This window comes from Paralichthys olivaceus, chromosome 5 (genome assembly GCF_024713975.1).
Source record: "Paralichthys olivaceus isolate ysfri-2021 chromosome 5, ASM2471397v2, whole genome shotgun sequence".
NCBI lineage: Eukaryota > Metazoa > Chordata > Actinopteri > Pleuronectiformes > Paralichthyidae > Paralichthys > Paralichthys olivaceus.
In genome coordinates, this window is record NC_091097.1 from 1,788,355 (window position 1) to 1,860,443 (window position 72,089).

General features: G+C 40.7%; 3 protein-coding genes and 1 pseudogene across 6 annotated transcripts in view; 3 read left to right on the forward strand and 1 right to left on the reverse strand.

Moving 5' to 3' along the window:
* Window positions 1-1,377: 1,377 nt before the first annotated feature.
* Window positions 1,378-3,831, reverse strand: LOC138407775 (uncharacterized; annotated as a pseudogene).
* Window positions 3,832-6,568: 2,737 nt separating this feature from the next.
* On the forward strand, window positions 6,569-42,451 carry nbr1b (NBR1 autophagy cargo receptor b). Of its 2 annotated transcripts, none has more exons than XM_020104366.2 (22): window positions 6,569-6,839; window positions 13,509-13,571; window positions 15,170-15,188; window positions 15,306-15,328; window positions 17,619-17,807; window positions 19,053-19,130; window positions 19,210-19,463; window positions 20,965-21,090; window positions 22,943-23,149; window positions 23,319-23,478; window positions 24,743-24,826; window positions 25,031-25,216; window positions 25,683-25,799; window positions 27,348-27,423; window positions 30,220-30,330; window positions 33,697-33,978; window positions 34,823-35,033; window positions 35,163-35,423; window positions 37,211-37,326; window positions 37,519-37,594; window positions 37,790-37,883; window positions 38,891-42,451. In XM_020104366.2, the coding sequence occupies exons 1-22, from the start codon at window positions 6,738-6,740 to the stop codon at window positions 39,062-39,064; spliced, it is 3,009 nt and encodes a 1,002-aa protein (XP_019959925.2). In that variant the 5' UTR covers window positions 6,569-6,737; the 3' UTR covers window positions 39,065-42,451. The 2 variants fall into 2 exon arrangements, with proteins under 2 accessions (XP_019959925.2, XP_069381128.1); XM_069525027.1 differs by having other exon boundaries at window positions 30,253-30,330.
* A 4,311-nt stretch (window positions 42,452-46,762) lies between these two features.
* Window positions 46,763-55,833, forward strand: LOC109640364 (transmembrane protein 106A-like). Of its 3 annotated transcripts, XM_069525028.1 has the most exons (9): window positions 46,782-46,955; window positions 47,623-47,960; window positions 49,883-50,068; window positions 52,028-52,091; window positions 52,187-52,340; window positions 52,654-52,794; window positions 53,081-53,124; window positions 53,710-53,763; window positions 54,769-55,833. In XM_069525028.1, the coding sequence occupies exons 3-9, from the start codon at window positions 49,885-49,887 to the stop codon at window positions 54,887-54,889; spliced, it is 762 nt and encodes a 253-aa protein (XP_069381129.1). In that variant the 5' UTR covers window positions 46,782-46,955; window positions 47,623-47,960; window positions 49,883-49,884; the 3' UTR covers window positions 54,890-55,833. The 3 variants fall into 3 exon arrangements, with proteins under 3 accessions (XP_019959885.1, XP_069381129.1, XP_019959886.1); XM_020104326.2 differs by lacking the exon at window positions 47,623-47,960 and having other exon boundaries at window positions 46,763-46,955; XM_020104327.2 differs by lacking the exons at window positions 46,782-46,955; window positions 47,623-47,960 and adding an exon at window positions 46,995-47,192.
* Window positions 55,834-70,444: 14,611 nt separating this feature from the next.
* LOC109640379 (ADP-ribosylation factor-like protein 4D) overlaps window positions 70,445-72,089 on the forward strand; it is a 3,352-nt gene continuing 1,707 nt past the window's right edge. Inside the window, exons 1-2 of the mRNA XM_020104352.2 lie at window positions 70,445-70,645; window positions 71,300-71,999. Coding sequence (XP_019959911.1) covers window positions 71,556-71,999 — 444 coding nt within the window. The 5' untranslated portion in view covers window positions 70,445-70,645; window positions 71,300-71,555. The remainder of the gene's footprint in view (window positions 70,646-71,299; window positions 72,000-72,089) is intronic.

Genomic DNA, 72,089 nt, shown 5'->3' on the forward strand with positions numbered 1-72,089 from the left:
TACATGCAACAGCAATTCTGTATTTGAAATAATGATCTTAATATTCTGTCAATTAGAGTTGACTATGACAAGGATGGGATTCAAACCCACGTGTGCAGACCACAATGGATTAGCAGTTCATTCTTGGGGTACAATTTAGGGATTACAGGGCTCTAGCTAATGTTTTCTGGTATTGTACATGTGTACATAGGCAACTGCACTTGCTTGTGTTTCTTGAAGATGTTTCACTTGTTCATCCAAGAGGCTTTTTTAGTTCCAACAGACTTGTGGGAGGTGTCTGGTATTTTATCACTCTAGGATCTTCACCTATCCTCAGAGTTGTTGTGTTAAACATGCAGGTGGGAGCTCCTTGAGTACAGGTGTGAATAGCTGATGATACCTGTAAGCCCTTGACTCACCCTGCTATGGTGCGATGCATTAGGGTCACAAGCAATCTCAGGACAGGTGAAATAGCTAAATTCTCCCACTACCAAGTTAGAACCTAAAGAGGATTCTAGTAAGAGAAGTGACATGTTTTCAAGAAAACAAAACAAGCCTATCTGCACACATGTGTGCATCGATCACATCCAAAGCGAGGTCTGTAGCATTTCATCTAATTCTCCTGTGTAAAAATTGCTTTTGTGGCACATCATCACAACCTTTTCCGCATTTATGTGTTCTCCCCTCAAGTGGATCATATTCCTGATGAAAGACGCTCATCAGGTGGGAGCTCCTTGAGTACAGGTGTGAATAGCTGATGATACCTGTAAGCCCTTGACTCACCCTGCTATGGTGCGATGCATTAGGGTCACAAGCAATCTCAGGACAGGTGAAATAGCTAAATTCTCCCACTACCAAGTTAGAACCTAAAGAGGATTCTAGTAAGAGAAGTGACATGTTTTCAAGAAAACAAAACAAGCCTATCTGCACACATGTGTGCATCGATCACATCCAAAGCGAGGTCTGTAGCATTTCATCTAATTCTCCTGTGTAAAAATTGCTTTTGTGGCACATCATCACAACCTTTTCCGCATTTATGTGTTCTCCCCTCAAGTGGATCATATTCCTGATGAAAGACGCTCATCACAGGACCTCAGAGGAGACTTAAATGCAGCTCTTTCTAGACAAACAGAATTATCTTTAAAGCGTGATAGTTATACACTTTCTATTATTTGTTATTTCAAACTACATATGTTTTGATGCTCATAACCCTTGTATTATGGTGAGAAAAAATACATTTATTATGTTGCGGGTCATTTTGACCCATATTGTGTAAATCCAATCAAAACAGTCAAAAATGAAGTTAAACCAATAAGAATTTCATTTTAGATTAAACAAACATTTATAAGAGATGAGAAAAAGAGATATATAATTCCAACACTATATTAAAGAGCTCCTGATTTCAATTTTTCCCTCTTCACGAACACTTTTTTTTTCATTTAACTTGCCCCATTTTTTCTCGATTTTCAATGTTCAACATTTCAGTGTTCTCCACATGATGGACAGAATGTGACTGTGTGCTTTCTGCAGATGTACCACTTGCACCTCACACAACAGGTACTTGTTTTACTGTCAATTCGGGAGGGACAGAGTTGGCATCTTTTGCGTTTCTTTGCACCTGTATCCAAAGGATCCATTGTGGGTTGGTCAGATGCCCTGCCCTGGACCTTTGCAATGATAGCTTCAGCTGCTGGGTATCGAGCTGGCCTGGCCCGGTTCTGGATCTTGGGAGTGATGAGTGCTTTGCCTAGTTTTTCCAGGAAAAGTCGACGTCGGTACAGTTTGCTGGCATTCCACTGCTGTTGCTGTGACTTTGTCAAGATTGTCAAGTCAATTGTTGTAACCAATTGGAGTTGTAATCCAGGATCATTTGCAGCTTCATGTCCTCTCTTGTGCTCAGAGATGCATCTTTGTGCATTGTGCTCATCACAAGAACATTCTTGTTTTTCTTTGGGCAGTAAGAAACAAGTGTTGTTTTGTCGAGGATTATCTTCTCTATGGGTGGGGACAGGCCCGCCGACAGGGGGGGACAAACGGGTACGTTGTCCCGGGCCCTGGACTGGCCCTGGAATGGGGGGGGCCCATAACTGGACCCCCATGAAGTTGGGATTAATTATTGTATGTATACTTCAAAATGTGTTGATTTAGAGAAGAAAAGTGCTTTATTTGCATTCAATTAATGACTCCTAGATTGTTTGCCTTCATTGCCCTTGAAAAAACGGCCAATAACCCCCTATCAAATGCCAAAATGGTTTGGTCTTTGGAGAAGAAAAAAGACGACATCATTCCATTAGTGGTCAATGCGCGCTGCGCAAGTCGATTCAACATGCACAAGTCATGAGCCCAAAAAAAAAAAGAAAGGCGAAAAAGAGAGGAAGAAGCCGAAAGCCTGAGGGGATCTCTGTATAAATATTTCAGAAAAGACTCAGGTGATGCTGCAGGTACCAGTAAAGGCAGCTGTGCAGCACAGCCAGGTAAGACACGGCCAACTTTTTACAGCCCCGTCGTCAAGTAACACAGGCACAGGCGGCGTGTCAAACATATTAGCGCAGCACCACATGAGAAAGTCACACGGAGATCAATATCAGACAGACAGGGGGCATTGAATAATTTGATAACCACAACGGCTTTATTACACTGTGTTTCATACGCCTATATATAATTGAATCTTAGAATATGCACATTACCCCGCAAATGTTTCAGGCAGGCACGCGCTGCGCACTCCAATCAGGCTGAATTGATTTGAGAATAATTCCCAGTCAGCTGAATTACAGCCAGTGTAACGCGGCTCATGGTTTAAAATAAGCCAGTGGCATGGCAACATGTGGAATTGCCATTTAGATAGAGTTGGATGTAACGAATGGGTTATAAACGTGACGTTTTGGGGTAGCCTGTAACTTCGTTTCTGATTGCCGTTAACTTGAAACTCGCCAGATGAATGGGCTCCGCCTTGTTCCCCAAACATTCTCTGGAAGTTCAGCGGACATACACGCGGGTCTGGTGATAAATAAAAGTACCCTTGACATGATTCCCCTTGGTCAAGTGAAAAATGGTCGATGAAATGTGCAGTTAATGAGCTCTAAGTGAATACAATAGCGTGAGTTTTATTGTGGTATGATTCTGAAAGCCATAACTTCACTCAGTCCATATCCATAGCCTATCCAATTAAAGTTGTAAATAATCCTTTTGGTTTATCCGTAATAAATGGGCTTGTCATCCCGATGTCATGTGTTTGGGAGCTGCACAAGCGAATTCTGTGGTTGTGTTTCGGCGTTTGACAATTTTGGGAACAAAAAAAAAAACCTTAGATTTTTAAACTTTTGTAGTCTTTGGGATAGAGTTAGCCAAGTTGATCAGTCTATTCTTTTCTGTGTTAAATCATCAAATTAAGGGGTTTTCAATTTGTTATTTTTTAAATGGTTCATTTTGACACCTGTTAATTTAGATATAGCCCTTTTTATCGAAATATGTTCACCTTTATAGGAGAGGCTAGAGAGGATGAGAGAGAAGAAGAACAGGCTACCAAACAGTATGAGAGAGAGGAAGAACAGGCTACCAGTGAGATAGAGGAAGAACAGGCTACCAGTGAGAGAGAAGGGGAGGAGAGTGAAGGGAGAGAGAGAGAAAGACACAGTGATTCAGGAGCATTTATGGGGACCTCTGCATTTTGCTCAGGATCTTCCTGTCCATGCCTGTGACTGTGGCTGGAGGTGAGCGAGCTTTCAGCAAATTGAAGCTTATAAAAAACTACTTGCGCTCAAAGATGTCACAGGAGAGGCTCAACGGGCTGGCAATGCTTTCCATAGAACACAAGCTTGCAAAGAAGCTGGACACCACAAAAGTCTGGCGCATGGCACACAAAGTTAATGTTAAAATGTTCAAATAAATTGTTTGTTGAGTAATGAGTATTTTTTTGAATTTCCGTCATTTAAGGGTAGGGTAGGGACTGAGAAAGTAGAGGTGTGTGTGGGGTTTTTTTTGGGGGGGGGGGGGGCCCATTGAGAGAATTTTGTCCCGGGCCCAGCCAAACCTGTCAGCGGCCCTGGGTGGGGATATGAAGAGCTGAAATGCTGATTCAATATCATCAACTCTTGCGACAGCAAATCTTGTCGGACCAGGAGTCATTTTGATGACATTAGAAGATGAAAATCTGCCTCGGCTTTGGTGTGGTGATGTTGACCATTCTATTTTACCATCTTTAGATGTCCATGTCCCCTCTGTGGATGACAATTGTTGCGTTTCTTGGTTTTCATCCGATGAAGGGACACCGGCAGACTCGTCCTCTGAATCCTCCTCATCGTGGGAAAATTGACAATCTGGATCATCAATAGCATTGTCCTCTGGTTCTGAAGGTTCCTCTGTCTCTGAAATCTCTTCCTCTACATCACTATCCCAGTTCATAAGCTGTGATAAAACTTCTTCAGCTGTAAATCGTCTGGAGCTCATTTTTGATGTATTCCTCAAAGAAAAGGCATGGAAACAGTGACAAGGACAGGGGAGAGAAAGTCCCTCTTCCACACACAATGGCTATTCAGAGGCAATCAAAATAAAGTTTATCAAAAAGACATGTTTATTTTGGATTTTAACAGCTACTTTGTGTCCGGGTCAAAATGACCCGCAACATCATCTTTGTATACAAACTCTGTGCAAAAAAATGCTATCTCTAACAGTGTGCTTCTGACAGATATTAAATGTGTGAATTTTCCCTTAATTTGAGAAAATATATATTTTATTGATCCCATGCTGAGGAAATTCAGTCAAAAGAATATAAATATACAAAACTAAAGTCCAAACACAAAGGGATTGCAAGTCCAAACTGAATATCAAAAAGTCCATCAAGTGTATTCAATACAATTCAAAAAGGAAAATGTTCCCTCCTCATCGCTCTGCTCCTCTCCCTGGTTCTCCTCTTGTGCCTGTGACTCCAGCTGATGGGCATCAACTTCCTCTGGAGTGCGTAGAAAGTGACGCACTGGTGCCACCAAGCAGAGTGGGTCAGCGTGACACCAGCCCATTGAACAGCCCAGTCCAAAACAGTGGGACTCTGTTGGGTGTGGGCCTCCAATCTGCTTTGCATGTGTACACAAACTGCATTAGCGTCAGCAGAGGGGCTGATGGCACCATCCACAGGTTAATCTGCTGAAGTGCAATGCTTGTGTTGCTGCAGTTTTGACTGTGCTTTCTGGCCCCTTCTACAGTGCAGTTCTCTTCTATCTATTGTCATTCTGTATAAGTGCATCTGTGCCTCTAACCCTAACCCTAACCTCAAGCCCGTCTGACAACTTTGAGATGAACAGAAACACAGTCTGTGAGCAATTGCCTTAATGTAAACATCATATGCCAGCAACAGCAGAGAGCTCAGTCAAAAGAGTTTAGAATAAAGTGGCAAAAGGTAAAGTGTAAATAAATACATTACTTGATATATAACTTGATATATACTACTGCTCACCATTAAAGCCATCCATAACCTGGCTCTCCCATACATGTTGAACCTTCTCGATCCCTACAATGCTTTCCATGCCCTGCGCTCTTCAGCACTATGGGTGCAACAGCCATCAGATTCTCTGTGCCACGACTCTGGAACTCCTGCCACATAACCGCTGCCAGTTAGCCTCTATTTAACTGTTCAAATCACATCTGCTTGGATCAGACTTCCTTTACATCTTATCTATCCTTCACTTATCAGACTTAAACCTTTGGTTTTACTTTTAATCACTCTTGTGTTCACATATGATGCACTGTTAGGTGTCTATGCCTTTTAACCTGATTTAATCTTGGTTTTACTTCAATTATTTATGCATTTTGATTTAGTATATCTTTTAAGGAGGTATCCTTGAGTGTTTAGAAATGCAGAGTGTAATAAAAACAAGTATTATTATCAGACTTAAAGGTTCAGTGGGTAAGATTTAGGTGAAAGGAATTTTTGGCAGAAATTGAATATAAAATAATCCTAGTGATGTTTTCAGTGGTGTTTAATCATCTAAATTGTACAAATTATTGTTTTCTTTACCATAGAACGAGCTCTTTATATTTAAAAACTTTATGTTTACATGGAGGGGACCCTCTCTGTGGAGGCAGCCATGTTTTTTACTGTCGTCCAAACTGGACAAACTAAAACCTTTTGAGTTTTCATGACAACTGAAGTTCACCACAGGTTCTCTCTCATGTTGGGAAGGGGAGGGTGAGGTGAGGAGTCTTCAGCTGCAACATGCAACTTCACCTCTAGATGTCACTAAATTCTAAACACTGAAACTTTAAACTGCTTTTCTCTTCAGTTGTGACATATTGAACCTGATCGTCAGAAGATGGATGCAGTAGACTTCAAGCCAAAAGCTACAATTGCATTATATGTATGAATGTTATTCATATTTATTTGAACTTGTTGTGGGTGTTGCTTGGTAAGAATCAAGTTGTAATAATACTAATGATTTCTTATTCTTATTATCATTATCATAACTAGTACTACTGTTATTGTTGACGCTCCGCCGTCCTGGAGCGGTCCTTCTCCACCGCACCACACACTGACCCGTTTTGTGCAGTGACGTAGAAGCGGAAGTGGCGTTCGCTGTTCCGGACACGTGGTGCACGGTGGGCGTGCTCAGGGCGCTGATGTAAACACAAAATACGCCTCATCCCCCGGTCGGATAAGTCACAGTGGACTGGATCGGCAAGATTAACCCAAATATCCGTCATTGGTCCGTGACAACGCTCCTTGTCTGTCGTGTGTAATATGCGTTAAATCGCAGACAGGCGACGCCATGGACTTCTACATCAACCTGAAGGTGAATTTCAGGGGAAATTCCAAGAATTTCCTCCTGTCGGGATCTGAGACCAAGAGCTGGGAGTCGATGGAGGCCATGGTAAGAGTCAGTCTGCCCGCTCACATACAGTCTTTCCACGGTCTGTGGTTGTGCCTCAGCTGTAGCTATTCCATAGCTGCTGTCACTGATGCACACAGATGCCGCTGAATCAGCTCTAGCGTTACCCATCATGCAGCTCGTGTCCAGTGAGCTGCAAACATTGAAGCTGTGAAAATCCTCCCAGCACAGCGGAGACACCAGAGTCCCAGAGGACAGGGAGGATACAAGTCCTCACGGTGTTATAAGGGACAGGGACACACTGTGGTCCGTCTGAATCACACAACCACCATCTGAGGTGAATGCTTGGCCTGTGAGCCTATTAGTCTTCATAGAGCTGTTAATTACATAGCAGCAGCTACAGTCAGGAATATTTGATTTTGACGTGAATGAATAGGTGCAAGCCTAACACCACAATACATGTATATACTGCTTTGTTTCACAACAAAGCGCAACTGACAATATCACAGTCCATCGTGTTATTCATGTATACGGATATTGTAATCTGAAATAAGTTTTAGTCCCAGAGGAATGAGAAGGTTTTACGCCATGCTACCTGTTCAAAGTCAGGGTCAGTATAGATAGATAGATACTTTATTGATCCCGAACGAAATTCAAGCATCCAGTGGCAGTAACATACATTGAACATACATTAGACTTGACTTATGCATTAGAGTTAACTTATAACACTGTAACCATACATAGAAATTGGCCTGAGATTAATGTAAATTTAAATGTGTACAGAGGAATTAAGGAGATGAAATTAAATTAAACAATTGAAGCAAAATTAAACCTTTACAGAGAAATTAAACATTTGCAGTGGATTTCAATATGTACAGAGGAATTAAAAATATATATTAAAGAAAATGTTTATAGAAAATAAATATAGAACTGTGTTGAGTGAACCCGTGCTAATCGTCTATACAAAAACTACATAAAAACTGGAAGGTAACTATAGAAATAAAATAAACATGAGTGTTTGTACTCAGCCTGACCACATTGATGTGGTCAGGCTGACCACATTGATGTGATTGATGTTAACTCCTTGGCTCATGAGTCAAGCTGCACACAAGACAGGTGAAAAAAGACAGATTGTTTGGTGGCCACACTACACATGACCCTGCTGCTGCTGCAGATAATATAGTGAATGAGAGTGAGTACAATCGAAAGAATGGAGCTTAAAAATAAATAAAAAAATCGAATTCAAAGGTGGAGGCAAAAAAAAAAATCACTTCAGACTGTCAGATTGTGAGGGAATTTGTTGTGTTTCCTGTTTAAATCAAACTGCAGAATTATTTAATTCAGAGACAGCTGTGATGTCCCCAATCTTAAATGTAACAGAATTATATTTTTTAAATTATTTTGTAAAGAAGCTCTATACAGAAATGTAAATTTGTACAGTGTTAATCACATCACACACAGTGGTGAGTACTTGTGTTTATACTGGGATGGTTTGGTTCCGTAGGTCCAATCTGTGTAATACTGGACTCAATTCAGCACAAATATCCAAAATCACAGATATATAGAATCTATCAGCTGATTAGTCATCATCATGAGACATCATCTGTCATCATCATGAAATCTTTGTGATCTCTGAACTGTCATTTCCTCCTCATCCTATTATTTGCACACTCTATCAGTGCCAATGCATCCATATTTAGGTGCAAGGGATCGATTGTCAGATATTAAAATAAACCTACTGAAATTTCACTAGTGTGTTACATCTAAATTGTACAAATTGTTGATTTATTTACTCTAGAATGAGCCCTTTATATTTAAATACTTAATGTTTACATGAGGAGTGGGTCCTCTCTACGGAGGCCACCATGTTTTTTACAGTAGCCCAGACTGGACAAACTAAACATCTTTTGAGTTTTAATTACAACTAAAGGCTACCAGAGTTTCTCTTTGTTTGAAATGGGAGGGTGAGGGGCATTCAGCTGCAACATGCAACTTCACCACTAGATGTCTCTAAATGCTACACACTAAACCTTCAATCTTTTTTTTTGTGAGGAATCTCCAGTGCACTCTGTGAGCCTGATGGCACATTAACGTTCACTTCAGCTATTTTACAGCTATTTTGCACACTTGATGAATTACGCACAGTGTGAAGATATTATTAAAAAAACTATTAATGACTCAACACTGCTGTTAAATGGTATCTGAACATAATTTGCTGTAAGTTGTTTTATATCTTTTTCAATTGAAGCTTCTTATGGTACAGTTATGTCAAGCGAGCACAAATAAAGCTGTTGGTTTTAATGTTAATGATGAAGCAGATACATTTTTTGGCTTCAGTTCACCTCCTCCTGTCTGCATCGTCATTTTCCCATCTACAAAATATTTATTTGCATCGGTCAGAGTTAGCGTTCAAGTGTGCACATTCTCCTGTAATGTTTGTTTTTATAAATCACTTGCGTGAGAAGTGGCCCCATTTTGTGTGCATGCAACAGTTATAAATGAAGCCCCAGGTCTTTCCTCTCCACTGAAGACCTAGAAAAGGTTATCCATGCCTTTATTTCTTCCAGGCTTGACTACTGCAATGCATTTTATTCAGACATCATTCAGAGAAACATTCAAAGACTGCAATTAATACAGAATGCTGCTGCCAGGCTTTTAACACATACTAAGAGTGACCATAACAATGTGACCATAACAAGATATGTGAGTTTTAGGGTTGATTTTACTGCTTGTTATTAAAGCTTTGAGTGGTCAGGCTCCAGCATATACATGTGATTTGTTAACCTCCCGTAAGGCTGAATGCTGCCTGAGAACCTCCAACATGGCCTTCTATTAATTCTAAATCTTGACTGGTGACTATTGGTGACTGGGCCTTCGCTGTCCAGGCTCCTCAACTCTGGAACTCCCTGCCTGTATCTTCTTTTCAATCTCTAAAACTTAAGTTTGGAAATGTGGTATATATTCTTATTATTATTACAATATATTAATGCAATGTTATACCTGTGCACCCTAATCAAATTAATGTGAACAAAACTGGATATCAAGATGAGTAAAGAAAGATATTATATAGTTTTATGTTTAGCATACAATAGTAAATGAATGAACATACAGGAAATTCAACATACAGGACACTTTTTCATTTCATTGTGTTCAAGGCACCAGCTTTTGGCCTTCACTTAAAAATACCATTGGGCTGCTACACCAATGACTATACATAAAGATGGACGAAATGAAAGCTCCTCAAAAGTAAAGTTGGTGCATCTGGATCTCCCGCTAGTGGCTGGCTGCATTATAGGTCATATACCCTTCCTCCCCCATGTTAGCAAATGGACCAAAATAAAATAAAATGAATAAAATATGAATAAATAATGATCCAATAATAAAAGATGACCTCTGTCATTTGTGGTGCTTTTATCACACCAATGCTCATCTTTCTGATAAGCTTGGTTATAATTGATCATTTCCTTCTATATTCATGAGATTGATCCAGGTAATTTGGCTAGGCAGGTGAATGGGCGGAACCACTTCCACCATTCCACCCCACAATCGTTGCAGCATAGACTGGTTTCAAATGAAAGCAGCATCACAAGATGGCAGAGCTCATATCAGAGATATTTTGCCACTGTATTTGTACAACGGGAGGAAGTGGAGATATGTTGTCCATCTTGATTTACAGTCATTCTAATGGAACAGTCCACACAAAATGAAAGCCCAGCAATTTTTCCTTGCAGCTTGTCTAAAGTTAGCATTACCAAATAGCACAAGGTAAGAAGAGCTTGTGTAACATCATCTGGTAGGTTTGCAGCTAGAGAAAATAAACAGTTAATTGAATATGCAGATTTGATTACAGCCATAAAAGATGCACTCAGGGAATTCCCCAGTGTTGTTATTACATTCATTCAAATACTTTAAAATCCGACAGAGGTTTTAAATGCTCCTGATCCCCCTAATGTGGAGAAAATGTGCATGTGTTACAATACATTTGAAATATTATAATGCCATTGCAACGTTTAACTTTCAATAACACACAGATTCTGAACGTCTGCATTTTCCCACTGCTATTTTATTTTTTGAATCACTCGTCAATTAAATCATAAAATTTGATCCAGCCAGTCGTGAACCAGATTCTGGTCCAGGCTCTTGCCATCTCATGCCTAGACTACTGCAACTCCCTCATGGCCTGTCTGCCTGCTAATGCCATCCAACATCTGCAGCTCTACTAGTCTTTAACCTAACTAAGTTCTCTCACACTACTACGCTCCTCCGCCACCCTTACTGGTTACCAGTGGCTGCCTGCATCCACTTAAAAACATTAGTACTTGCGCACCGTCCTTATAATGGATCAGCAATCGCCTTGCTGCTCCCTCACTGTGAGGGACACCTAGCCACTCAACAAAATAACGATTGTTTGCTGAAAGTCTACACATCTTCCGCCGCAGGCTAAAGACACATCTCTTTCGACTACACCTTGGTTAAGAAGATGATGGTCTAATAACCATTGTCAAAAAAAAAATCAGTTTAGTTGCGCTTATATATTGCACATACATGTAGCATTTTGTAGTTTGGCTTTTTTGAAGCTTATGTACTTACATGATTCTTGCTGTTCTAGGTTTGTACCTCATGGTTGAATGCACTTATTGTAAGCTTTGGACGCTTTAGATAGAAGCGTCAGCTAAATGAAATGTAATGTAATAATATATATATATATTATATAATAGTAAAATAGCCAAGTCATGGAGTTATTTCTCAAAGTAAAATGTTTACACAGTATTTGCCTAGACAACAGCTTCTTGGTTCACATGATCACACTGTGTGTACAGTTAGAAAAGTGCCTGGTGATGAGGGATGAAGCCAGACGAAGTGTGTACGTGGACAACAGAACCAAACTCTGTCTCTGAGTTACCATGGATACAAGTCATGTTTTATGCAGCTGGTCTGGTTAGAGCTATAACTCATTGTCTGAATCTCTCACAGCGGTGACTTGTTCAGTATTACTTAGGAGTCATAGGTCAATTTAATATGGAGATCAGAGGGGTCGATGAGATGAGTGAAAGGTTTAATATCAATTTGTTGCCATGGTTTGATGTTGCACTGTTAATGCTAGAGATAAACTGTACAAAAGCTATCATGCTTTTCTTTGTCTATTCATTATGTCCACAATTATTGGAAGTCCGACATCACAATTTCACTACATGCTGTTTCAGCTTATCTCCTTAACATAAATCTTTATTCTAGGCCACAAGCACAGCCATGTTCTGCCCGTCTCAGGTCATGTTCTAAGCTTCTTGTTTCCACATGAAGTTACTTTGGATGAGAACCTGGCTGCATTTCTGTTTTGGAGTTAATTTTAAAATATCACTCTTTCTATTGAGACCAAGGGCAGGGCCTCTACTGTCAGGGTCCCGACCCTCTGGAACAGTTTACCTGAGGAACTCACCCCTAGAAACGTCAATGTCTGCTTTTAAAGTTACAGTGTGTAGAATTTTGTGATATCTACTTTTGAAGTTGCATGTGCAGCTGAACACCCCTCACCTCACCCTCTCCTTCCAAACATGAAAAAGAACCTGTGGCAGACTTTAATTAATCACCTTTTGGAAGATATCAGCAGACTTTTGAGCTCAAAGCACTTTTGCGTAAATGTCGAATATATATATAAGTTGGGGGTTGCGGACACTTGGATGACACCACACAAGCAGTATGGAGGCATGTTATATTTGTTCTGTTGTTTTATTACGCCTGAAGCTTTGGTAACTAATTTCTTCAATTAATTGTATTGGATTTTGCTGCAAAAATGTTTACTCTTAGACTCCTAAAATGTTTCGCAGATTCAAACACTTCACCCACCCCTCCATCGCCATAGTGGTGAGTAGATAATGAGTGAATTTTTATTGCTGGGTGAACTATCCCTTTAAGGTTGTGTCGATTGCTTAACAGACCTGAAATAGCTGACATGCAATGTATGAAGAAAAAAAAGAGTCACACGATCAGTTTAATTTTGTAAAAGGCATTGATTGAAAAATCCTCACTCTGCACCAGACTTTATGATAAAGCTCTGCACGCAACATCCAGAATACAATCAATAAAAATGTGACAGCATATTGTAGAACTGTTTGAGGAGGACGTTGGATGCAATTATAACATGGAATAATTCTGAAGTAGGTTCTGGAGCATTAACACAGGACAAGCGAGCAGCACTCTACTAGTTTAATATTTTACATCGTAAATGCCATTCGTCTTGGAAGGAGAAACACATACTGGAAGCCCTGGGATTTATGGTCCATCTCTCTGAGCCACAGCTGCCTGGAAGAGTTCATTTGTCTGAGTGCTGCTGAGTCACAGACGTCAGACTTCACTTTAGGTTGTTCATTTCAAGGGTTAGCAGCATCTGTTTTTCATTTGTCATGATTTGGTGGATCATACACACTATATGAGTCAGTAGCTGTCAGTCGCTCATGTTAAACTCACACAGGTAAGTGTTTTATTTGGATAGTGTCCAGCTTTCAGCACGAGTGTAAGGGGAAGCCATTGACCACTGCCTCATTTATCTGAGCATGGATGAACACAGACTACATACAGAAGACACACACACCTCAGGAAAATGAATCATGTCATATTTTATTGGATTATTCGTGTTTGCCAGTATTCCATGAACAGCTGACCCGTAGTCCTCTGTCCTCATCTCATCTGTCCGTGGGTTTGCTTTGTGTGCAGGTAAAGCGTTCCTTTGGCCTGTGCAGCCTTCAGCTGACCTATTTTGACGAGGAGAACGAGGAGGTGAGAGGCTTTTTACAGTTTACCTCCCTGTCATTTTGTTTTTTACACCCCTAAACTGTTGAACACACTGCACACACACTCTGAATATTGGCTCTCCCTAGTGTTTTCTAAAGGCTATCTTTTTGAAACCTAAGTAACTTCTCCTTTCTTCATGTTAAATTGTTGTAATTTTAGTTTTTTTTGAACAATTAATCATTTGTTTTCATTTGACTTTATATACAGTTTTATTTGTTTTTGATGATTGTATTTACTTTCATTCATTATTTTATTGTTGATAGTAACACTTTGGCCTAAATGGCCTGGCTCAGATCTGGTATTAACATCTGTCCTAAGAAATACAATCACAAGTGGACACACAAGCTTGTCTGTTCACACCTGACATAAGAACATCTCATGTGAACACTCTATATGCAAATAAACACACAAGTCATTTCTGTTTACAAAGAACAAATTGTTTTATTTGTACTCAGTATACAGATTGTCACGTGTGTGCGTATGCAGGAGTGTATGTGTGCGTGTGTGTGGGGGGCACTGATTTTATCAGTGTTGATGTTGTGGCCACAAACAAATCAACATATAGGCACAAGGAACCATAGGAATAGATTTGAATTATTTTGACACAGTAGTGGGTCAGTGATTTTAGCTGCATGGGCAGCCTGTCATATGTGGCCCATCATGCATTTGTGTTCACACAGCAGAAAGAATCTATATGTGTTCTGAGCGATCAGATTTCAGAAAGCATTGAGGACACATTTTGGGAACATTCAGATCTAAACTCAAGCTGCTTTCAGACATGCACTGAACTACAGATTTTCTGCAGACTTTCACCTGGCCCCTGTGGTGGCATTTTCTGTGAAACAAGCACAAAGTCAAACACTTCTTTCTGAAAGTTTAATTCAGCATCTGCAGATGGACTCATCAGTACACATCACCTGAATGACATGCACAAATGAGCAAAGAACATAGGAGAATCTGTGTTCTTATAACTCACAGCCCCCTCCCACTAAGCATGCAAAGGTTTTTATTACCCTCTTGTAGTTTCACTCAGTTGAGGAGACATTCTGTCTTTTTGTTTACATGTTCTGTGGATGACCCCCCTGTGAGACCCCAGGTGTGAGATCCCAATCAGAGATACCATGAGACACCATAAAGATGTGGTTTCTCGAGGCCATAAAACTCAAGTCTCTTAAACCACCATCGTAAACCTTAAAGTTGCTCTTTTAGATTAACAATTTGGTCAACCATTTGGTCAGTCCTCCACATACATGTCTGCTCATGCAATTAAACATACACAAATGTAAATTTTCCATTACACCCCCTAGTATAAAGTCTGCAGAAAGAGGAGCAGATGTCAGAACACAGCAGGTGATCCGCTGCAGGATTGACCGCGAGGATGGCTTTAGAGCAGACCACTTTTGAGCTGATCACTCAGGATGGATGTTAATACCAGGTCTGAATGGTGTCTATGTTTGTATGAATGGTTTATTTTCAAGGGGCTCTACAGCAGTTTAATATTACACCCTTAAATTCCTAAAACTGTATCACCAAATCATTAACCGACCTATTTAAATGAGAATGATTCTCCTCTCTGCCTTCAGGTATCCATCAACAGTCAGGGTAAGTAAACAGATATCATATATAGCAGTATGCTTCCCAAAACCAAAGAATCTATTAAGCAGTGCATGAATATTAATGTCATGTGAAAAATGAAATATGTTTCTGCTTTTATTCCAGTGGAGTATGAGGAGGCATTGAAGGTAAGTTGATGACATGTTGAATTGCTATGCACATTTATGTACTTAAGGGAAACAATAAGGTAGTCTCCACTATATTTTAGCTCAGCTCACATTTTCTGTTTGAAACTTGACAGAGGTCAACAGGGTACTACTACTACTTGACAAAGCCAATTTTGAGACTTTGACATATGCAATACCAACAATTTTGGAAAAGTGAATTTTCAATCATTCATTTCCTGCTATTTCTCTGAAGGAGGTACACTGGAAGACAAATCCAAGGTGATGAGACAGTCAAAGTCAAAAAAACAGATTAAGTGAATATGACCAATAAGACTTCACAAAGAATATAAGATGATCTGGCACAATCAAAATGGAGCACGGGAAGTAGACTGAACGTGACACCTAATGCAAAGTCATGACACAATGGAAACAATTAGGACTGTGTACCTAAAGGAGCCACCAGTGTACTTCTCTCCCATGGACGTACAGTCTGGCACAATGCAGAAAACTGTACTTTGCAAATTACACAGCAGTCTGGTCCACACAGCAGATTCAAAACAGCATTTACTTCTCATACCACCTACACAAAACTCATATCAAACAGTGCAGAGGGAGTCTACAGAAGAGAGACGCAAGAACTCATGTGTTCAAAACAAACCCCAGGGTCAGACGCTGCAGGAGACACAACATATGACATGGAGATGGAGAGAGATAACCGCTGCTGTTAAACACATGCACCCAATTTCCATGGTGGAGAATATTGTAATGATGTGTTTCATTATCTGGATATAAAGTGGCCTCGATAATATGAGATAGAGATGAGAATATATCACAGTCTGCTAATTTAAGAAGACCTATTGGAAGTCTGTCTGGACGAATAGTCCACACATCATGTGTTGCTAGCTTGGTAACCAATGTGTTGAAGTAACTTGGTAATATTATGGTCAAAGTTGTTAATGATTTCAATAAGTCAAATCTTTTCCCATGCATGTTCTTTTGAGAGCAAACCTATAAAAACTGACAAAGTTATATAATTGTATGTGATCCATTACTTAAAGGTACACTGGTAGAATTTTGTGACATCGAATGTTGAAATCGAATGTTGCAGCTGAACACCCCTCAGCTCACCCTCTCCTTCCAAACATGAAAAAGAACCTGTGGTAGCTTCAGTTGTCATAAAAACTCAAAAGGTGTTTAGTTTGTTCAGTCTGGACTAATGTAAAAAACATGGCAGCCTCTGTAGAGAGGACCTCCTCCATGTAAATATAAAGTATTTAAATATAAAGGGTCTTTTCTGGGGTAAAGAAAACTACAACTCATACAATTTAGATGAAACGAACTAGTGAAAACATCAAGAGGATTATTCTACATTAAATTTCTGCCAATAGATCCCTTTCACCTAAATCTTACACACTGGTCCTTTAATTGCAATAATAATATTAATTCATTGTGGAAGTACAAAGTAGTAACAATGATTCAATATTATAATCCTGTTGCTCCAGTGCGTGCAGGTGGGTTATCCTATTAGTGACTCCATGATGAAGATGATATAGTTCCCTGACACCTACATTAAGACTCAATTATACTCCCTTGTGAACGCACACACGGACAACTGCAGACACTACAGTTGTTCCTATTATAAACATTTTCTAGACACACCATGCAGCTTGTAGCATAGTGGTTGCATAGACCTGTGGATATAAAGCCTCGTGTACACCCGCTGATGATGAAAGTCAAGTCACTCAGACCCTTACAGAGGTGAAAAGTATAACACTAGCATTAACTGGTTTATCTGCTACAATGTCTAGTCTAGCATGCAGCTGGACCTGTTCTTACCCACAGCTCAACAATAGACCATATCTCATCAAACACATGCTGACTAACCCTGGTGTAGCAAACAGCCCACGCAAAGACATGTGCTTAACCCAACAGGAGAAAAAAGTATAAAGAATGTTATTCTATTCACAAAATGTACGCAGATACTCAGAGACAGGTCAAACCGCATCTCAAATGTAATACATACAACCGGGACACACTCTCTAAAACAGAGCACCCACACAGCAACACTGGCAAGTACTGGTTTTATTTATTATGACAGGGTTACATATGCTTCACCTTTATTTCTGAGCTAATCCAGTGTTTTCTTTGATTGCTATATCCAGTGGTACCACATACAGCAATGCCTCAGGAGAAACCAGTCTCCATGATATCTCCTCTAGCATGTTGTCAGCTGTACAGAGATTCAGCTTATTTGAGAAATTCATCCAAACATGCAGCAGTTGTGACTGACCCCTTCACTTTTGTTTCCCAGAGTGCAGCGAGGCAGGGAAACCGACTGCACATGAACGTGTATGAGACTCGAGGTCAGTCTGCGAGGGTCCCCGCCACCAAGGCCAGTGGAGCAGAGCCCAAGCGAGGCTTCAGACCACCACAGCACTGCCCCACCCTGGCCCAGGTAGTCAGCCGCAAGGTCCAGGCTGCAGTGCCAGAACAGGGCATGGTAAGACCCCCTACAAACAGAAGCACATGCAGGGCACATATTTGTGCTTTTCTTCTTCATTCATCAGGGATGATAACTCAGCTACCCCTGATAAGAGTTGGACAAACTTACTGTATATTGTTACTGTTTTATATTTGTTTCATTGAATATGTTGCTAACTTTAGCCTGGTAATCTCATTGAATTTAGTTCACTTTATTCACTGAGGTTGACATTGTGTTCATCAGAGCGAGGAGAAAATCTTCAGTGACAGCTAATTGTTCAAGTCCGGCTTGTAATTTTCTCAGTGATCTAATAAATATTTAGCTTTTTTTATTTTTTGTGCCGGCATCTGGCACAAACATTCCCTTGGATTCAGGAATGGACTGATGCAGATTTAGAGGTCAAAGGTCATTGTGACCTCATGAAAGTCTTTATCTCATGAATGCCTTAACACCGCATTGAGGGGAATCTTTTTGACACAAATGTTTACTTGGACTCAAGCATGAACTGATTTAATTTCAAATGACATACAGTGAATGCAGTATGTCAGGAATGCTTGCAGGAACTGAAACTTCCACAGTTGATACACACAACTGTAGGGAAGTAATTCTAGTTTTACTTTAAATCAACTGATAACAACAGCAGCATCAGTTTCATCCCGTTTGTCTCCATTTTTCTGTCACTAGCTCATGTAGCTGGCCAGGAAAATTATGCCACTTTTTATTCACCGCACATACCAAACAGATAATTTCTCCAGCCACTGAAACCAGCTGCCAGTAAATATAATGCCACACCTATTCGTTGCATGATAGTTAGTTTTAAGTTTAAAAAAAAAAGTTTTAGTCTTTATTTTCTTCATATTTAAATTCATTACTATTCTGGTAGCAGGAACAAAAACAATTTCACTACGCATTGTACTGTGTATGATTGTGTATGTGACAAATAAAACAATCTTGAATCTTGAGGTAGGTTGCACAGGTTGACAATCAAGAAAGCAGTGGTATTTAAAACTCTCAAGCTGAACACACACAAGAAACTAATAACTCTGCAAGGACAATGCTGATAAACTAAGAACAGACAAACTGACAAAGGGAAACACAGAGTCTATATAAACCAGGTTAACAAGACACTGTGAAACTATTAAGGCGAGGTAGATAATCAACAAAGGAGGGCAACCAGACACAGACAGGAAGTGAAGTGCACAAACAAACGTAGCGGAGGTAATACTGATAAAGATGTGAATATTCTCTTCTCCTGTTGATCAGGTGATCATGAAAGAAGTGAAAGGCACCAAAGAAGAAGACAAGACTCCTCCAGCGTGGTTCACCTCCTACATGGAGAAGGTAAAAATGTCACACCGTCGCTGGACACTGGAGAAACACAGACATGGATTCTTATGCTCTCATGAATTCGTCCATGCAGTTTAAGGACCAGGTGGTTCGGGAGGCAGTGGAGAAGATCTGCAGGGAGTTCTCTGGACAGTGCTGCATCCACAAGCCCCTCGGAGTGGGAGGGGCAGCAGGTGGAGCAGGAGGAGGTAGAGGGGAAGCAGTAGGTGGGGCAGAGGCACAGCAGGTTCCTGAGGTGTCTTCTGCCCTCCCTGGAGCACCATCCTCCTCCACTCCTCCCTGCTCCTCCTGCAGGGGACAGACCACCGGAGGAGGCTACCAGTGCAGGTATATATGTTCTCAGCAGCTTATTGGCTAATTCCAAGTCACTTTGAATGTGTGCATCACCTAAATGAGTGCAAAGTCACAAATTAAGTCCTGCTGTCATTGTCATTGATAGACATTATTAAGTTACTGTCAATGAAACAGTTTCTGCAGTTTTGTGGGCATATTCCCTCACTTTGCTAAATTACTTTTAATGTGAAACAACTGAACAGGAGTGAGAGTAGTTTGTTGCTTGGTATTTTGCTGTGGGTGGTTTTAAAGAACAACTAATATCTGCAGCAAACATGAACATTTTTTTTAAATGACATAAAACAGTCAAGATTTGTTTAGATATTTTGCATAACAATTGTGGGTTTTTGTTTATTTGAGACTCAGTGGGTTTTATTCACAAATACTTCTTGATCTTGAACTGAATATAAGACAAATATCTGGTACATGATAAATGGAACTGTTTTTCTTGCTCTTGGATTAGGATTGTGCTATAATTGGATGTTTTCCAGGTAATCGGTCAATTTCATACTTGAACCATTCTCTAAATGAAGGCCACAGTCTCTGCATAGAAAATTTCTGTCCCTTGGCAAATAATCATTGATTCAAAAGATGCTTTTTACATTGTGATGTAGCATTAGTAATTATGTGTATGGTATTTTACATGTTGACGTGATGTCTTTTTTAAGTTCATCTTGTAAAGCTTTTGTCAAAGACAAAGTCTGAAGCTTGACAGGTGCATTGTGAAAGTCAATTCTGTATTTTGAGAGAATGATAAGAGCAGGGAGCGGAGGAGCCTGTAGACAGTGTTGGACCTTCAACGTGGGTTTCTGGTTTGACTACTTTATATCCTTTAATAAAAGTAGGCTCATGTACTCAACTGAATTCCAGGACACTACAGTATAAAGCCGTGTATCTTCAGGTCTTACAATAACATAACAAAATTAAGGCGACTGTGCTTTTACTTTGAAACAGGTACACGTTTCAAACATTTATGTGTGACATATCCAATAGATAGAGAGTGAAACTGTGGTAAAATATTATTTTCAGTCTATTTCGCTGTGAACCGAACATGATACGCATAGAACTGGTGAGACCCGACTATTTCACTCTTGGGACATTGCTGAGACATGCGTCTCTCAAACTGGCAGTGTTACCTGATAACACCGACGCCTAAATTCCATTTTCCACATCCAGTGTGGCCCTGGCATCAAGTCTTCCCCTGATATCTCAGACATTAGGATGGGACTGTTAACCTGAACAGTCTTACTCCAGCCAATCTGCTTGATCTTACAGAAATCTGCTAAATTATATAGGAACATAAACAGACCTCTGTCATGGGATTCCAAAGTTTATATTGTCATGGTAGGCATTAAAACTGTGTACTCATAGTCAGCTCTTTAGAATTACCCTTTCAATCCTCTGCTTTGCCCTCCTTTTTCTAACTATCTCTCTACGCTCTCTGTACCTCTCTTCTTGGCCTGCCCTTCTTCCCTCCGTCTCTGTCTCTCATCAGTGTGTGTACATCCTGTACTCTGTGCGAGCCCTGCAGTTTCTCTCATGATCCCAGTCACAACCTGGTGAGAGCGAGGACTCCTCTGTCCATCCCCGAACACGGATCACCTGCCCCTGACCACAGCAAGTACGACCCCATTTTATCTTGTTTTCAGTTCTTTAAATAATTAGAATTTTGACGTAAAGGGGAAGAAGCCTCTGGAAGAAACAAAATCACATTATTCAATGCAGACTTTGGTTTAAAGCAATAAGATTTACAGCCTCGGGTTTATAGGCCCTGTTCAGATCTGGTCTTAACCTGCATCTCAGGTGACTCGATCAGGAAAGCTCATAGTTCCTCACTTCTCACCTGACATTAGAATATGTTTTCACATGTGATCTCATTTCCTCACTCCATATGCAAATAAACATGTACATAATTTCTGCTCAATTTATTCATTTGTAAAGTCCATAGAAAATCAATATGCAGCAATAAGTGTTAATAATGTGTGAGTCAAATACTGAGTAGTATAAACAAAATTGATTTCATAGATTCAGAGTAAGTATTAAGATCCTTCACATAATTAAATGTAACAACACTGAATAAAAAAAAAAGTACAAGTAAATTCCATAATTTACCACCTTTTAACAGTCATCAACAAACTCTAAATAAAGTAAACATGTCCCTTCTACAAAAAGTCTGATTATATATTATTAATTTATTCTTACTGTTCAAAATCAAATGTAGTAGTAGTATAAAGTAATTACAAGGACCTCAGTTTTGAACAGCTTGAACTAATGTAAATGGTCTGTAATTATATACAGCTTGTTTAGTCTTTCAATTCAATTCAATTCAATTTTATTTGTATAGCGCCAAATCATAATATACATTATCTCAAGGAACTTAAAATCCTTAAAATGGTATTAATATAGAGAAACCCAACAGTTCCCACAATGAGCAGCACTTTTGCGACCGTGGAGGAAAACCTCCCTCATTAACAGAGAGAAACCTCTAGAACCAGACTCAATGTGGGCGGCCATCTGCCTCGACCGGTTGGGGTGAGCAGAGAAAAAAGGGGGGGAGAGGAGAGATGGGTGGAAAAGAGGGGAGAGAAGAGAGAGAGATAGTGAGGAGGGGGAGATAGAGAGAGGCCAGAGAGACTGGGAACACTTGAGATCCATCAGGTATCAGATCTGACTAGTTCAAATGTAAACAACAGTGTAAAGAAGTTATTGATTATTATTGATAACAGTCACAATTCACGTAATAATTAGTTACTGAAGTATGGTTGTTATAATAGTGATATTAGTAACAGTTGTTAGGGTCAGAGATATCTGAAATGAGAGAGGGACTATGGGAGAAAAAAGTGACAGTTATTTACATGTATTAAAATAAATAAATGAGTGTGGGGGGGCAGAGAGACAGAAGTGAAGAAGGGCTCAGTGCATGATGGGAGTTCCCCCAGCAGTCTTAGTTATGCTGCTATAGCAGTTATGCTATAGCAGCATAACTAAGTGATGGCTCAGGACTCACCTGATCCAGAACTAACTATAGGCTTTATCAAAGAGAAGAGTTTTAAGTTTGACTTGAGATGCTGAGATGGTGTCTGTCTCCTGAACCCAGAGTGGGAGCTGGTTCCACAGGAGAGGAGCCTGGTAGCTGAATGCTCTACCTCCTGTTCTACTCTCACAGACTCTTGGAACCACAAGAGAGCCTGTGTTTTGGGAACGAAGTGATTTATTTGGTAGTACTACATAAACATAAATAGTTGTGTTTTGAAATGAACAGAGGCTGGGTCCTTTTATACAACATTTCTACCCAATAATTGCGCCTGGTAAAGGAAATCAGATTTAAAATATTCTATAAATCAATGTACAAAATTTAAATCTCTCTAGTAGGAAATTTCACTTCACACAGCCTGGCTTAGGGGTCCTCTGCCAATTTGAGCCTGTGGGCTTGTCACCCCAGTTCATCCTTGTTTTATTTTTTCTCTCTCCAGGTTCTACAGGCGAGGTGACCGCAGTTTCAGGAAGGCGGAGAAGCAGCGACTGAAAGCAGAGAAACGTCTGCTTAAAGCCGAGGTCAAAGAGATCCGCAAACAGCTGAGGATGGAGAGGCGGGGCATACAGTGGAGCTCTTCCCACAGAGATGGAAGCTCCTCCCCTGTCCTTCTGCAGCCTCGAGCCACCCAGCACAACAGCCCAGAGTAGGTCACCAAAAACACATGCCCTAAAGAGTAAAATGATTCACATAAATTTGTTTCAATTTGCGGGGAGTTGCCACATATGATGCCTAAACACTGATAAAAATAAAAAAGTCTCTTAACTAAAAACTTATGGTAAATGCTGAAAAAATTGATTTTATTTCTTGCCCAGGCGTCCAAAGCGTCCCTGTCCACTGGTGGTTCCAACCATGACGGCTGCATTTCTGGATGAGAACCTTCCTGATGGAACCCGACTGCGTCCTGGGACTAAGTTTATTAAGTACTGGAAGATGAGGAACACTGGGACTATCAGCTGGAGTGCTGAAACTAAGGTAAAGTCCTCAACAGTACCACTCTGCAACTCATTAGAGCTTATCCTCCTGGCAGCATTGGTTTGGATGGATTGGTTGGTCAATACGCTCTCATCTGACCCAATTGAGTTTAAAGCTATAGGAGGCAACTGTGGCTCCAGATGTACAGCAGATTATTTGAAGGTCAGATTTTGGAACAACTATTATAAAACAAAGGGAAAAAAACCTCAGAGACTGACACAAGTTAGGGATCCCTGTCCCAGGATGGACAGAAATGCAATATATGTTGCGTGTAAAACCAAAATAACAACTTTTACCACATTGATGGGAAAAGACAGTGTCTAATATAAATGAGAGGTGTATCAATGTGTTAAGTATTTATGTTTAAGAAAAATTCTGACAGATGAAGGGAGCAGTAATGACAATTGTAATGATAGAGGTATTGCCTATTATATCATACTATATATGAGTAGGGATATTGTATATTTGAACAATCTAGTTTTAATCATAATCCACAATGAGCTACCACCATGTTGCATGATCCATGAGCCACGATGTGACCGCAGCCGTGATCCTGGATCTGCAAACGATAAAGCTCAAGGACTCAGGGAAGAAATTAAAGTAATGAGGAGAAAAAAGAGGAAAGAGAAGCTCCATGTGTCCCCCCCAACATTTTAGACCTATAGCAGCATATCTAGGCATGCCTATTTTACTAATCTTACTGAAGAATAATCTGGATCAAAGAAAGGTTCCTGGTGGTTTCACTTAAGGGAAGGGTGATTGCCATCAGAACAAGCTATATCATTAGATTATGCATCTCTGAGGTGTTTGGGACCAAGTATTACAACTTCTGTTTTGTGTGAGTTTAATATAAGAAAATTGCTGTTGTTGCCTTTTTACATGTTAAGATTGACTTGAAGTTGTATTTGTGTCTACCTGGTAATTGGATGTCTCGATTTCTCTTTAAACACTTTCTTTCATCTCCACCAGCTTCTGAGATATTTGGCTATTTCTCCACTCTGCTCACCAGTTGCTCTCTGACTGTGTCTGTCTGCTGTTTGGTAATGAGCAGGCAGTGGACAGTAGGTCCCTCAGAGCTCTTTCACTCAAATCAGCTGCCTGCTGCTGCTGATGAGGGTGGTGAGACTCAAACCGTAAAGCTGCGGGCTGTTAAAACAGAATCGATACGCTGAGTGGACAGCAGAATCTGTGATAATTCTTTGTGACACCATTACATAGGGTGAGGGTTAGTCTTAAGTTGAGCATCACTGTTTGTTTCTTGCAGTTGAAATTCATGTGGGGGAACCTAGCGGTGGGATCTGGGGACCGTTGGAGAGAAGTGTCTGTTCCCTTCCTTCAGCCAGGACAGGTAAGATATCAAGAGGGAAGTTTTCATTTTCAATTATCTTTAGAGAAGCATGCTGAATTTTTTTCCTACATCATATTTCTTGCTCTCTCTATGTGGCACTGAATTACATGGATCTCATCGGCACATTACTGCCCCCTGACCCTTGTTGTATATGCTTGCTTTCCTTGATTTTGCTAACCAACTTCATTTGTTCTGCATATTTAGGTTGGGATAGTGAGCGTAGCTCTGTGTGCTCCTTCTGTGGAGGGCTCCTACACCTCCCACTGGCGCCTGGCCCACGCTGGGGAGCAGTTTGGACCGAGGGTGTGGTGCAGTATCGTGGTTGACCCTCTGGCCCCTGCACCCATGATGGCTGATGGGATACTGGTGTCACCCTGTGTCACACCACAGGTAAAAGAAATAGGTGTATGAACATCGAAGGACTTCATTGAAAATCAGTCATATAAATCAGAAATATACTATAAAGACATGTATTGGGGGTGTCCTTACACATGATATATGAAAACAATTATTTTGACATTATATTAATTATAAACATATGCTTATGTTTTGTAATTAATCAAACACCTCTTAAGAAGTTTCCTTTTCTTTTCACATTAACGATCGGGTTCACTCTCCAACATAGTAGGTATTTTTTAGTATTTTGAGTGTAATCCACTAGCCTCAAAGGAGACAAAACATATAATATACAACGTTAAAGATCTTTTTTTTTTGTATAGGTGTCATGATAATATTATGTCTTTTTAGCCACTATCTCCAAAATGTAAGTGGATAGTCTTTGATGAAAAACACGTAGTGAGAGACACAGAGAAATACTAACTAATCTAAATGAAATTATTATTATTTCTTCGTGCAGGGTAAGAACCCAGTGGCCAAGGATGGAAAAGCCTGCACAGCTTCTAGAGAGCAGCCTTTAATGTCAGTGGACCAGGAAGAGTACTTCATCCCCTCTGTAGACCTGCTCACTGCGCAGGTAACAACAATCACAACACTGCTGTACACTTTGCATTAGGGCTCCAACTAATATTTATTTCTACTTTTTCCACAAGCTGAACAGGCTAACTTGGCCAATGCCAAATCTGATGTCAGCTCTCTCTGAAATAACCAAGTCAAATTAAGAAATCTTTATTATCCCAGAGGGGCAATTTGTTGTACCACCAGCAATCAGTGCATGACAAAAATTATCTAAAAATCACAAAGGCTTCTTTAAAAGGCCGATGGCAGCAGGGACAAATTAGCTTGCAAATCTGTTTGTCCTGCATTTAGGCTGAAAGAATTTATGACCGGAGGGATGCAACACAAACTCTTTATAAAGTGGGTGACTCAGAATGAATGAATTGGATAAAACTGACTGAGCCTTCCTGATGGTTATTTTGCTGCACAATTTAACAATGCCCTGTATTCGATTTTTGTTTTTTAGAGACAATAACCAAACCAACAGATAAAGGTAAACATGCAGGAATAAAACATTTTCATAAAGGTAACATCAACATTAAAGTCGCTGAACCTCCGGTAAAAGCACATACAGTATGCTGGTGTGCTTTTTGCAGTTAGACTTGTGCAAATGTAATATACATATATAAGTGCATTTCTAAACATGGCTGTTGGCTTGGCCTGTGTAAATGCTCTATAGCTATTTCAGAAAGATGTTCTTGTCATCAGTGAGTCCTCTCCAAACAGTTCTACAATATACTGTCACCCTTTTTTGTTGTTTGTGTGCTGGACGTTGTGTGCAGAGCTTTTTATAAACAGTGCGTGGTGCAGAGTGAAGTTAGACAATGTATGTGTTCATCCTACCTGGTTTATTTGCAATGAAGATTTGACTGTCAACATTTTTCATAAAAATTACACTGATTGTGCTTTATTACTGTTCATGTGTGTTGCTTATATATACGTTTGAATGGTTTTCCTGACTGCTGTTATTTTTCATACATTGCATGCCGGGTATTTCAGAGTTCAGTTAAGCAATCAACACAATCTTCAGACCTGAGTTCACAACGTTTCAAAATAAAAGCTCTGTAATTCAGCTCGATTCAGGTTAACTTTTTCCATGAAACTGCACAATAATGTTAATTAGGGAGTAAGGATAGACTAAAAAGCGAGCCAACAGAAAAAAAGAACATGATGAGAAGCTGTGTACCCGAACTAGATACAGACTAAGTTCTGCCATAGGGTCTCTGTGTTAACTATTCAATTATCTTCTGTTATATGCTGATTCTCCCGATGCACCTAACACATCAACAGTGATGTAACCTGATGATGTGTTCAGGTGCATCAAGAGATGTATTTAAAGATGTTGGTATGTTGCGTTCTAAGTATATGTCAAACATTTTCAAATTCTTTTATATCAAAAGCCCCCTTGTTTCCCTTCCAGTAAAACAATATATTAATTGTAAAAACTGAAAATAGACGACAAGTTGATGTCTTCAAATTTCACTTCAAATAACACCATCTCCTATATTTCCCATAATGCTGCTCAACTGCTTCTTTAATTAGCTGTCTGATGTTGTTTATCTGTCAGGATCTTCTCTCCTTTGAGCTGCTAGACATCAACATCGTTCAAGAGTTGGAGAGTGTCCCAAACAACACCCCTGCTGGTAAGAGGGGTTTTAGTGGTTCAAAGTGATTGTGTCCAGAGAGTGTGTGTTGTACTCCGAGTATGAGGCTAATCCCACTGTTGATCGTATTAAAGATAGAGCTGTCATAATATCACATTTTCACTACACAATAATTGTTACCAAAATAATTCACAATAACATTGTTATCAGGATATTTATAGAAAATATCATTTCAGTAATATACTTATATAATATATACTATATTTGTCCACTTGTATACTTGTGTTTTGCCCTTTTTCGGCAAAATAATTAATCACAGTGGAAAGAGAGTCTGTAACCATTAAGACCTGTTCCACTTTACAGTGAAAAAAATCCAAGAGAACTGACAAAACATATGTCCCCGGCATTCTTATCCTATAGCAGCATAACTAAGGGCTGACCTGAGCCAGCCCTAACTATAACCTCTATCAAAGAGGAAAGTCTTAAGTCTACTCTTAAAAGTGTTGACCGTGTCTGCCTCCCGAACCCAAAATGGTAGTTTGTTCCACAGAAGAGGAGCTTGATAACTGAAAGCTCTGGCTCCCAATCTCCTTTTGGAGACTGTGGGAACCACAAGGAACCCAGCATTCTGAGAGCGCAGTGTTCTGGAGGGGTAGTAGGGTAGGCCTGGGACGATAACTAATTTTGCTGGACGATATATTGTCACACGAATTATTCTCAGTGTTTTTGACCTTTTGCGATGTAGCGAAGTTCACTTTCTGTGAGCGCACACCATTTTGCGCTGTTCCGTTTATATTGACTTTGTCGACCAAACGCCTCGATGAGTGTTGACTGTCGGGACGAAGGCTCTGCATCTCGAGCTGCACTTTGTTTCCCCAGCTGGTTAAACTGGGTCGGGTGGTGATGCTTCAGGTGGGCATGCAACTTTGTTGTGTTGCCTTTTTTTGTTGCCACCACTTTTGAACTGGCTCGTCCGTGTTGACGGGCTCACCTTGCTCATTTGGTTAGAAGCCGAAACCTTCCCACACCGGGGCTGTGGCGTTTGGCTTTGCAATCATCTTTTCTCCTCGCGTTCCTCCGCACGACGCTAACTCGCTGCACTCTGTGTGTGTAGCATGTGTGGCTAATGCTAGCGGCCCCGCTTCCCCCCACAGAGACAAAGAGGCTGGATGACTGACAAGATGGTTCACTCCGTTCATTCCGCAACCAACGCCCCCAGGTGCTGAGACCGAGCACAGAGTGAACCCTCTTGTCATCCAGCCTGCTTAGAGGCGAGAGAAGAGGAAAACAAACGCGCATGCACATGGCGATATATCGAGGCCGGAAAAATTATTGAGTTCATTTTAATTTATCATGCGATTAATTGATTTATTGATTATCGGCCCAGGCCTATAGTAGGGTACCATGAGCTCTTTAAGATATGATGGTGCTTGCCCATGAAGAGCTTTGTATGTAAGGAGGATAATTTTAAATTCTATTCTGGATTTAACCGGTAGCCAATGTAAAAGAAGCCAAAATGGGAGAGATGTGATCTCTGATCTTGGTTCTTGTTAGAACACGTGCAGCAGCATTCTGAATTAGCTGCAAAGTCCTAAGAGACTTATTGGAGCAACCTGATAACAAAGAGGACATTTACCAACCAGCTACTGTGGCGTGTGACTATAAATGCGAGTCAATACCTGCAACAATTTCCTCCATAGCTTTGTGTTTTTACAAGAAACATGTCATATATATAAGACTATATATTACACATATATAATATAACATAATATAAGAATCAAATGGCTCTAACTTTACGGGTGTTTACACAATATTGCCATATGTGTACTATTAACATGATATCAATATTTCAGTTGTTAAATTGTTTAAACTAAATTCAACGATTTATACCAATATATTAAAACACTTATAACACTTACAAATCTGGTTTTGCAATTCCCTGCCTACACAACAAGTGTCGTGACTAGTGTTAGTGATTACAGCATACTACTCATGAAGACTGATTTTTAAAGGGTTAATCTGACCATTCTGTAATTTTTGACCTTAATATTAATTTTATTATGGCTGTTGACCTGAATACGTTGGCAATCAAGCGCATTGTAAACTGTCACATTTGAGTCATTAATCTAGCTAAGTTTTCTTACAGAGAAACCTCTGGGTCTGCACTAGATTGCAATCTTCTGTCTGAATCCAATTAAGCCACAGAGTATCTTATCTGGTTTCCTGATTTTGACTGGAATTCAGTTTTTTGTGTCTGAACCCAACAGTAGCTACCCCTGATTACAGGCACATGCAGCGTTAAAAAAATAAAGTACACAGCTTAGCCAACGGGATCAAACCCAAATATAATTCAAAACATTTTTCCAAACCTGGCCGAGCTCAGCCTGGGCTCGATCTTGGGCAAGACACTGAACGCTAAATTGTCCCTGGGGGCTGTGCCAGCAGTATGTAAGTGAGGTGTGATAGAAAAGCGCAGCATAAAGAGGCTCTGTATGAATGTGTGAATGGTGGTTTCTTGTTGTGTAAAGCTATTTGAAGGGTCATTAAGTCTAATGTAACTCAGTCCATTCAAAACCATTTTAAGGGCTTGTCCAAGTTTCTGAAACAATGTCTACATCCACAAACACAAAAAGTGATTATTTCAAAAACCTTATCATACCTGAGGCACTCATGTCTGTGCAAACACTAATTGCTTAAGTGTTCAAAAGCTGATCCCTTTGAACCAGTATTAATGCGCTATATAAATACAAACCATTTACCATTTACAAATAAGGTAGCCTGTGCCAGACTGGAGTTGTTGTAAATATTCTCTCTCTGATCAATTCCTCTGTTCAGACATGACTCCCTGCATATCCCCTCTTCCTCAAGATGGCCTCCTGCAGGACAAGAGCAGTCCGTCTTTGGGTCTGATCCAGGAAGAGACAGAGGTCATCAACAGCATCATGGGTAATGGAGTTTTCTTACTCTTACTTTTTTAGCTCTTAGATGGAATTTTGTTGGGGTTAAGATAAGCTGCACATATACTTGCACTGAACTGAGATCTTCCACAGTTCTTCTGGAGGGGGAGGTGTATGTGCTCTAACTGGTCCCCTTGTATAAAGTCCGTCGAATGTCCGGAGGACTTGATGTCAGAACACACTCTCTGCTGGAGTCACTGCGGGCGAGTGGGGGGTGTTGACACTTTTAACATGTCCAGGGTGGGAGGGGTCGGCCACAATCTTACCTGCACATCTCAGAATCCTGGAGATGTACAGGTTCTGGAGAGCATATGATACGCTGCAGTCTGGCCCGGCCCTACCCTTTGTAGTAGCAGCAGCGTACCATACGGTGATGAATGAGGTGAGGATGGACTCAGTGTTCGCAATGAAGAAGTTCACCATCATCTGCTTTGGCAGGTTGAACTTTTTCAACTTCCGCAGGAAGAACATCCTCTGCTGGGCTTTTTTGGTGAGGGAGCCGATGTTCAGCTCCCAATTCAGGTCCTGGGTGATGAAGGTGCCCAGGAAGCGGAATGTCTCCACAGTATCAACTGGAGAGTCACACAGGATGATGGGGGTGGGCTGGACTTGGCTCTTCTTAAAGTCCACAGTCATCTCCACTGTTTTAAGAGTGTTGAGCTTCAAGTGGTTGTCACTGCACCAGGTGGGCGATCTCCCACCTGTAGGCAGACTCGTCCCAACCAGAGATGAGTTTGATGAGGCTGGTGTCGTCCGCAGACTTCAGGAGCTTGACAGATCAGTGACTGGAGGTGCAGCTGTTCGTGTACAGGGAGTAGAGCAGCGGAGAAACAATGCACCCTTGGGGGATCCAATGCTGATGGTCCGGGGACCAGAGACATGTTTCCCCAGCTTCACATGCTGCCTTATATCAGACAGGAAGTGCTAAACTTGTACTTGGACTCTTTAAACCAATCCCTGTCCCCACTCCTGAAAGCCTTCTAAAAAGGTATACGTGTCTCAAGGGTTTGATGTTTGTCAGTGATCAGCTGAGGACAAGCTGAAGAAGACATTGTTAAATGTGACAGTGTGGGTAGAGAAGGACACACAGGGCTGGTCAATGAGCTCTCTCATCTTTGCCTCAGAACACTTGTCCTCTCGTTACTGGTTCTCAGATGTCCCCCATGGGGCAGGATCTTGTCCCTGTTCAGGCACCACTGTGGGGATACTCGGCCCACTCCGGGAAAAGATGGCTAGTCGAGGATGGCTGTTCACAGTCCTTTATTTTTAACCTCCGCCTCGTCAGGCGCACACACATTTAATAGGGTCTCTCGACCCACACACGTCCACACGTCTTTTGGTCTGCTCCCGCGTCAGAAGCCCAGCCTACTGCAAGAGACCAGAATCAGGTTACCAGCATGCTCTTATTGATTGACTGATTACCTGTCCGATCACCGGCTGAGCCACTCCTCCCTGTCGTCCAGCAGTTGCGCCCTAACCACACCCCGCCGTCACAGTTGGTAAAGAAATTATTATTTTGAAAACTGATCATTTTGGAACATTCAATAAAAACCAGGAAACCAGTCATACTACATATCATAAAGGCTGCGGATGTAATTCCCCTCGTGTGTCATGACATTTGTTTTGGGGAAGAATGTTGAAAATATGAATTCACTGGTTTGTCAGAATCCTACACCACAGGAACTTTACTACCTGCAAGTTAATGTTCCCTCTTGTTACGACCTTTGCTTTTGTCTCTGAACAGTTTGGGGAAGAGTCCTGGAGCTAAACTTCATCTTGGCCAAATTTCTCACGCTCTGCTCCACTGCAAACTTTCACTGAAGTTGAATAATGAAAAAGCTGGAACACCACCCCCCTATGTTGAAGCAGCTAAGCCCTTTGCTAGACAACACTACAACTCGTAAAAATTCTGCCCTCTTACAGGTGTAATGATATTTGATTGTATTGACAAGCCTGTCTGTAAAACAATAGAAGCACCACCAATCACAGAGCTTTCTGACATTTTATTTTAGCTTCTACTCAAATTTAGGCCTACAGGGCTTTTGGCTATAAAAAGGCTTGAATCTGTTTTACATACTAGGTGTCATATAAGTATGGCGTATGTCATACTTGACATAATCTTAAATTTAATTCATTATTATTTATTTTATTTATTATTCAGATTTAAAATCTTAAATTTAACTTTGTGAAACCTAAAGAAATACTCCTAAAAGAACATAGGGATATTTGATTTCTTTTTTCTGTGCTTGAGTTTTTTATAAAGTGGTGTTTAGAGGGTTTGACACATTTGGATTTGATTGAAATGGATTTGAGCATTATTCAGCATAGTTTACAGCTCCACTGTTTTTGACTCCCACTGCTTTCATCATTTTGTTCCTTAAGCAGAAGTTAGTTGTTGGTAAGTTGCCATCTACGTTAGCAGCTAGCTGGTCAAATTGCTTTTTGTGGTATTTTCGCATCAAAATGATTGAGCTCTGTCTTAGATCCGGTTCTCACATCAGCTACTGTATCTCACAGTTTACATTCTGCAGCTGGTGTGCTCGAAACATCCAGAAAACCCCAGAATACCAGCTTTTTGGACAGTTCCAGCTTGTTTTTTTAACAAATAGATGTCAGCCTTTGGACTATGATGCTAAAGAAGAGCTTGCCTTCTACATTGAGGAGACTGATGGCCCGAAATTGGCTGATGTTTGAGGATTCCTCCTCTCTTGGTATCAGTACTCCTCCAGCTCTGTGCCAAGCTTTTGGGATTGTTTGCTTCATCCATGCCACTCTCATTAATTTCTACAACAAGCATAAAACATCAAGAGCATTCTTTTATACCCTGTATGCGACACCATTCAGGCCTGGGGCTGGTGACGTCCATTTGGTGTTCCGGCTGCTCAATGGCTGGGATATCAGATGGAATAGTTATCAGATCATGTCTCTTTGGATCAGAGTGTGTTCTTTTCAGGTGCTCCTCTTCGTCCTGCTTCGTCCTCAGGGTTCCTCCCATCTTTGTGTAGAAGAGAGATTTCACAAACTTAAAGGGGTCTATAAAGAAATTCGTTCTTGCTCATTTTTTTCCGGGCTGTTCTTAGGTGCTCTCAATCGGCTCTTGATGTTCTCCTGCAGTATGTTAATTCCCTCCTTCTGCTCTTATGAGTCTTCCTTCCACTGCTTTTTAAGCTACCTCCTCTCTTGTACCCAAATGGACTTAAATGTCACTAATCACTAACCCGTCCCAAGTACTTTTGCTGGTAAAAAGTAGTGTGAACTAGTTTGGCATATATATATTTTTTAAAATATTTTTTGCATGTGACTGAAAGAGAAAAGTGTCACAGTGTCTAACAGTTATCCTCCTGTTTACTCTCAGTGGCACATCCAGCTGCTCAGGGTGGCTCTTCCTCCTCCTCCTCCTCTTCCTCCTCCTCCTCCTGCGTGAAGAGCAAAACACTGAAAACAGAGGAGACTCCAGACAGTAACCCCAGCAGTTCCAACAACACCCTTAAACCACCGGCTACACTGAAGGCTTCCCTCCCTTACCCACTGAAAGCATCCCTACCTGCTCCCATGTCTGTGGCTCTGACCCCAGGGCCTGGCCCCAACTCGGCACCAACCCTGCTTCCTGCTTCAGCCAGGGCCTCCACAGCCACAGGTAAGAGCAGGAAAACAGTGGTTAAGTTGTTGAGCTGATATTAGATCTGAATTAAGAGTGCACCAAAGGATTTTTTTTTTACATGTCGTTCAATGTGTTCAATGTGGCCTCAATGGAGGTTTATACGGGCATTTTGGTCATGACTTGTGAATCATGTATTCACACTGAGATTTTTGATGAAACTGCTTTTTATTCACAGTTCAATGGGAAAACTAAATTATTTTTCACCCACTCACCCATCACTTGTTGTATAGTTGCATCGTTTTTTGTCTTTTATTTTTTCAGTAATGACAGAATTGATAAAAAGGGGTAAATGTATTGATTTGTGGAAAAAAAACATTGTCTTTTAGTTGACCAGCATATATATAAATGATAACCATTTGTTGTCTCTGCAAACCTGAGTAGCATGATGATTTTATGTCATGTCATGTTTCTGTCCATCAGTCCCATTCTCAGGAAAACATTATGAGGGAATTTCTTCTTGTTTGGCTCTCTTTGCGCCTTTAAGGATGAAACAATTATGGTTTGGTGGTCAAAGTCACTGTAATCTAATGTCGGTCCCATTATTGTGAACTTGATATATCAGGAATGCCTGGAAAGAATTTCATTACATCTGGCACAAACATTTACTTAGACTCAAACAATTTCTAGTAACAATTGATTTGGTCAAAAGTCAAGGTCACTGTAACCCTCGACAACACATAGTCCAGAGACAAAGTCCGGACACAATTGTGCGGACATCCTCCCCAGTTCATGTCTGAAAACAGCTTTATTGGCTCACTGTCCTTCCAGTTTTGTGTGTTTTCATTGAAACATTGAACCTTTTTTTTTTATCCTAATGCAGATGAAGTTGAAGAGTCCCACATGGAGAGCATCTGTGTCGAGCCCAGGGTGAAGGAGACGGAGAAGGAGCCAGAGGAGGAGAAGGAGAACGAAGGAGGGGAGAAGAGAGAAGGGAGGCGAAGTCGCTCCTCCTCCACCTCTTCAGAAGATTACATCATCATCCTCCCTGATTGCTTTGACACCACCCGACCACTGGGGGAGTCCATGTACAGGTATGTGCCAGGAGTAACAGAACTGGTCACCATGTGTTGTCGTGATAATTTGTGGGTGAAGTGACTCCAACATGGTGGCTAGATGTTGTTTGCTGTCCCTTTAATCCCCAATTCCTTGTCCTGTTACAGCTCTGCTCTGTCCCAGCCTGGTGACATCACAACCAAGTCCCCCACAGACCCTGATACTCCGACTTCTGACCTTACTGACCATCCAGGCAGTACTGCTGAGGACAGAGGAGTAGCTGAGGCAAATGAAGCTGCTTCAGCTTCAGGGACAGAGTTGTCGGGCACCAGCAGTGCCAATGACATGCTTTGTACATCTCAAACGCTAGATGATGAGCCACTGACACCTGAAGTGGTGGCCCCACCTAAAGCCACCGTCACACCAAGGTCAGTATTAATGGTGAGATATAAGACGGGCCATTATTTCTAATCCCTGTGTCATTTTTTACTTTAATTCAGTTTAGTTTATTAGATAAACAGTACAACACAATCATTAAGTATAGCTAACTTGCATCTGTGGTTCTTGAGCAGGAAAATGCAAAATAATCTCCATCCATCCATTATCTCCACTCCTTTGAGGGTTCCGGGTGATTAGCTTGAGCCAAACGCAGCTGACATTGGGCGAGAGGGAGGATACACACTGAACAAGTCACCAGTGTATTGCAGGGCTGACATACAGAGACAAACAACACGTTCACACTCACATTCTCAGCTAAGGACAATTTAGAATCTCCAAATAACCTTATCCCTATCTGTATGGCTTTAGACTGTGAGAGGAGGCTGGAGTACACAGAGAAAAACCCACACAGACACATAGAGAACATACAAACTCCAGAAAGAATGGCCTATATAAAACACAGTACCGTACGGCAGGCACATGATTATGGTGAATACATCTAACTTTAAAATAGTAGTACACTGATGGTGGGTCTTGTATATTTTTTGATTCTCTTGAAATTATTAATTACATTAACAGTTTAGTAGCAATGAAGGGGTGTATTTGTCTAGTATGTCTAAAATTCTTGATTGTATGTAAAGATGGGCCATGCGTCACCACTCCCTCTCACTATCCAGTAATGAAGCTAAAATATCCCAGACATGAAAGTCACCATCTTGCACATTTGTAGCCAGAGTCTTAGCAGTAGTGATTGGGGCAATGATAGGGAGGTCCGGATAACACACGCTTAACCAACCAGTTTATTATTTCCACAACGGAGGTCACCTGTTTTAGTTTACAGCGCATCGACACCGGCATCAGCTTTTATCACCACAAAATCTCCTGACGTCTTTGTCAGTGTCTTCTATGTTTGTTTTTTTTTCACTTTTGCGTCTCTCTAGTGGTAGAAACGTCATCAACCCCTCCACTTGCACACTGTGAATCCAGTGCAGGATCTCCTGCTGTGTTCTCACATCGTCTCCTCTGGACTTTTTACGGACTTTATAGTCTGCAGAAACTCCGGAGGTTCTCACTCGGACGTTTGCAATCACACACACATCCTCTGGAGAAACTCCCGAGTTAAGTGCATGTCTGAAAGCACCTATATTCACCTCTCTGTTGTGCTCCCTTTTTAAAAGGCATACAGTTTTCATTCACTTATCAAGTTTAATATATTTTATTTTATTTTAAAAAAAAGCCCTATACGGACTCATTGTCTTTCACAATCCGAATTTTCACATGTATTGTTGAGCTTGTTTGATTATTGCTTGTCTGAGATACAAACAGAAAATGCATAGTAAATGTATAGATGATTATGATTAGAAAGAGATGTTTTGAGGAGAAGACTGGTCGGTTAGACATGATGTCAGTTCTCAAACAGAGATGTAAACTTCAGTGCAAAACAACATCCCCAGGATTTACATACAGTTTATAGAAATGGATCACAGGGAGTTGGTTTTACCCACTACAGCTCACCATTGCTTTTTGGCTCAATTATCTCTTGCTGTCAACTGTTTTTTTTGGCATTTCAGGAGTGTTGGCTACACTTTCAGCCAATTTCGAACCACCCTGCCCAGATCCAATAAATTAGAGAGCTCCTTCTCCAGTAGAATACATCTGTTTACCATCCAAGTGCAACTAAGATTCAAAACTACTTTTGTTCTAAGGTTTTGGGCATGCCCGAAAGTTTTTTGCACCGATATGAATGCTTGAAAAATATCTTAATCTTGACTCACAGTCCAGAGAGCAGTGGAGAAACAGATGCTGACGATGCTGCTGCTGCTGCTGCTGCTAGTGCTAGTGCTGCTGCTGGGGAAGGAGTCGAGGGTTGTGAATTGTACCAAACTGAGGATGGTAAGCAAGAGTCCACCAGTTCTGCAAACACACTACAGCACTATCTGACAGGTTGCACATAGGCTGTAGCCTGTAGTCTTGTCATCCTTGCGGATATTGACAAAAAGTTTTAAATATGTTAAAACAAATAGGTATGATTACTGACAGATTTTTGGAAACCTGATCAATCTGTGATATTTTACTGTCCTGCAGCATCTGGTCCTGAACAGACTCAGATAGATGAAACCAGAGATACTGAGGGCACAGAAGACAACCCTGAGGACCCCAGGTCTCTCACTCACACACACACACACACACACACACACACACACAGAGAGAGAGAGAGAGGAGTTTTACAGGCTCCTACAGTCTCCTTAAGTCTTATCATTACTTGTGCAAAAACATGTCTGGGTCTATTTAAATACCAAGGCTTTTACATAATAGATGTCATACTTGTAATAACCCCTTTATTGTCCCTCCTTAGGCACCCAGGCATCACCAGCGGCCTGGTGAAGGGAGCTCTGTCAGTAGCTGCTTCTGCTTACAAAGCTCTGTTCACTGGACAAGGCCCCACACAGGTCAGCCATAATATATATGTTATTTTATTTTGTGCCATATATTTTATCTCGTTAACGCTTCATATTCAAAGGACCCCTAAAGTATTAAAACCAGGGATACTACTATCATGATTTCTGGCCCTTATCCCAAGCTAAACCATCTAATGTTAGATATCTGCCATGCTGTGAAATAGTATTTGCCCCCGTCCTGATTTTTTCTATAATTGAATATTTGTCACACTTAAATGTTTCATATCATCAAATTAATTTCAATATTAGACAAAGATAACCCAGCTGAACACAAAATGCAGTTTTAATTTATTTCAAATACTGAAGGAACAATGTGAAAAAGCATATACCCCATCAGTTTCTAAATCAACCAAATGTAATTGATATCTGTGTTCGATGTCGTTCCCAGCCAGGAATACTGCCAGAGTCCAGACCTGTTCAAAGAGCCTGTCTGCCAATGCAAAGTAGGCCAAAAGGTCTCAACAAATGATGCTGCTAACAAAGTAATTTAAATCTATCTGTCTGGAAAGGGTTACAAAGCCAGTGCTTAGGCTCTGGAACTCCAGCAAACCACAGTTAGAGCCATTATCTACAAAACCAATTTCAAGACTCATCAAGGAGGTCACGAAAAAAACCCAGATAAACACAGGATCCATTATATCTGATGTTAAGCTAACACAGTATTCCATTATAAGAACATCATACCATTAAGATTTTTTTTCACAAGATGCTTTCAGACATGCACTGAACACTGTATATCTCCTGACATTATCTGGAAGGGCTGTATCTGAGAACACAATTGTCCAAGTGAGAGGCTCAGGAGTTATTTTGAAAATGGCTTTAGTAACACTAAACTTTATTGTCAGAGAAATACAAAGCTTGTCAAACCTGATGTGCCTATTCAGCTCCTGTTATCGTTATTGTTTGGATTCGGGAATTAGCAAACAGTTCGTTTATTAACTTCACTGTTGTTTTCAAAGTATTTGTAGCAGGACTTATCAGATCTTGTTCCCATGCAGCCTCCAGTGGACTCGTCTACCCAGGACACCATGATGGCCGTGCTGGTGGAGATGGGCTTTGGGGACCGGTCACTGAACCAGCGGCTGCTGAAGAAATATAACTACAACCTGCTGGACGTGGTCAACGAGCTCGTTCAGATGACCGACAATGACTGGTACTCCACACGCTACTGACAAAGGAGACGAAGATGTGCAGGAAGAAGTAAAAAGAAGATGGAGATGAAACACAAGTAATGCTAAATGAAGAAAGAGGAAGAAAGATGGGAAGAAGGAAATCAATTTCTGCTCATTTACCTTTACCTTCATCTTTCAGCCAATCTCTTTTCTAACTGGTCCAGTTAAATTGAGAGCATTCTCCTCTGTATAACAATATACAGGGAAACATTCCAGCAAGCATCTCTGCAATCCTGCATTACATCATCAATCACCCACTGTCTGTGGTATTACTGTCAGTGTTGGCCTTTATAGTGGCAGGGTGGTTCCTCTGCTGACCAATCTAAATTAGCTATTCATAGCATTTCCGAAGGTTAGGACCACATATCCCATGCCACCAAGGGGAACGTTGTTCTGCTTGATTAAAGCAGGAAGTAAAGAAGCAAACATGAAGTTGTGTTATGTTCCAAAACTAACCAGGTCCAACAATCACATTTAATGGGACGTTTAGGTAAAAACACCAACATCAGTATAAAAACGATGATAATTATTAGTTAGTATTGAAATGCCACACACAGCACCTTTCTACTGTCCTCTTTTTCCCGGGACTGTGATAAATAACATATATCAAATATTGCATCTGCATTGATAACAAAAGTTACTTTTGTCAGAGAATGTGTACACATGCTAGTTAGTCATAGATTGAAAATCCACATTAAGTTTATTGTTTACTGTATATCAAACTGCATTAAGTCTTAATACAATGCTTTTAACAAGGCATCCTGGGTGCTTGATGGTTCCCCTTCTGTCATTTGGCTTTGCCTGATCTGCTACCCTAAACTGATGGGCGTCATCATAGTTAAATAAAAATCCAGTCCCACTAGAGAGCGGCTCACTTTTCTGCATGTCCTTGCAAAAAATGTAGTTGTCACTTTTCAAAGGGATTGTTAATAAACTACTGTAGCTGGCAAACTAATGGCTAATGCCATCACAACAACCCTCCTAGTTAATGGGAAAAACACAAAAGTCATATATGGACTCGCATTAAAGTTCCACAAAATTAGATTTGACACAAACAATCTGACTATAAGTGAATCCTCCGATTCCATTCGTTCTTTTGAAATTAACTGATTTCACATTCTGAATGCTGGTGTGACTGGGTGTGTAGGTTTTAGGCATGGATCTGGTTTAGGTTGGTCATTGCCAAATGTAATTTATTAGAAACTGTCTGTCTCACTGTGACGTCATCTGCATCCATGCATCATCGTGTGTTTAACGTAGATGCGGAATGCTCATAGAGGTGGGGTATGGCCACAGCCTTACATTAGCCAGGCAAACCATTGGTTAGTAATAGTCCAAATAAGCAAAGATTTAGCTTATGTGCTTGGCTAGATTCACTAGGTTTGAGAGATGTGGACATGCAGACGGTTTCTGTCTCTGTTCTATCTCTGTGCAGCACTAATCTACCCCTTGTTGACAATATTTTTTGATATATATATCTATATATCTGAATCTATATATCTATATCTAAATAGATATAGATATATATATATATATATATATAGAGAGAGAGAGAGACTGTAGCTGCTTTTTAATTTTATTTGTACATTTTGTCAACATCACTCAAGAGTATATAGGGATATAACACACCTATTACTAGACTTTATGCATAAACTGCTGTATGAGTAGATGACACTGAAAGCAGAAAAACATTCCCCCAATGTGACTTTAGAGTATTTGCACTTAAACCTTAAAGGACACAGGGACCATTCATTGAACCTACAACTAACTTTTTCCTCTTTGTGACTTTCCCTTCTTTTACACATCGTTGTCTTGACAGTCAAGTCTCTTCCCTGATGTAGTTTGTTACCCTGAACAGGTTGGCTGTTTCTCATAGTAAGGATTTTCTTCTCTGCTCAGAGCGAAGGTCTCAGTATGCTTCAAATGAACTGGTTCATTCAAGTCATCTGATGCAAATGTTTCTATCTGCTCTGAGAGGCCACACTCAATGTTGGGGTCTTACACTTTTGGACAGTCACACCTTTAAATCATTCCTGGTGTTGAGCCCTGCTGTTTATACAAAAAAGTTGTATAAAGACTGAAAAAAAGAAAATGTGCAAATAAACCTCTATATCTTGCTATTGCCATAAGTGGACATAATTCTCACACAAAGTTGTTAAGTCAAAAAGTTTGTCACATGCACAATTTTGCAATAGGAAAGGGCGTTATAGCCAGTTTGTTTGGTTTGCTTGTAGGTAGGTGTCAGAGACTTCAACAAGCTCTGGCACAGACTAAACACATCATCGTGATGTCAATAGATGAGGGTTCTCAGCATGAGGCAAATAGTTTGATTTCCATGGCAACACCGATGCACGTCAGGACAGGTGTTTGTTTATCAGATGAGAAAATGAAAAGTCAGACAGAATTGTGTTGAGTTCATGTCCTCATCCATGTACTTTTAAGTAGGCGACATGTAGGGACTGTAACTTTGTGGTAAAAGGTGCCTCTTTTAGTGTACATCCTATGTCTAGCCGTTCATCACCATTTAGATGGATCCCGCAGTAATGATGCAAGATCACCAACACTGTCCAATGAAAAAGTTACTTGTCGGTCTTTGTGATGTAATTTTTACAGCTTTTACTTTGCTTGTAACTACAGTACAGTACACACAAAAACAGGTGTGAAAGAGGTAGATGACTCAACAAATTCTTTGTTTGAAGCATAGATGGAACTGAAGATAAAAATTAACACAGCTCACTCCGCTTTCTCTTCTTTTAACATCGGACACGACACAGAAATGCTGCTCAAAGTAACTGTTTAGTTGAGTCAGAATGATTGCATTTAATGACTTGAAATGGCTATATTGAGTAGAATCCCCTATACAGTTCATATTTTCATATCATTTTACACTCCTGTCACCTGTTTTGTGTGGTGTGCTAAGGTCCGGGGTTGATACTGCTCATCCTTTGTCAGAGCACTTTTAAGAGTATGTACAGGAGGGTCTTTCCAAACTTTAACTGGAATCAAACAGTGTGTAACAATGTGATATGTGTGTTTTTTTTCTTCACAAATGTATGAATATACAGAACCTAGTTGGAAGCATTGACTATCAGTTATCACTAGTTTAAGTTAAGAATTGAGATTTGTTTTTTCTCTGAATGCTTGAAGGCTGTTTGGAAATATAAAAAATCTGAGCTGTGGATGTTGTATTACCAGGCTTTTTGTGTGGTGCTTGAATTTGCTCTGCTGTATGTGTGTGTTAGTGTTATACTTTGTAAGAAGAGTTACCAGATTGTTTTGAGGATTGTCTTTTAGTTTGCACGTAAGAGGACTTGAAGAATTTGTGCTTGGAGTTGGAACAAATCCTTTAATAAAACAGCACTTGTTGTAGGATTATGATAAAATGTGTACTGGTACCAGTGTCAGTGCTTAAAAAAGCTATAAATTCTCAGATACTCAAAGGAATAGTTCAATATTTTGAGAAATATTCAATATTCGTTTAGCTTCATCGAAAGTCACAATATCCACCTACCAGCATCTCTGAAGCTTAGTAGAAAGCAGAAGTCACTTTGTTGAGCTGATAAGTTGCCCAGAACATAGCCATGTATAAAACAACAATCTGGCATTTGTACACTTTGGTTTTTCTATTGATCAATAACATAACAACAAGTGAGCTCTAGAGGTGTTGGTTGGTAGGCTAGCATTGTTCGCCATTTGCTAAACTATGCTAAGCCACTCATCTGCTGACTGTAGATTAATCTGATCAGAATATTGTTGGTCGTCTTGTCTCAGGTCGACGGAACTACTCACCGTTGGAGCCTGACAATCGACTGTGCCCAAACACTATATCTTCCTAAAGTCTACATTTGCACAACGTAAACACAAATCATGGCAGAACTTTAGGAGGTTATAATATTGTTGTTGTTGTTGAGATCAGAGAAAATAGATATATGAGTTTTTTTCCATTACCTTTCACCAATGTGATTCTACACTGCTGCTTACTTTCTATATCCTTCCAGTCATGAAGGTCTTCACTTGTTTTATCTCATGATAGTGTTCATTTCTGAGGACATGTACAACCCATGTTCCCAAGCAGAGACTAATCGATTTATCACTCACTGTATTGTATCAGCCGATATTGGCCAAATAACAGTATGTTTGATATGTACTATTTGGAAAGCTTTATTTTAGAGAACATAAAGGAGAAAAGATCCGAGGGGTGATTTAACAATGGTGAAATTACATCAATAGATTAAATTAACACAAAGAGAAAATATGCTTTGTACCAAATTTAGCTACTAGCTTATTTTCACTTGTAGTCTCCTGCCCATGGACAGGTTAACAAACATCAAATCCTGATGACAAATTCGGTCGTCTCCACTACAAATGGACAAAAGGAAGATTTTATTTAATCAAGTACGGGTCAGGCTCTATTCCTAAGATTGCAGGACATGTAAGGTAGCCATGATGCTACTGTTAACATTGTTAAAGGCTCAGTGTGTTGAATTTAGTGGCATCTAGTGGCAAAGTTGAATTTTGCAGCTGAATACCCATCACCTCACCCTCCCTTTTCAAAATGAGAACCTGTGGTAGCCTTTAGTTGTCATAAAAACTCAAAAGGTGTTTAGTTTGTCCAGTCTGGGCTACTGTAAAAAAAACATGGTGGCCTCAAGGACCTGCTCCAAATGCAAATATAAAGTATTACAATATAAACGGCTCATTCTAGGGTAAAGAAAACCACAATTTGTACAATTTAGATAATCACACATAGTGAAAACATCACTAGGATTATTTTATGTTCAATTCTGCCAATACATCCCTTTCACCTAAATCTTACACACTGAACCTTTGAAATAGGTATATTAGTTACCTAACTCTCAGCAGTAGTGGAGAGCGGATTCCACAATCTTTATATTTCAACTCCTGACTAACTTGACCGAGACAGACTAGTATGGATATGGGGTGAAGATTTTAATGGGACATTTTCCAATCAGCATAGCTCATGTTACAATACCAGAGTATAAACTGCCATTGAGAATACATGAGTACAGTTTTACACAAAGGTTGAGTTCACCTGGCCAATCATACCTGCATGATGTTAAGGGATTGTGAATGTGGTGTTACCAACAATGTGATGTTGTAAAATAATCACAAAACATTGATGTAAACATGTTTTGGTGACCAGAATTTAAAAAGGAATTGATGATGTTTTTACTTTATTTGGGGGTGTCCTACTGAGTTTATCTCCTGCGTCATTATAAATTCCTCAGTAAACTCTGTTAGTAGCTTCACATCATGAATACTATAGTTTGTTCTACGTTTTGCATCACGTTTGCTCAACTGAATCTCACCACAGCCCCCTTAAGAGACTGTATTCCTAAAAGTAGTCTTAAAGAAACCCTGGTGCAAAAATCTAAAACCCTGTGTAGTTAAATGAAGTACGTGCACCTGATGTGGAAAGATTAAGGCTTAAATTTAACACAGGGCTGGTGAAATATTTTCATACTGGGTTAAAGAAACAAGTATTTAAGGGAGAAGATAAACGCTGGATTGTTTGAGCTTATTTTCTATATTGTACTGTATGAACATGGTGTACATATCTGTGTCCAATTAAAGTCAATGCACTTAAGGTTTCTCTGTTTCCTTCTCACTAATATGGCGTTCACACCTGTACTTGCTGTCCTCTTGTGATCACTCAGGATGAATGTTAGTCTGAAAAGGATCATTAAGTCCATGTCTGCTCCATGACAGAAAGCTTGTACAAAGAGAGAAGATTTAAGATTTAATTTAATTTATTATCCCAGAGGGGCAATTTGTTTTACAATCAGCAGTAAAAAGACATAAAGATATTTAAAAGGCCAATTGCAGTAGAGACAAACTCTTTTTTACGTCTATTGGTCCTGCATCTTGGCAGAGAATATCTGCGGCCAGAGGGAACACAACTCCGTAGACAGTGGATGACTAGCATCAGACAGGACTGAGCGAGCCTTCTTCAAGGTCCTGACTTTGTACAGGCTGGGCAGGTCAGTCAAAGTTATGCCTGCAATCTTGCTGCACACTACAGCCTTTAGTCTGTTCTTATTTTTTAGGCTGATGGACCCCTGCCAGCAGATCAGTGAGAACAGAATCGATAAAACAGGAATAGGGGGAAAGAAACAGTAAAAAATGGTAATACTAAGGATTTTGCCCCCTCTAAGTGTGACCCAGTCATATTTATTAAAGTGCTTAGTGCATCGTCAATACCCCTGCATGACCTGTAAGCAAACTGGAGAAGATCCAACTCTGCTTGAAAATTTATTCATTTGTACCTCCTTCACAACTTGTTCTAGTGTTTCCATCACAAGGGAGGTAAGCACCACAGGCCTGTAGTCATTTAAGGATTTTGCAACTTTCTTTTTTGGCACAGGGACAATAATTGAATCTTTCCACATACTGGGAATTCTTAGGAGATGGAGTGACAATGAAAAGATGAAACAGAAAATATCTGCCAACTGTTCAGCACAATTTTTAAGAATACGACCTCTAAGAAGACCTTGAAAGGTCCAGTGTGTAAGATTTAGATATAATGGATCTATTGGCACATATTGAATATAAAATAATCCTCATGATGTTTTCACTAGTGTGTTTCATCAAAATTTTACAAATTGTTGTTTTCTTTATCCTAGAACAAGCCCTTTATATTTAAATACTTTATATTTACATCGAGGGGGTCCTCTTTATGGAGGCCGCCATGTTTTTAACAGTAGTCCAGACTGGACAAACTAAACATCTTTTGAGTTTTTATGACAACTGTCTACCATAGCTTCCCTTACATTTGGACGTACGTTTGGAATGGGAGGTTGAGGTGAGCTGCAACATGCACCTTCACCACTAGATTACACTAAATTCTACACACTGTACCTTTAAATGAAGGTAGTGTCACTGATCTGAAGCACACTTCAATTTTAATAAAAGACTTCATAACTTCAGTGAGTGAATCATTTTCTTGTATAATAATAATTCAACCCTGAGATGTGTATTTTTGTTTTGGGGCTAAACTGCCACCAAAATCTTTTCTGTATGGTAATGTAAAAAAAGGATGAAACCAATAAAACGTGTTGTAGCACAGGGTGTGCGAGTCGTAGAAGTTTGAACTGTCCAATATGACGGGGTTTATCTCTGAAGTTCATCTTAGAGCCTCAACTTTAACTGGTACTACAAACTGGTTCTAAATGATTGTCATTAAGTCTGTGAAGCTCTGCTCAGGCTAAAGTCCACTGAAAAGAGCTGACTAATAGCTGAGCCAAGTTTCCTAAATGAATAGTACCGGAAGTTTGGTGAGCTTTTGAATTTCAAAGTTAAAGCGGAATGCATTTGTTATTTCAAGTTGGCACAGTCTGGTGCATTTTTTTTTTTTTATCAGCTCAGTCAGAAATGGGGATAAATCGACAAAAGATCAATTGAAACGTGTTTTTTCTTTCATACTGGTCCCAAACTGACAAAATGGTTGCAAGGTAATGGGCTTTAAACCTCAAGCAAGTTAAATCTGGATGAATTTTTTTTGGGGGGGGGAGAAAAACTTTAAATAAGAGTGTAAGTTTTACTAAAATATGTACCGTGGCCAATTACTACAGTGTTGTCCATAATATGAACTGCTCTTATGGAAACATTAGCAGTGGGTACTGCCTGCTGGAGTGGACGGACTAACAAGTCGTATCAATGACAGCTTTACTTTGAAAGGCTTCGCAGGAAGTGGTTGTGTGTGTTGTTCCGTTGGGCGTGACGCTGTGGGAGCTGAGTTGTGTACCACTGCCCACTCACAACACAGAACAACACGCACAACAACACACAACAGGAGCTAAACACAAACAGCCCAGAGCACGGTGAGACTGAGGGAGGACACGCTGCGGACAGGCTGAGGCTCGACTCTCAGGTCAGTGACGAGTCTGTGGGGACAACATCCAGAGCAGCGGGTCTGAAGGGGAACTGAAAGTCCGACGTGTTTACAAGACTTGTAGCAGAAAGTGGACTTCAGTAAAACATGTGAACTGTTGTAGACAGATGCGTGACGACGTGTTTCCTCCTGAAAGCCTCTGATCCTTCTTCACAACACACTCTGTGAAGCTGAGCTTGATCTTGTTGGGAGCTACAATGACCCTAATAAAATGAAGTGCGTAGTTCAGCTGTCATATCTTGTCTACTGCAGTGTGTGTGTGTGTGTGTGTGTGTGTGTGTGTGCTCTATAGCCAGGTACACTTATATTCACAGTTTTTTGACGAGGAAATAAACATTGACACAGTTTAAGAATAAGTAATGACACGAAGGACTGTTCTTAAACTCAAATCCAGGTTTTGGTTCCTACTTCAATTTTACACATATATCACTGTATCGATGGCTGGAACTGCTCTGTAGAGCCCTGTAGTCTTCACTCCGATGGTAGTGATCGAGAAGATGATGACCATGCAACTATCTGCTGGTTTTCCAGATGCGTGTCGGTCATTCTTAAACAGAACAGGTTATTTTGGAAGAGTAGGTTTTGGGGAGCTGCTTAGCAGCTAGACGAAAACTAGAGACGTTAACTGCAGTGCATGTCTCCTCAGAATGGACGATCCCACAGATGTCTGGTTCGTGGAAGTTAAGCTGCTCTCAGAAATGCACTGAACTCCGGAGATTCTCCACACTTTTTGCATGTCCGACTGAGAGCCTCTGGATTTTCTGCAGACTTTCTCCTTCTCGCCCCCCAGTACAAAGACCACAAAAAGTCGGGAGAATCCGATGATGCTGATGATGATAGAGCAGTTCTTTTATTCAGCCTTCATCAACATCATCATTAGACAACTGTGCAGAAGATATTTCTTCACCCAATTCCTCCAGATATTATCTGCAGGTCATGTCTGAGAACGGCTTTTGAGTGTTTCAAACCTAAAAGTCCAAACAGGTTAGAACCATGTTCACATCTTTGTAACATTTAGATCTGGTTTCACTTTACAATTAAGGAACTGCGCTGAAGACTTTTGTATGACATGTTTGTCCTATCATCATCACCTATGTGGGCTGCAACCAAAAGTTGACTTTGATTTGTTTTTAGATAGGTGTGCGTCGAATGTTCTGGGTGTTGTCAATACTACTATTGTATGTGCTAACTTTTTTTGTAGTGCATAGAGAAAAGCAGTTTGAATGTTGAGCAATTTTGCAAGCTTCTTCAGCTTCTTTTTTGTCTGTTGGTTAATATTGTCTTAACGACTTAATTTTGGTTCGTTGATCTGGAACGAAGTTCAAGGCACCTTTCACATTTAGTTATTTTTATGTTCAGTCTAAACTTGAAAGTCAGAAGGTCCACATCAAACAAGGTAGGTGTGAAAGCCCCCCTAATCAAAGGGAGGTAGGTGTACCATATAGTTTTAGCTCTATGTTGCATTGCATTGGGGGAAACAGTGCATCATCATGATGAAGTTAACTGCAGGCAATAAGGAGAGACATAGTTAAGACTCATGTTTTTGGGTTGTGAGCTCCACTAACCTCAGCCGGGAACACCAACAGCCAAAAATCCCAGTGTCTTAGCTTTATTTTGTTCTCCACGAAGTCTTGAGAAAAACAACTGGCCCCTTAGCTGTTAAATAATCCACTGTGTTTGGCCAGTAGTTTGTAACTCTGTCTATCTGCTGAACTGTAGCTATATTTTTCCTAGAAAACGGCTTTAACTGGATACCTGAACCAAAAGTAGTGGGCCATGAAACCAAAAATTTAAGCTCTAAGATTAAATATAATAATATAGTGATAGTAACATAAAGATTTTACTCAAAAAATATGATTCATGTTCTAATTTTAATTTCTGAATAACACCAGAAACAGAGAAGCAAGTGTTCACATGATCCATGAACAACAAACGTAGAACAATGCAAACAGTGCTAATACCAACTCTTATGCCACTAAAATCACTTGTGCGATTATTTCTTTTAAGCCTTCAGTCTAGTTTTTTTTCCAGGTTATTTATTTGACAAAAAGTAAATTTTTCTCACTAACTTCACCATGGTGGACAAATACTCTCAAGTTGTTTTATCATCAAATAATCAATCAAACAATCAATTTTTTAAATTCAAACACCTCAGAGAGAGCCACATGTGAGGGATCCCTCTCCCAGGACGGACAGAAGTGCAATAGATGCTGCACGTAGCTGAACACATTAACAAAATTACAATATTTACAACACTGATTATTATAAATATTCAGTTCATCTCAATTCAATAAAGCCAAAAAATCAACATGGCACTTTACATAGTTAGGTTGACACCTACAATATTCAAGGGGGGTCAAGCGGTTGTACGGTCAAGTGGATTCTGTTTCGTGTTAATTTTATTACCACCTAACCTTGTGTGTGTGTTGAAAAACAAACATAATATTGTGATGGTAACGTCACAATTTTACAAAAGAATAATGTTTTGAAATAGCTGTATTCATTTAAGAAGAGAAAGTAATGATTTTATAAGGAAGAAACTAATAGTAGAACGAATAATACAACAAATGTGAAAAGTCATGATAATATTAAAATATATTTAATATTGAAAAGGTTGATTTAGATAATAAATGAAAAATTACAAATTATGTTATTTTTTAATGAAAAGTTTTAATGTTTAGAGCCTCAATTTTATGAGAAACGTGAACTAAAATCACAACTTTACAAAAACATTGTATGAGAATAAGATTTCATTGCAAGTTCATATTTATCTATAGTACGTTTTGAGAACAATTGTCATGAATTGTGATATATCTCGAAATAAAAAAATTGCTTTCATTATTTTTCCTTGAAATACAGCTAATACAGCCTAATTTGCAGTATCTGAAATGTTCCTCTTTATTCAGGTATGGGGGCTATTCCCAGCACATGTAATTTGTGCACTGGAGGGGCTGATTCGCGCTGCAAGGACAGGGACCAGCAACCAATAATTGAGAATAATGACATAAAGAGGCGGAGCTCCAGCAGGAGATGCAGCTCAGGAGAGACAGTTCCCTGTCCGACCTGCCAGGGCACTGGACGTATACGCAGAGGTACTGAACAGTAAAGTGGACTGCATCGTTTATAAAGTAATGTTGAATTGGCTTATGTCTTTTGAACACTGCTTTACACTACATGATAAAAGTATCCCTCAAGTACCTTCAGCCATGTGAAAGCAGCAGGACACATGCTCTGTGTTACTTCATCTGCAGACGGCCGCTCTTTCATCTTTGAGGTTGCATAAAACTTCTGTCTAGTTTTGCAGTTTTTCAGTTTTCTATCTGTGGTTTATTCTTGAAATGTCTCAGAATGCTGACACTGTTGCATCACATTTAGAGCATTGGTGTTTATTACACGAGATAGGTAATGTCAATAAAAATGGGATCAGTGAGACAATATAAACTGCTCATCAATGTCATCAAGTTTAAGTCATTATTATTGTAGGTGCCGTATGATTGATGAATCATTCATGATAAATTTCAGTTCATTATGGAGAATTTATTTGGATTTCATGGCGGTTTAATAATTTGATTGCATTTAAAAATAAGTTAATTGAAGTCATGATCATTATTATTTAGTTATTATTTTCACATAAACACTCGTAATTCATTGTTTAATGTCATTATTAGTTTCAGTGAAGCAGATAAAAAAAAAACGCCTGTACCTTTAAGAAAGTAGCTGTTCAACACAGTGTTTAGGAACGAGGTGTGTGGATCACAGGAGAGTGACAGGAGCACACGGTTTTTCTGACCGTGTTGATATTTGTGTTGAAAATCGTGGAAGACGTTGTTTTGGAGCGTGTCTGGACAGATATCATTAGTTACATTGCTCGTGGAAATTTTATGCTTCTTATTTATTGTACTTTGGCGAATAAACCTGTAAAATCAACCATCGTGGAGGACACACTTTTTGCTTCGTTTTGTTTTGGACACACGCGTCAGCCATATGCTCCGGTGGAAACTGATATGTTTGTTGGAAAACCTACGATTATAAAACAAGTTATGTGGTCACATTGTCCCACACAGCATATGTACCTCCTACCAAACTACCTACCTACCTACTTACTTACTTACTAACTAATTACCTAACTAACTCCAGGAATCTGTGTAAAGAACTCATATCTTGAGAACCTATTATCTTATTAGCTAAACTCTTGGCAGGTGCATTGTGAAGTACAGTGTCGAATTTGGTTTTATATGAATAAACTTTGAATAAACAGGTGACCTGCACTCTGTAGTAGCAGCGACTGGGACTCATCAACATAAATTACATGTCCATCGCAACAACAGCACATTCAGGACAAGGGGCACATTTATTGTAAAAAAAATACCTGACTCTTCAATTCATGGTCCTGGGTACTTTAAGCTTCACTGAGCTTTGAACAGGATAACAGCTCTTTGTGCAGCAGCAGGTCTTTACTTCAGGGTTCTGTGGACTGAGTCCTGCAGCAGGTCCTTCTTGCTGCAGCTCAATTACTACAGGTCGTTTTTACAGAAAGCTGCAGCCAGCATTACCACAGGCAAAGTAAATTGCCCATTCAAAACAGGCAGGTTTAGAATTTATAGCGTGACAGTTTGAGTTTCAGTACATAGCCACAAGGGATGCTACAATGTGGAAATCTTCCCACCAGGTAATAAACATGTGACAAAGCCGTTGTTAATAATGGCACAGGATACTTTACAAGATAAGGCAGTATCTGTAGGGCTCCCAATTTTCAGCCTCACTCATGTTGCACATGAAGGTCTGTGCAGTATTCACCATTATTTACCTAGACCCTGGCAGCCTGGAACAGAGCTGTGTGCAGAGCCTCAATCTCTCTATTTCTCTCTCCATCTCTGTCCCTGCAAATTAAATAGATGTTGGGACTATTTTTCAAAAGCACATGCAAGGGATGTTTACATGTGGGCTTACGATGTGATTTTATTTTAAAAGCAAATTGTAGATGAAAGACAAAGACAGATCTATTCCCATTTTTTCAGTTGAATCTTATGAAATCTTGATGCATGTTACAGGTCAGGAGAGCAAGCTGGTGGCTGTCATCCCCTGTAATGACCAGAGGCTGAGGCCTAGACACACGTAAGAAAGCGAATGCTTCGCACAGCTGGTTAACCTGAAAAGAAAAACTTAACTGGACTTTATGAACTTGAACTTGATATTTCCTTCTCTCTCAGGAAGTTATATGTTGCTGTGTCTGTCGGTGTGTGCCTGCTGGTCAGTGCCCTTGTGCTGTTCTTCCTCTTTCCTCGCGCTGTCCTGCTGTCTCCAGTAGCTGTCAAATCATCCTATGTTTACTTCACCGATGAAGACGTCCTTATTAACATCACGGTGGGTATAGATGTTAAAAATAGCCATGTTTCAATTAAAAGTACCTGGAACTTTTTTCAAGGTTCCTGCATTCCAGTGCAGCCTAAAGACAAGGGGAGATTAGGCAAATTAGCCTGACATGAGTATAATAGGCAGCTATGACAGGCTCTTCCACTCCAGTACACCAAGTTGTTGTAATGCAGAAGACCATATAAAATGCTACATAAATGGAGGAAGACTGTAACCACAATAAACACAGAACAACAATAATAATAGTATCAGTTGCTTTGACTCATTGTAGTGTCTGTCGGTCACAACTTTTTTTCCCTTACAGCATGTGTTGAACATCACCAACCACAACTTTGCAGCGGTGCAGACCTATAATCTGTCAATGCAGGCCCTCAACTTTCTCACAGTGGTGGGAACAGTGTCCATTGAGAACGTCATCTCTGTCAAACCTCTGTCCACTGCAACGGTGAGATATCCCCACCTCGCAGAAACAGCTAGCATCATGTAGGGATGTGCTGAAAAGAATTATTGAGAATGGTGATCAAGAGTCATTCATATCCTTATCACAAACACACATCATTAGACCGATCTAATATGGTATCTGCAGATCCACATACTGCAGCATGCTGGTTCAATTATGCTGGAAAAGGTTGATGAATGTCTTGTTGCCAATAGAATTGAAAAAGTATGAATTCCAATTGGCATGCCTTTAAAAATAGTGTGATGACCTCTGGTTCTTTCTCACCTCACAGTACACCTTCGTGATCCCCATCAAGCTCTCTGACTATGATTTGAGGTGAGTTGACAGTGTTACAGTAAAATTCTCTCAAGCACATAAGGTTGTCATTCAGAGCCTTTTTTCAATTAAGACTGGTTTGGTTAAAGTGTGAGAGATCACACCTGAGGTTTCTGCAAATGTGACAGATTTCTCTTTGTGTTTACTTCCTGTACCCTGCCAATAAACCAATGTCTAGACTTATGATCACAGGCTGTCTCACATTCCCTTTTGAAAGCCCTATGCCCAAAACAATTACATGCATGTAACAATGTTCATTATACAATTGCCTGCTACTATCTTGATTATGACCCCAAAAATAACATTGAAATACTCAAAAACTGACCCAGGGCATAATCTCCTCCCACTGCCTCAAGTTATCAATGCACCAATAATGGCAAATCATTTGAAAAGTGTTATTAATTTGCAATACATTTATTACACCAATGGAAAAAATTAAACACTGTTTGGAGATGACACAAAATTAGACAAAGTAGGGCAATAATAAGAATAAAAAGGTTACAGATTAATTAACTCTGTTATCATTACTAGTGTATAAACACTGTTCTTGGCATTGCTCTAACGTTCCTATGTTCTTCTCTGCAGTAACTACTGTAAGAAAGCTTCCCTGCCTGTCCACATCCTGTATCTGCACATGCAGTAAGTACCAGAAAATGTTACACTACGACTCCAGAATTAACTGATTATAGTTTGGTGGTCAAATGTCTCTATTATTTCACAAAATATGGTTTTGAATATAACTCAATCATTAACATGCTAATTATGATAGTTTCACCCTAATGTCTAATTGGATATAATTATGTCTAAAAACGACAGGACCAATGTAATATATTTTGTTGTGCAGTTATAGCTCGCACAAGCTATAACTGCTATAGCTTCTGGGACAAACAACATATGACGAAGAAAAAACACTACTAGCCAGGCAGCTGTTTTTTCCATTGACTGTATTGGTCACTCATAATGGATCATGATTATTAATTTTGCATGACATGAATAAAACTCTGAATACATCCCTGAACATGATTTGCAGTCGCTCCAAGTAGATATAAAGTTAAATATTTCTGTTTATGTTTAACGGATAGTTAATTGAGAAATGAAAATTCACTCATTACCTACTCACCACTATGAAAACTGCTCATTTCACCCTCCCCTTCCAAACATGAAAAAGAACCTGTGGTAGCCCTCAGTTGCCATTAAAACTCAAAAGGTGTTCAGTTTGGACTGGAGCTTTAAGCCTAAATGTCCTCTACCAGAAGTAGTGTTGCTAGCAGCACTAACGGTGCTACCATGCACCCTGCGCATACCCTTGGGCAAGAGCTTGTGTGCAGTATGTGCATACGAACTTGAACCAGAGGAGGAGACTTTTAGGAGTCAAACTTTTCTACGTTTAAAAAAGGAGTCACCTGTTACTTCAATTATTTTGGATTTGGCTGCAACTCCTTAAGTGTTTTGTGGACTCAAACACTTCACCCACCCCTCCATCGGCATAGAGGTGAGTAGATAGTGAGTGTATTTTCATTTTTCTGAAAATAAGACAGAGCAGTGTTACACTGTACATGTGAAGCTACAATCTTGTGTGTGTTTTATTTTTATTGTCAATATACGTTTATAATTCTTTCATGTAATGTGTTCATTGTACTGCAGGATGTCGATGACAGTTTACTACCTGATCCACTATGAGCAGCTCTCTCTTGAGACGTATGAGTACATTGACTGTGGAGCAAACAGTACCATACCACACCAGGTGCAGTCCCCTCCACCCTGATGGATGGAGCACATGAGCAAACACTGAGGACATCCTGTTTTTTTTCCATGTACTGTGATGCTAAAATGTATATTGTACCAGAATGTTGTTAGCGTTCACCCTTGATGAAGAGGCCTGAAATCTGAGCAATGTTTTCCGGTCTAACCATCTTTGGTTCACTTGACATGAAGTCTGTTGCCCAATTAGAACAGTCGGTTGTAGACTGGTGAGAAAGTTGTTAATCAGACCCTGATGTGGATCAAACAACTGCACTGAGACCGTGTAAAAAGAGGATCTCAGTCCATTTCCAGGCAGAGTCAGGTGTTGGTCGTCTGTAGACTGAATGCAAATGGACCAACCTCAGTGCGTTGTGAACACAGATTTTAGCATGAATTTAAAAACTATACTGTTAATTAATCCATCTGCTGTTTATAGACTGTTGGGGAAGCAAGACAGATAAAATATGTTTATGTGAATAATTTGGTAATAACACATATCTGTTTAAACCATAGACTCTAAATAAATATGGGTTACGTTAGCTCCTAAAAGTGAAGTCAAAATATCTGCATTGTCCCCTGCTGGCTGGCTGCAGCACATGTTGTAAACCCTGCCTGTGTTTATGTTTCCGATGAGTGTGGTTATTTGATGCTGTATGAGTGGGGTGAAATATCACAATTGACAGCTGACACTGACTTGTTATCAATCCAGTGTGTGTTGGCGATTTAAAGTCTGCATCCAAACGATGTCACCACCACAAGATGGCAGCACCTGTATCCCGGATATTTAGGCTTCAGGTTTGTATAGTTAGAGAAGCATCATCCATCTTTACTTTCAGACAGTGGTGTTATCACATGATGCAGTTATTTTAGCCCGATCAGTCAAAATCTGGTAATACTACCATCAATTTTATTTGTATGCTGTAAACTTGTCAGTTAATTAAACATTTTTTGCTAGTACCCACAGTATATTTGTGCACATGGTGACTCTATTTCGTCATATATTTTTACCTGTTTGTTATTATTCAAAGGGATTCATTTATTGCCTAATAATTCTGATTGTTATCATCAGTTATTTTTTCGTGAGCTGTGTGACACCATAGAGCAAACAAACACAAAGAAGGCATTTTAAAGTGAATTACATTTTGTCATGTAATTTCTGATGGTATAACTTCATATTTACTACTCTTTAGAAGAGTCAGTGTAAACACAACCCGGACCAAAACTCTAGTAAAACAATGTGCAGTTCACTTGCACACAAATATGAAGTTGATAGATTTCAGCGGTCAAAGGTCACAGTGACCTTATATGAATCTGAGAAAAACAATTAATAGAAATCTGTACATGGAAAATGCATTGGTTGGTGGAGGCATACAATTAATACAATGAATGACAATGAGGCTCTGTCTCTTAGCTTCTCACTAGTATTATTTAATGCAATAACCTCTTGTCAAAAAGTAGCATCATTGTGCTATGTTCATTTACTCACCTGTTAACCTGGTGGGTAATAACTAAAGGAGACAGCCAAAGGAGAGGAGAGTTCAGTGTTTTTTGTCCTTCCCCATACACACTGAATGTCCATCCATTGCGTTTTTACGATTAGAGCATTTCTTCAGCATTTTTTCATCGTATGTTTTGTACTTGTTCTTCTCAGTTAAAAGCATCTTGTCTGTTGATTAGTCCATAGAAAACAAACGGATCACTGTCTCCACTCAGAAGCCACACAGCTTCAAATAAAATGACAGAAAGACACATTCATTTGTTAGAGATGACATAGGTTTATTGTAGTGTCACTACATTAAACAAAACCTCATACTGAGCTGCTTTTCACTCCTGTAATCCAGTGAGGTTATCAGACAACTGCAACCTCCCTCCTCTTCCTCACCACTGCTGGGCATACTGCAACGACTGGAAGAGAAACGTGTTGATCCACTGAAAATACTCAGACGTGTGTTGTGTTTTTTACAGACCAGTTCTTTCCTAAGAAAAGTCATCCTGTTAAATCCAGTAGAAGGAGATATGAACACGTATGACCCTCATCATCAGAAAGGTGCTGATACCTACTGAGTATCTGTTGGGGATCTTGGCCCTGTGATGGACAGACGTCTTCAGGTTGCCATTACAGTGGGGACACTGGCTTTCAGCTAAAAACAACACATGAATAGCAAGTTACATGCTCATGTTAGAATTTCTTACTTTTGATTTTCGAAGCCCATATTCACAAATCAACTCATAACTTCTTAGCAGTAAATTATAAGGATATATATAGATAGTTATTCTTAAAAATATCACTTAATTTCTAGATAGGTGAAGATGGTGAAGATGGCGCCGAGGACGGCTGCCGTGTCTCGAGCTCCTCACCTTCTCACTTCTAGTGTCGTTCTGTTGTACTTTTTCTCTTTAATTGAAACTTTTTTGCAGCATGCAATCCTCCCAAGCGAGCCCTATCATTCAGTATGATAGAGAACAACCTTTACTCATCAGGTCGCTGGCAAACAGCAAAAAACCACCACGACCAGCAAACAACAACAATGGCGAGTGTCCGTGGCTACCTGTTGGCGCTTTACCTGGGGACAAAGACGGCGAGGATCCCGGCCCGGGGTCCTAGTCAGGCTGAGGAAACGCGAAAACCGGCCTCCTCTACCGAGCTCACTTCTGGCAAATGTCCAATCCCTGGATAATAAGCTGGATGAACTCCGAAGCAGGATGGCATTTCAAAGGGACATGAAGAACTGTAACGTTATGGTTTTCACGGAGACTTGGCTTGACCCCTCGATCCAGGACGCCGCCATTGTTGGGCACGGATTCTCCATTCATCGCCAGGACCGGACAATAAACTCAGGGAAGAGTAAGGGGGGGGGGGTGCTTGATCAGATGTCGGCCTTTTTACCTGCAGAGGGAGTTTACATCTGTGGTTCTAACAGCAGTGTATGTGCCGCCGCACGCTGACAACAACACAGCGCTGGAGGAGCTGTACGGAGTGATCGACAGGACAGAGACTTCAAGGCCGGAGGCTGCCTTTATTGTGGTCAGGGATTTTAACAGCGCCAACATGAAGAAAGTCCTGCCGAAACACTATCAGCACGTCAGCTGCCCCACGCGCAGTGGAAATACACTGGACCATGTTTATTCTTTCCGCAATGGATACAAAGCCCCCCCCCCCCCTTTGGCAAGTCGGACCACGTATCTCTTCTCCTGCTCCCCGTTTACCGGCAGAGACTGAAAAGAGACCGACCTGTGACACGGACAGTCCAGCGCTGGACCTAGCAGTCAGACTCTGCTCTCCAACACTGCAGACCGAGCAGTCTGCTTCAGCTCCACGGAGTGGTGTGTGTTTGAGGAGGAGGACATAAACACACACACAGACGCGGTCATTTGCTACATCAGCAAATGCATCGATGACGTCGTGCCGCGGATTACTGTACGAACATTCCCAAATCAGAAGCCCTGGATAAATGGCGAGGTCCGAGCCAAACTCAAAGCTCGGGCTGTCGCGCACAGCGCCGGTGATTTGGATGAATACAGGAACTCCAGGTAGGCGCTCCAGAGAGCTATTAGCAGTGCTAAAAGACAATATAAGAACAAAGTGGAGTCTGACTACAAGGGCTCCAACGCTAGAAACATGTGGTCTGGACTAAAAACTATAACAGACTATAAAAGACCAACAAGTGGTGCAGAGGAAGTGTGTGCATCTCTCCCAGATGAACTGAACACATTTTATGCACGCTTTGAGAGACCCATGGCTGTGGAGGTACAGAAGGCTCAGGATCCCTGCCCCTGCCCCCTGGTTCTAACCAGTGCAGATGTGTGCAGATCCCTAAAAAAGATCAACACACATAGGGCTCCTGGGCCTGACGGCATCCCTGGCCGTGCTCTCAAGGTGTGTGCAGTTCAGCTGGCAGAGGTGTTCACATGCATCTTCAACAAGTCGCTGCTCCAGTCTATAGTCCCCACTTGTTTCAAAGAGTCCACCATCATTCCTGTATCTAAAAAGACAAAAACCATCTGCCTCAACGACTACCGCCCAGTTGCACTCAATGGACCCCCTGCAGTTTGCTTACAGGGAGAACAGGTCCACAGCCGATGCCATCACCCTCCACACTGCCCTCTCCCACCTGGACCAGAGGAACACGTATGTGAGGATGCTGTTCATTGACTACAGTTCAGCATTCAACACTATTGTGCCCTCCAAGCTCGTCATCAAACTCAGGGACCTCGGGCTTAACAGCGCCCTCTGTGACTGGATCCTGAAGGGCAGACGCCAGGCAGTGCAGATGGGGAACATCACATCCTCCAGCCGGACCCTCAACACCGGAGCCCCCCAGGATTGCGTGCTCAGCCCTCTCCTCTACTCCCCGTTCACGCACGACTGCGTGGCCACATACAGCTCCAACACCATCATCAAGTTTGCTGACGACACCACCGTCATCAGCCTGATCACAGACAGCGACGAGACGGCCTACAGAGAGGAGGTCAGAGCCCTGACATCTTGGTGCCAGGACAACAAACTCCATCTCAACGTCAGCAAAACCAAGGTGATTGTGGATTACAGGAAGAAGCCGAGAGACGGACACGCCCCCATCACCATCGACAGAACTCCTGTGGAGAGAGTCAGCAGCTTCAGGTTCCTCGGGGTTCACATCAGTGAGGACCTGACATGGACTCATCACACCAGAGTCATCACAAAGACAGCTCGTTTGCGGCTCTTCTTCCTCCGCACGCTGCGGAGGTTCAACATGGACTGCAGGATACTCTGCAACTTTTACAGGTGCACCATCGAGAGTATCCTGACCGGATGCATCAAGGCCTGGTACGGCAGTTGCACCGCCCTCAACCGCAAGACTCTACAGAGGGTGGTGAAAACTGCTCAGCACATCACCAGGACGGAGCTACCATCCATGGAGGACCTCTACACCCAGCGTTGTAGGAAGAAGGCTCACAGGATATTAAAAGTCCCCCATCACCCCAGCAACAAACTGTTCTGTCTGCTGCCATCTGGCAGACGGTACCGCAGCATCCGGACCAGGACCACCAGACTCAGGGACAGTTTTATCCCACAAGCTGTAAGACTGCTGAATTCCTGAGCTCTGTGAAGGTCACTACATCTGTTTATAGCAACATATTTATCTATACATTATATTATTCATATGCACAAAGAACTATATTTATTTATTAAGTTTAGTTTATAATAATTCTCATTCTGCTACATCTTTCTATTCATCATATTTCTAAGCTACATAAAAATATAATGAGTGCAATAATTCATATCTGTTCATACCTCCCCATAACTGCTGCTAAATCCTGACTGCACATATTCCACTTTGACACCTTATAATGTTTTATTTTTTTCTGCACTAGTTACTGACATTGTACTTATTGTTTTATTTGCACTAGTGTACTGGTATTTGTATTTTTAGTTACTCTTATTTTCTGACACTATTACATGATGAGTTGCTTGTGGTGCCTGGGATTTAAGATTTTCATTGCCAACATGAACATCTGTTGTGCAGATGACAAATAAAACCTTTGAACCTTTGAACATAAGGCTCTATTTTTCTTAAGAAGTACTTTAAACTGTAACACTGTCTATTTTCCTTATAATTGATACCAGAGTAGGCCTTCTTGGATTTTTTCTGGTACTTTACAGCTGGAAAATGAAAAATTGATAATTTTACCTGATTTCCTTACTTAATATTTGTCTCTGACAAATCAAAGCAAGTGTCATTTAGCGTGGCATGGATTTCTCTTGCTGAAATATACATTAGAGTAGTGACTGTGTAAAAAGTGTTGGTCATAGTGACCAACTCACCGCACTACCGTTTCTCTACTGAACTACTGAGCCTCTTAAGCTCACAGTTTTCATTTTCTTGCCCCATAAATACCATCCTCACCAGAATCATTTTCTCTTAAAAGCTGGTTTCCAGCAGGCAGCTGTTTTTACTGAAAAAAAACCCTCTGTCACCACCTGCTCAGTGGCAAACAGCAGACAGGAGCAGTTAGAGAGCTGCTTTAAATTCCAACAGAAAAAGCATAAAGGTAACCACAGTCAGGCAGAGCTCATAAAAGCCACATTTGAAGATAAGGAAATCAACCAAACAGCACCATAAAACGTGAAGACGTTTAACATGTGGGCTAATGATGCCATGTGGGATTTATAGGGAGGTTGTGTGCTGGACTATTTCTTAATGAGGAGAAGTGACTTCCTGGTGTAATGCTGGTACCGTGACGTTGTTAGTGCTCACCAGTTCTGTGGGTGAGTTCATTCAGTGCTGAAGCTGGTGCTGAACTGTGTCAAAATCACACACTGCTAACTATATAGTTACTTCACCATTTTGTAGCGCTGTCCGTATGTTTAGTGAGATTGTTATAGCATATGTATATAGTGTCTGACGGTGCACCATGAAAAGTAGTATCCAATGGTCACCAACTGCACTATACCATCATGCATTATGATCAAAATTGGCCAGCAGAGGAGTAGAGTGAGAGAATTGCAGCCTGTTATAGGTTACATGTCTGTTTAATGTTTTAGCTAAAACATAAAAAGTATCAGCACAAAATGTAAAAGAAACATACAAACAGACATTCAGCACAATAGGAAACTCCTCTTATACAGTTAAGGGAATAGAAAGTAAAGAATGAAAGTACAATGCAAGATATTAAAACCCTCAATTATGACTTAAAGGTCCAGTGTGTAAGATTTAGGTGAAGATCTATTGGCAGATATTTAATGTAGAATAATCCTCATGATGTTTTCACTAGTTTGTTTCATCTAAATTGTATGAATTATAGTTTTCTTTACCCCAGAAAAGACCCTTTATATTTAAATACTTTATATTTACATGGAGGAGGTCCTCTCTACAGAGGCCACCATGTTTTTTACATTAGTCCAGACTGAACAAACTAAACACCTTTTGAGTTTTAATGACAACTGAAGCTACCACAGGTTCTTTTTCATGTTTGGAAGGAGAGGGTGAGGTGAGGGCTGTTCAGCTGCAACATGACACTTCAACACTAGATATCACTAAATTCTACACACTGAACCTTTAATAAAAGAATGCCGGTATATTTTGTGTTAATTCATTGGGGAAAATATAACATGTATTGATATGCTATGTGTGTATTAATATATAGTTGTCTTCATACTACACAGTGAGAAGGAAGTGATTTCAGTGTGTATTACACAAGGATGTTAACACATAATCCCTATGACCCATAGTTGATCCCTGCATTTCCTATCTGGCTGAGTTTTGTCCTAAAATGATATTTTCATTACACTGATCTCATACATGGCCTCTCTGGAATCTCACTTATGGAAATCCATCATCGTGACAGAGAACTTTAAACTCTGTGATATTTTCCACAACAATAGCACTGCAAAAGTAAATCCCCTGACATACTGGAAGCCAAACCCAGGGCAGAAAAACAGGAATCTTAACCACTGTAGTCCTCTGCACAGGGTGAGGCATGAACTGGTAGCTGAGTTTATCCTGACACTTTGCTGTCATCAATCCCTTTCAGGTTGTACCCAGTGCCAGGAAAGCAGTAAATCTGTGGTCAGTGATATGTGAGACAGTGTTGCACAGCCTGTGTGGCCCGTCATGAATCATTCAGCAGCCCTCCTTCTAATGAGAACACTGTGGACCATGACGGCCTAGCTGCTGGTCGTTTGTGTGTGTGTGTGTGTGTGTGTGTGTGAGATAAGTGTTTTTTGTTGGACAGCTTTTAAACATCAAACCTGGCAAAATGCAAAGATTTTAAATATTTATTTTGCACTTAGTGTTAATAAATTTAGGTAAAAAAAACACACTGAACATCTTCAAATGTAGAAATCAACTTGTTTGTCTCAGTTGGTGATGTGATGCTCTGCTCGTTTTAACGTTTCTACGACAGCTCAGGCTGTTCCTGCTGCTCTCTCTCTCCATGAGTGCAATGCATGATGGTATATATTGCTCGGCTGACCATTGGTTGTACACTACCTTTCATGATTATGGGAAACAATGAGTTTACTCTATAGGGAATAAAACATTTCAGTAAATGTTCGGACACCACTACAAAATGGCGAACCCACTATATAGTGGACTACTATAAAGTGATTAGTGAGTGATTGTGGGCACAGCCCATGTGTTTGTTTTTTTCAAATCAGTAGAAATGTGTAAATGTTTCCCTGTGTGATCAATCAATTAAATCAGTAAAATGGTATTTATTTCATATTTTATCTTGGAGAGCTGGGTGCAGGCTGTTGATTCACTCAGCCCCTCCTGTCTCCTCTCTCTCTGAATAGAAATTATGTACCTGTTTATATGTGTTTATTTGAAAATAGAGCATGGAAGTGGGATCTGATCACTAGTAGTCACTGAAGACACATGTGGAGACACGTTCCAATATCAGGTGTGAAGTGTTGAACTGTCTCTCTCTCCACTTGTGATAAAATCACCAGAGACACGAGGATGAGGCTCAGCAGGTAGAGCATGTTGTCCACTAACCAGAAGGTCAATGATTCAAGCAAGATACTGAGCCCCAAATTGCCCCCAGTCTGAAAGTGATGTGTGATAGAGATAGTACACTTACTGAATGTGTGTGTGAATGGGTGAATGGCAAAACTGTAAAAACCATTCACCATTTAAAACCAGGTCTGAACAGGGCCCTTGTTATTAATATGTTAACCATAGTGATACCTGTTTGCTCTTGTGTTGCGTTTGATTCAGTTGCATTGCTGATGGTGTCGGAGCCCCCGTGCAGCAGCTGTGAAGAGAGCAGTCAACTGAAATCAACATTGCTAATAAACAGAGACAGTCATAGAAGAGTCAACATTGTAATGGGAAGTCCAGTGTGTATAAATAAAACAATTAGACACTAGAAACAGTGTGTCTTAATTCACAGACTTCATAGAAATTACAGTTTGAAGAACAGAGATACATTTTAGGTCTTATATCATTGAGGTCTGCAGGAGCACTGAGTGGATAAATCATTTGAAGTGTAAACTTTTAAATATTTCCCATCCTACATTGTTTATACTGCATCTTTGCCAAGCCTTAGTGCATTGCTTTATTTGTTTTTGTATGTTTTACTGCCACAAACCGACGATTGATGGGGTCCTGAAACACCAGCAGCAGGAGTGTGCACCTGCATTCTTGCATATATGTGCTATATAAATAAAATATTACAATACATAATGTTACTAGTGCTCAAAAACTATATTGTACAAAATAACATCCATTCTGAAGATCCCATCTAACCCTCACACCTCACAGTCTAATCCTCAGCTCCTTGTGTTCCAGTAACCCAGTTAGACCAGCATCCTGTTGCACTGCTTGTTAACTGTGATGTGCCTAGTAAATGACATTTTGCTCACGAGATGCCTTGAGCAGGTTTGACCCCATGCTGGGGTGTCACATGTCTCTGCTCATTTTCCATTATCAGCCCTGCTGTGGTTCAACAATAAAGCAGCCCAGACAAAGTGCAACAGAAGAATCTATGGGAATCATGCTTGGTAAGAAAAGTCTCAAGATTTTTATATTCAGCTAATACACCACTGATCACCAACACACAGCAACACAAAGTAAATGTTGTATATCAATTAATCAATCAAATGTATATATAGCACGGTATCACAACAATCAGTTGTCTCAGGGTGCTGCACAAAAGTCCAAGATCTTAAGAAACACAAAATCCAACTCGTTCCACACCGAGCAAGCATGCAAGTATAGTCTGTTATTAGATGTCTGCTGACTCAAAATCAATAACTATTTTACACAGCCTAAAACCAAATCATCATGGATAAGTAACTGCTAAAAAGCATTTCAAGGTGACTTTTATAATTTTATAATAAACACACACCCTGGATTAAATGAAGCTGGGTGGACCTTTGGGTGATTCTGCAGCAGCAGTGACACTAACATGTAAAACTAAATCTGTAAAAAGCATTGGACAATGACGATGACAGTTTTAATAATGGGTTAATAACATTATGGTGTATTATACTGGAATTCTATGCATGATGATAGTGTGTGAACTTTGTATAAACTGTTAGTTTAGGATCAGTTGACATAGTTTTTATCAGCTGATATAGTTTTTATCAGCTGATATGTTTTCTATAGAAAATATGAACTTACACTCTACCACCAGTCACAACCTGGAAACTGGATTATTAATTGTTCATAATTGATTAATAAAGTTAGTTAATTATTTAGTTAATTGTTTATTAAACATAAAAAGCAATCAGTCAAATCACATACCCCCCTTTTAAAGGGCTCCTTATCAGAAGGTGGTAAGAAATGTCTTTTTACCTGCTGTTTGTCTCGGGCCATCCTGCGGTCCAGAGCACTCTGACGCCGTCTGGCCTCCCAGTGCATAGCAGACATCCTGGTGTACAGCAGCTAGAGGAGACATTGTCATCGTTGTAACAATAGGCAACACATCGCAGACACAATTAGACTTTGTATTTTAATGTGGTATCCATTATATTATTTAGAATTGAATGCCATAATGCACAGTGCCTGAAGAGGGAAAAAAAACCATTGGATCAGAATGGGCCACTAAGCAGAAGGTGTGCAGTTAGATCCTCCGGTTCCTCTAGTCCTTGGGCATGATATTGAATCCCATACGAGATGAACACTTGTTCTCTGCTCTTTGTTGTACTGTATGTATTTTATCAGAGAGCAAAATTACAAAACTAAAATGAAAACGTTATTCCTATTGCACCAAATCACAAGATACATTGTCTAAAAAAGAAAAAGAGATCCAAATTTTGAATCAACTGTATAACAAAACCTATATAGAACATATATAACACTAGGTATAATTCAGGGTTTGTTTGTGCTTAATATGCACATAAACTATATCCTTTTAAATCACATAGATGAGAAGCATTACAATTGGATAAACCATAATTTAACAGAGTTTTATGTTGCAGCAGAGCAGAGAGATATATTGTGTATCGACTCACCTGACTAGAGAGCAGGAGGCTGCAGCAGCCTCAGCGGAGGACTGGTGGCAGCTGTGGTTTCAGTCTCTTCCCTCGCTCGTGCCTCTGACCTTGTTAGGTGGAGTTTCCAGGCAACATAACGCTCTCCTGGGCTGAGAGAAACAGAGATGTACAGTTGGGTGGATGAATCATTGCTGCACAACCTCCTGTGGCTCACTAACAATTGGTCCCGCGATTGTGTGTTTGTTGTTTTATCGTTTCACTCTCTCATGTTTAAAAACTGTGTATTATGTACTGAACGGGCAATTCAAATCAGAGGGGTGTTTGTTAGAGAAGCTCAGATAAGAAGATTTTATAATGAAAAGCCTGGATTGAATTAAAGTCTATAAAAAGCTGAACCAAAATGAAGCTGCATGCTTCCTGTTAACAGAGATTCATCATGATGTTTCAATCACGGAACTCAGGAATCAAACAAGTACAAATCACCTCTCTGACTAGTAAACAGACCTGTAAACATGTCCGTTTTCACCATCTCCACTGACACTGTTGAACTCTATAGCTCTGTGTGCAGGTGAAGGGGAGCACACCTTCACCTCCACACAGAGGATCAGTCAGCACAGGTGGGAGCTGTTGGCTGAGTGATCCTCATGCTTGAAAACGCAGCAGCAGAGCTGCCTCAGGGGAACACACTGGGGAAGAGACTGGGCGAAGCAAGAGGTCCAGCAGAAAGTGCTGGACCCTTTAAGTTGAGTGTTTTATGAACGTTTAAAATACAATTGTTGCTGAGCCCCGAGTGGTTTGACTGGTTCGTGTCCGGCTGTCGTGGTGGGAACCCCGTGGCATGGTCTACTGCCACACTGGGCACCGGTGAGCAGCGGCAGCAAGCGCACAGCCCTCTCCACCTCCATCCAGAAACGCCTCCGTGTCATCTTCCGGGGTCATTCGTTTGAGGGCCACCGCTGGCGGCCGACTGGAGCTGGTCCCTGGCTCGGGCGCCGGGGTGGCCGGACGCTGCATCAGTCCCCGCAGGAGAGCCCGGTCCTCTCGCTGATACGCAGCGAAGTCGGCGAGGGCCTGTGTCTGTTGCTGCTGCAGCGCCGCGGGGCTCTCCTGCATCGCTGCCAGGCGCTGGAGGGCTTGTTCCAAGAGGCCTTGTCCCTCCATGCTCTCCTCTCAGGTCCCTGTTCAGGTGCCACTGTGGGAATACTCGGCCCACTCCGGGTACACATGGGAGGCGAGAATGGCGTTGTACCCAGCTTACTGCATGAGAGCAGAAGCAGGTTACCAGTGTGCTCTTATTGATGGCCTGATCACCTGACTCTGCACAGCTGTCTGATCACCGGCTGAGCCACTCCTCACTGTTGTCCAGCAGTTGGCGCCCTAACCACACCCCGCCGTCACACTCTGCTATAATCATGACATGGTTGCGTGAGGATACTGTTAATACTTTTGGCATCAGAGGGGCTGAGATGAACAGGACACCACTGCAAGATAATTAACATGTCAAATAAAATCTACGTCTTCTAACAGCAGGGATATTGGTTGTTTAAATGACACAGCCTCCATATGGTAAAAATTTAAGTTTTCATACTTTCAGGCGCACAATCCAAGTATTTCTGGCTGATTTCTTTAATTTGAATGACGTTTACCAGTCAGATTTAGATCTATAAAGCTGTTAAAGCAAATGATTGATTTGTGGACCCTACAATTGGCTAAAAATATTGATAAAAAATAAATAAATACAAAAAAGTTAGCCTGTTTAACAAATGAGACTTGTGTTTGATTCAAAAACATGTATTGCGTTTATATTGAAAAGGCTAATGAGTAACTGAGTAAGCCTTGTTTAACTTCAACATTCTTTATCAAATAGTTAAAGGTCTGTATTTTATATAGCGCTTCTCTAGTTTTGAAGACGATTAATACACCCCATATGTTCACTTTACAGTAAGGGGTTTGATCATGCATCGTGGCTGCTGTTGCCTCCAGCTGACAACGGAGTGTGCTGCTACCCCGGGCATTGAGGACTGTTTGGTTTCGGTTTGCACTTCACCACTTCTGGATTAGGACAGGAAGGAAGAGGGAGTTTAAATTGAGTCAAACAGGAGCATCAGATTCAGTCTCACTTGAAAATGTATTCTTTCCAAACATGACAAATACTGTTGGTCAGACTCAAATGGGCTGAAGACTTTAGTCTTGATAAACAGAGTCTTGGCAGGTTTTGTTGAGATTAGTGCCTTGTTCTGAAATACTTTTGCTCAATTACTGCAATCAAATCCAGTTACTTTATACATCTATACTCCATAAGATCTCAAAGGCAGATATTGTTTTTATGGCACTATTATTTTTTATCTAAAGTAGTTAGTTACTTTACAAATCATTACAAGATTTTTTGCATACAAAACACATTAAGAGTAGGGTCCTTGCATTGTCGTGCTCTGGCCCTAAAAAAATGTAACATGATAACTACAAGGGCATTGACACAATTGTGTGTGCAGTCTGTCTCACACACAAACACGCACAATAGACATGTATCAGAAATGTTCTGATGCTGATGTAATCAGTTTCACACTGAATCTGCAGATCATCTGTCTGCTGTGTCATCCTATTCATATCAGGACCTTTACAGCCACCAATGGTCCTAATTCCCATGACAGAATAAAACTCGCTACGAGGTGCTGCAAGGAATAATGTTGTATGTCATTCAATTTTCTTTGTCAAACTGATTGTGGTAAATAATTCTGTGTTCTCTCAAAACCCTTCTGTTAATATCACCATTCTTCTGAACAAGCAGTCAGTCTGCCTGGCTCCAGTCAGTCCGTCAATAGGTCATCACACACCCATCCTCCACTACACACACATTTGCATGCACCCACATCATTATCATAATGAGTACCGGGTATCAAGGTAGGAACTGCATAGACCATTACCATGTCAATCAATACAGATGAACCATTATGTCATAGATGGCTCATACGGACCAACGATGATCTCACAGCACTTAGAAGCCTTCTCATTCATTTGAATGGGGGAAGTGTTTTGGTCTGCAACGGGAGGGTCTCCAGTTTCTCCTCAGGGACTGTACCAAAGTACGTCCGGACAAGCATCTGGTTCTCTAACTTGATGACATTTCTAACACACTGACAGAAAGAGAACAAATATCTCAGAGTGACAAAGCAGAGCCACACACAAAAGACACAAGCAAAGATCTCAAGAGAGTTTGTGTGATAAGAGTCAATGCCAGTGTTGATGTGCTTTAAACATAAACATGTGATCTCTGAAGCGGAGTTAATATGCTACATCCTGCCTCTGCCTTCTGCACCACTGCTCACCTGAATCCTGCAGAGGATTTGTTGCTGATTTGAATACGTCTGAGCAGAGACCCCCTGCTAAGTTGTGCATGTGTGAAACGAATACTCAGGAGAAAGTCTGGACTCAATTCTGCGTAGATCCTCTGCAGGTCATGTCTGAAAACAACTATATAGATTGAATCACCACACTGGTTCTGGTCCAAGACTGGAAAAAGTCAATATGTATTTATATGCACACTTGTATCCTGAAGATGATTTGCACATGTAAACATCATATCCTGGTTTCAGGGACATGGATTAGACCATATCCAGGTTATCCTGGTTTGGGAAACTTGGATTCACTACATGTAGAACTTTGGTAAAAACCAGGGTAGTGAGGTATGTACACACCTGATCCTGGTATCTGAGCAGTCTTTGTTAGTACAGAACATATAGGGGGCTGACAAATCAAGACACAAAGTCAGATTTTCAGGAACCTGATAGTCATACTATTATGATTATGTATACCGAGATACAATTCTCAATTTTTCATTGTCCTTTTTAATTACATTTATGATTAAAACCAGGATAAGATTGAAATCCAGTATACCAGAATATATGGAAACAGCATCTGCAAATTCTGGTTTTACTTTAAATCTCTTTTATCAAGGAAATTGATTCAACTATTACATTTAAAATTCTCAAAAAGCAAGTCTCTCTGCAACATCATCATTATTTTCTTCACACTTATTCCTTGTAAAGCTGCAACGCTCTCACCTGAATGTAATAGGATGATAATGTGTAATTTTTTAATGTGAGTGGTCAGGAAGTTGTGGTTATTCAGAGACTGAGACATCGATTTGTTAAACTTCTTTTATGCTGTCTCATTAAGTAATCAGTCTTAAAATTATGGTACAAAACCGGTTATAACAATTTAAAAAGGGGAGATAAAACAGAGATCATTAATAGCATTTCATTTGTCTAATAATTCTCTGTGTCTGTCATGTGTAGAAAGGGTACATAAGAGGAGTGACCTTATTATTCCACTTTCTGTTTACAATCGTGTTAGTTTTTATTCCAATTATTTTTGATTTATTTTTTATATCTCCCACATTTATAAGTATTGCATGCTACTTATTATTGCTACTGTCTATTTTTGAATGGCCTCTCGTTGTTGTAAGGATTGTATTATCTTGTCTTATCATATTTTATCTTATCCCTTGAGCACCAGACCCCCAAATGTCTGTGCACGGCCCTGTAGACATAGAACCGTGTGAGGGGACCGTGCGGAAGAGAGGGGGCGCTGCAGCGTCACCTTCCTGCAGAGACGGATCCTCGGACTCCCCGTCCCTCCCGCCCCGGTGACGTCAGTAGCGGGGGGTTGGTAGTGCTTGCTCGGCGCCGCTCGCTCTCCCGCAGTCTTCACTGGGACATCCGACGGGGCTGACGCTGCTTCCCTCCGCGCGGGATTACTTCGACGCTAGTTATTATTTCGGGGGGGATATCATCCTTTTCACTGGTGCTGTGTGAACGATGTTGACTGGTGCAAGAGGCTCTGAGGTGGCGACAGGTGAGACATGTTTAAAACACGGAAACACAAAACCAGCTCCGTTTGTTGACTTGGCTGTAGCGACACTAGAAGTCCTCCGCCGCGACGAGCGCAGAGAGGGACTATACTTTTGAAAAGTAAGGTTTTAACTCCGTAACTGACTCGGTGTTTGGAACAGCAACACAGTTCAACACGTCGTTGTGCTTTTTATTTAACATCGCGTTTTCCCGTTGTTGTGTTTTTCTCTCACCGGGCTGTTTTTAAACGTGACCTGGTTCCTGACTAAAGCCAGAACAGCAAGGTTTCCTCTCCCGGTGGCACCTGCTTCTTTTCCCACCTCTGTGCAGCTACAGGAAACTCTGTGCAGTCAGGACGAAAGCTCACCAGAAGTCTACAGCATTAGCCTTTTGATTTCGATTGTTTAACCTGATCTCTTTATGCAGAGTTACAACGAAGCCACATGCAGGCGAGGATATAAATCATCATTTATTTCCAATTGAACTGTTTCACTGAAAGTCTAAAGTGCATCCTCAGTTAATGAATTTATGTTGTATAAGACTTGATCTCGTGAGGCTGTGGAGCTGCACTGAGAAGTTAGCGGGTCTTCTGACAGCCCCGTGCTTTGTTTAAAAGAGCTGACTCACGCTTTCCTCCCCCTCTCTTTTTAATCTCCAGGTCCTCAGTGACTGCAGCCGACTGACTGTCCCCTGTCACCCCCCCTCCAGGACCAGCCTTTGAAGTGAGACCTGGAGCGCTCCCCAGCCAAGAAGACTCCTCCCTGTCCCTCCTGCCACCTTCAAATTCTCTGAGGGACAAGGACACACAAAGTCACGGAGAGAAGGACTGAGGAAGACTAAGTGATAGTGGGATTTTAAGGGACTAACCGTCAACACACCCTTAGACGGATTATTGCACTCCACAGGACCGTAACATGGGGAACCAGTTAACAGAAATCGCCCCCAGCACCCCATTCCTGCCCAACTTCCAGTCGCTGCATGTGGTGGTGATTGGTTTGGACTCTGCAGGGAAAACCTCCCTCCTCTACAGACTCAAGCTGCAGGAGTTTGTTGAGACGATCCCCACCAAGGGCTTTAACATGGAGCGGATTAAGGTACCCATGGGAAACGCCAAAAGCAACAGCACCACCTTCCAGGTGTGGGACGTTGGCGGACAGGACAAACTGAGGCCCCTCTGGAAGTCGTACACCAGGAGGACTGAGGGGCTGGTATTCGTGGTGGATGCGGTCGAGGCTGAGCGCATGGAGGAGGCCAAAGTGGAGCTCCACAGGATTGCTCGTTCAGCAGAGAACCAGGGGGTGCCCATACTGGTTCTGGCAAACAAACAGGACCTAGATGGAGCCTTGTCGGCTTTAGAGGTAATTATTGTGACATTATTACTTTAATGTTGTGTACAGTAGGTTCCAGCTTCTTTAATCTGAGGCTTCTGGTTAAAAGCTGTTTGTTCA

Excerpts from the sequence above, each read along its gene's own strand:
- nbr1b (XM_020104366.2), top strand. The coding sequence starts at position 6,738 with ATGGACTTCTACATCAACCTGAAGGTGAATTTCAGGGGAAATTCCAAG. Across the intron at positions 6,840-13,508 it reads GGGAGTCGATGGAGGCCATG|GTAAAGCGTTCCTTTGGCCT; the intron begins GTAAGAGTCAGT and ends CTTTGTGTGCAG. Across the intron at positions 15,329-17,618 it reads AGTATGAGGAGGCATTGAAG|AGTGCAGCGAGGCAGGGAAA; the intron begins GTAAGTTGATGA and ends TTTGTTTCCCAG.
- LOC109640364 (XM_020104326.2), top strand. The coding sequence starts at position 49,885 with ATGGGGGCTATTCCCAGCACATGTAATTTGTGCACTGGAGGGGCTGAT. Across the intron at positions 52,341-52,653 it reads ACGTCCTTATTAACATCACG|CATGTGTTGAACATCACCAA; the intron begins GTGGGTATAGAT and ends TTTCCCTTACAG. Across the intron at positions 53,764-54,768 it reads ATCCTGTATCTGCACATGCA|GATGTCGATGACAGTTTACT; the intron begins GTAAGTACCAGA and ends ATTGTACTGCAG.